Source organism: Acipenser ruthenus, chromosome 1, assembly GCF_902713425.1.
Source record: "Acipenser ruthenus chromosome 1, fAciRut3.2 maternal haplotype, whole genome shotgun sequence".
In the NCBI taxonomy this organism is placed as follows: Eukaryota; Metazoa; Chordata; class Actinopteri; order Acipenseriformes; family Acipenseridae; genus Acipenser; species Acipenser ruthenus.
In genome coordinates this window covers 59,277,932-59,350,020 of record NC_081189.1, presented here as the reverse complement: position 1 = coordinate 59,350,020, position 72,089 = coordinate 59,277,932, and the positions used below count along the sequence as shown (strand labels likewise).

At 37.5% G+C, this 72,089-nt stretch overlaps 2 protein-coding genes across 4 annotated transcripts in view; both read right to left on the bottom strand.

The window, feature by feature from the left end:
• Positions 1-37,306: 37,306 nt before the first annotated feature.
• On the bottom strand, positions 37,307-58,750 carry LOC117420605 (platelet-derived growth factor receptor alpha-like). Of its 3 annotated transcripts, none has more exons than XM_034034096.3 (29): positions 58,480-58,748; positions 54,550-54,617; positions 53,787-54,095; positions 53,283-53,549; positions 52,670-52,800; positions 52,394-52,556; positions 52,075-52,252; positions 51,784-51,899; positions 51,323-51,634; positions 50,475-50,741; positions 50,193-50,323; positions 49,470-49,638; positions 49,021-49,210; positions 48,494-48,609; positions 48,261-48,387; positions 46,629-46,825; positions 46,080-46,174; positions 45,846-45,978; positions 45,459-45,563; positions 43,955-44,065; positions 43,128-43,281; positions 42,836-43,002; positions 42,433-42,548; positions 41,655-41,777; positions 40,816-40,927; positions 40,496-40,595; positions 40,292-40,397; positions 39,596-39,831; positions 37,307-39,354 (listed from the first exon to the last, which is right to left on the bottom strand). In XM_034034096.3, exons 2-29 carry the CDS (start codon positions 54,605-54,607, stop codon positions 39,207-39,209), a joined length of 4,437 nt encoding a protein of 1,478 aa, XP_033889987.3. In that variant the 5' UTR covers positions 54,608-54,617; positions 58,480-58,748; the 3' UTR covers positions 37,307-39,206. The 3 variants fall into 3 exon arrangements, with proteins under 3 accessions (XP_033889987.3, XP_058882667.1, XP_058882670.1); XM_059026684.1 differs by lacking the exon at positions 58,480-58,748 and adding an exon at positions 57,706-58,176; XM_059026687.1 differs by lacking the exons at positions 37,307-39,354; positions 39,596-39,831; positions 40,292-40,397 and having other exon boundaries at positions 40,492-40,595; positions 58,480-58,750.
• A 13,229-nt stretch (positions 58,751-71,979) lies between these two features.
• LOC117972472 (pancreas/duodenum homeobox protein 1-like) overlaps positions 71,980-72,089 on the bottom strand; it is a 1,803-nt gene continuing 1,693 nt past the window's right edge. Inside the window, exon 2 of the mRNA XM_034921554.2 lies at positions 71,980-72,089. This exon is cut by the window's right edge and continues 817 nt beyond it. The gene's annotated coding sequence lies outside the window, so the exon portion shown is untranslated.

Here is a 72,089-nt window from a genome sequence, read left to right as displayed (position 1 = left end):
TTGTATACATACACCCATGTAATGCAGTCGTTTGGAAGTGCACCATTCACACAGAATTTTAGCTATTACATAGCGTTATAGTTAAATTGACATATATTACCACATAGTAATTACACATGTCAGAACATATGTGACACATTAAAACATTTTAATAAAAGGATATTAATTCCTAAGGGAATTTGTGGTATGTGCTTGGAGACGAGGGAAGATGGAATCTGAAAGAAACTGGCAGAAAAAGTAAGCATCTTAGCAGACCTAGCTTACAAGTGCTGTTAGATGAAGTTGAGACATCAGTGGTGGAGACTAAGAGAGAGAGTGAGAAAACAACTGGAGGGTCCCCACCCTGCTACATTCTATATGCAGAAGAAGAGAGAGGAATTGAAATTTTGGGGATGTCTACCACTGATGGTGTTCCAGGTGGATGTGACACTTTGCCATCTTATGTCCCAACTGATAGCAGACGAACGGAGGAGGCAGTTGATACCAGAGGTATTTATTTTCATTTAAGTATTTAAGGACTGTAGTAGTGTCTATTACATGAGAGGGCTTAATAGGGTAAGTGTTTCATAGGTCAATGGAAAATAATGCATTATCTATATTTCAGAGGAAGAAGAGAAGGGGGAGCAGGATGTCATAGACCCCGGTACCTCCGGATTACTTCAATCTGCAGCAGCCCGGCTTCAAATAGAAAAGAGAAAAGAGAAAATTACCAGTAAAAGAAGAAATGTTGGCATTGAAGCAAGAAGAGGTTGCTATACAGAAGGAGTATTTGCAGGTTGCAAAGGGAATAGCAGATACTGCCGAAAAACAATTGATGGCAACACAGACGTTAAAGTGGATGCTGATGCACTCCAATCCTTCTCACCCTGCATCTAGGGGAGTTCCACCGATGCCTCCCGAAATGTCTGGTGAGAGTTATCAGTTTTACATAAACTAAAAGGTATTACTTTCTGTATTCTACTTGTTCAAATTTAGAACTCACTATTTTAATGTATGTTTTTTATTTTTGTTTTGCAGATGCATTCCTTCAGGACTTGCAAGGTTTCAGTTAACTGCAGAACACATGTTACTTTCCCCCTTTATTATTTGTATTATGCAAAAAAAAATAAAATAAAGTCTGCAGTCTGTGGTGTTATGTTACGTTTATTTAGCAACGAAAGTGCTTATTTATGTTTAAACATATAGTTGCAAAAACATTCTGTACAGCCTTACAATCCTTAGGGATTGTTTGCTTTATATTGCAGCAATTCAAAATAAAACTAAAACTAAATTAAGTATACTACTTTTTTGTAAGGGAACTGCATACTTTCTCTACTTCTTCTTTAACACAATGGTAATATGTGTCTGGTGACGCATTAAGGTCCTGAATTAATGTATGTCGAACTTGGCGCCCTTGAGAACTTTCAGGCACATGTTCAGGCTGGTCATGTTGTTCAAGCTGCCCATCTTCGATATCTTTTAGTGTCATATTGCTCTGCTGGGATATGTTATGAAGTACACATGCCACTATAATTATCTTCACACACTTTTCAGGTGAATATTGTAGAGCACCGCCAGATGTGTGTAGAGCCCTAAAGCGCATATTTGTGGCTCCTATGCACCTTTCAATAACCTGCCTAGTTTTGGCATGGGCAGTGTTATATTTCTCCTCTGATCTTGATGTTGGTGTTTGTGCGGGTCTTAAAAGGAATGGAAGAAGAGAATATCCACTGTCTCCCAATAGCCAGCCATCTTCCTCTCCAATGTCTTTCACAACACAATTCCTCCAGATTAATGCATGATGTTTGACACCCGGACACTTTGCTACCACGTTTGTAATTAAGAGTTGGTGGTTGCATATTATTTGAACATTCAAGGAATGGTATCCTTTGCTACACACGTAGTGGTATCATCATCACGTGGTGCCCTTATTTGGATTTGTGTACCATCTACTGCTCCAACTACATTAGGAAATCCACAGATGTCGTAAAAACCTTCTTTAATACATTGTAGCTCTGGGATAGTTGGCCACTTAATGTATTGTGGTGAGGGTATGTGAGCGGCCGACTGCCATCTACTTCCTGCCATCTACTGCCATCTACTTCCTTCCCCTCGATAGACTGAACCTGCCCCCAGAGGTTAGCCAGCGTAGGGTCATTTTTTTGTTCGTACGCTAGATCAACATCTCAGTCCCAGACTTTCGGTATTTAGTGAGGATATGGTAGCCTCAGCACTAGGGGTCTCAGTAACCCGGCCCGGTCGGTCACACTGGATCCCAATCCTCTTTCCCTGGCGTTTATCAGACGTGGAGGAGTCTCCCACCAAACCCCAACCTCGTTTCATTGATGCGCCCTCCCATTTTTCCACCCTTCTCTCTCGTTAATTTTTTTTGGGCGGAACCGGGAGGGGAACAGATTAGCATGCAGCGGAAAAATATCCCCAATAGTTTCTCCTGCTGCTCCTATGGTCTTACCGGAGACTGGTGCGACCTTTTGGTTTATAATTATTTCTAAATGAGGCCAGTCTCGACCCAAAATAACCAGGTAGGGTAACCTTTTTGCCATCGCCACGATTACGCGGTGGGTGTGACTACCAATTGTCACATCTAACTTAATGAGGGGGTAGTCCTTGCTATCTCCATGGATACAGGAGATGACCACTAACCCACGTGACCACCAAGGTACCCCTTCTAAGAGAGTTTCCGAAATCAAGGTCTGTCCACACCCTGAGTCCACTAATGCGTGGGTGTTCACATTACCAACCCGCACATCAACAATTCAAGGTCCCTCACAATCAATACCGCTGGACTTACCTGTCTCCGGTACCAAATAATGTGAGGCCGCACCACACTCCATTGCTGAGGGGCAGTTCCGGGCAAGGTGGCCGACCCCATGGCACCAGTAACATTCCAGGGGAAAAGGCGCCTACGGAGCTTGATTGTCCCGCTGCCGACCTGACAGCGGGGAGGGGGCCCCTGTTCTGCTCCAGCTGGGGGTCGACCTCGGCCTCCAGTGTTGTGGAGTGAGGGCACCCGTTGGGGAACGAGAGGGTGCTGGTCCAGACGTGAAGGGTGTGCGTGGGTGAAGGGGCCCCGGCCTTGGGCCCGCCATCCTGGGTCTGATGAAGGAAGGCGTCAGTGTCGGATGCATCGGGGAGGGCAACGGTGTGGGCATAGAGTCCTCGTACCCCTCGGCCAACCTGACCGCTGCGTCCTGCGTGGTGGGCCGGTGCCGGCTGACCCAATTACTGGCCTCTGGCCCCAGCAATTGCACAAATTGTTCAATGGTGACAATCTCGGTCACCTCTGCTGTGCGTTCACCAGGGCAGAGCCACCGGGTCACCTGGTCCACCAACTGCTGGGCCATTACTCGGGGTCGGACTCCTTCGGGGAGTTGGTACTCCCAGAAACCGGCGGCCGAGCGTCTCCTCCGTGATATCCAGTCACGGAAGGATGGCTTTTTTTACCAGATCATAATCCATGGTTTGTTCATGGGTTAAAGCGTGGTAGGCTGCCTGGGTTTCCCCGATCAGATTGGGCCCCAGCTGGGTAGCCCACCACTCCCAAGGTCATAGGACTGCTGTCGCCTGTCTTTCAAAGGATGTTAAATAGGCCTCGGGATCATCCTCCAGCGACATCTTCACCACTTTGGGTTTCGGAGGCGCCACTGCTGGTTCCATTTGTGACCCCTGGTCCTTGTTTCTTTTTTCAGGTCGAAAAAGTCCCTTGGGTCGACATTGTCTACACCTTTTAGGATTCTGAATGTTTGAATCAGATCACATCATAGTCTTCTTTGTTCAAGATTGAATAGATTCAATTCTTTCAGCCTGTCTGCATACGACATGCCTTTTAAACCCGGGATAATTCTGGTTGCTCTTCTTTGCAATCTTTCTAGAGTAGCAATATCCTTTTCGTAACGAGGTGACCAGAACTGAACACAATATTATATGTGAGGTCTTAGTAATGCATTGTAAAGTTTTAACATTACTTCCCTTGATTTAAATTCAACACTTCTCACAATATATCCAAGCATCTTATTGGCCTTTTTTATTGCTTCCCCACATTGTCTAGATGAAGACATTTCTGAGTCAACATAAACTCCTAGTTCTTTTTCATAGATTCCTTCTTCAATTTCAGTATCTCCCATATGATATTTATAATGCATATTTTTATTCCCTGTGTGCAGTACTTTACACTTTTCTCTATTAAATGTAATTTACCATGTGTCTGCCCAGTTCTGAATGCTGTCTAGATCATTTTGAATGACCTTTGCTGCTGCAACAGTGTTTGCCACTTCTCCTATTTTTGTGTCGTCTGCAAATTTAACAAGTTTGCTTACTATACCAGAATCTAAATTATTATCATAGTGTTTAGTGCTGCTGGGTCCATCGTGAAATCCCGTTTCTGACACCACTTGTGAACAGGATGTGAGTGGTGCAAATATAAGGCAATGTCCAGACAAAAGTTCTCCCAAAAGGTCAGTGCTTTTATTCTACAAAAACCAAAAATAATAACAGTAAACCACCCCTTTACCAGCGATGGTATCGGGGGGAACACGGCAGGTTTTACAGTCCTGAACAACAAATAAATAACACTCCTAAACCACAATCCTCTGTGCACGAAACTGTGCACTTTTCCTCCGGGGTTGTGGTGAGTGCTGGTGCTGCTGCTGTGCTGTGTCGTGAGGGACGTGCTCCGGGTTTAGTGCTGGCTGCAGCTCCCGATTCTCACTCCTTCTCTGTCAGAGACAAAAACAACAAAACAACAAACACACGCTCCAGCTGCGTTTCAGCGCAAGGCCCCGTACTGACGTAGCTGCTTCCCCTTTGTACCCAAAACCTCCTCCCTGCAATCAACCCGTCGCCATGGTTTCTCCAACAGAGGGCCACCCCGCAGCTGATTGCAATGGAATCGTCCTGAGTACTTGCAACTACGCGCTCCCCCTAATATGGTCACCTTCCGGTTTCCACCTACCGTCAAGGCAGTCCATCTAGGAACAACCTTACCCAGCGCCTTTTCTGATCGGGAGGGAGATTTACAGTTCGAATTCTTTCTCTCTCTGTCACAGGGAATATGATCAACTCGTTTGGCTGTCGGTATATGGAAACCAAACTATCATATATTCTGCTCCCGAAGTCGTATTCACCTTATACGATGTCGGATTGGTATATAGAAACAAGCCCCTGGTCTCCATACTCACTAATAAATTGTCATTTTAATGCACGCTCTGAAATTATCGCCCTTTAGTAAATATGTTGTGAATGAAGCTCATCTCATTATTCAGAGCGGGGTGCCTCATTTAAAGACATTATCATACATGATCATACAAATCACATATTCATTCTGATTACCATAGTATGGCACAATAAACAGAGTGTGCACCATAATATTCCGACAGAAAGCATTAACGTGCACAGTAATTGCAATTATCACACACCATAAAGTTTAGCGCCCTTTCATAAATGAGGCCCATAATGCTTGAAAATACATAACTTGTTATGTGGGTATCCTTCCAGACCTTTTACTTCAATAAAAGAGTGTCTGATTAGTGGAACTGGATCTCCAGCTGTATTTGATGCTGCATAAGAGAAACTGCAACCTGGAAAGCAGCAAAATTCTCACTGCTTCTCAGAACAAATTGGTGCATTATTTTTAGATTGAATCTATCACAGAAATACACAGGAAGACATAGGATCTTTTCTTTATTACATTTCCATAAAACATATTTCATGGAATTGTAAAAAAAATAGTAGAATGTATGTGGAACTGGGATGTCTGATATCTGTAGCTATATGACACACGGGTGAATGGAAAGCATCGTTTTAGTATTCATTTTAGTATTCTGTGCCCCCACTTTACGAGCTGCAGATAAATAGTTTTTATTCCATGCTACAATTTTAATATCCTAAAAACCTAGCTGAAATGAGTGTAATATCCAATCATACTGCTCATATTCTCCCCATGTACTTCCTACTAAAATACAACCAGAGGCAATACATCGAAAATTTAAACTAACATTTTTTAAAACAAATATATTTTTTTAAATAGCCAGACATTAATATGTAAATTGAGATCAGTTTAATATATAGTGGTGCATGTTCAAGGCCAGCTGTGGGCTGTGTTTTAACACCTCAGCAACACTAGTTTGTTTTGAATGTTTTTTTCAAATGGACACCTCGGAGGGAGCTTTTGCTAAGGCTAAGTCCCTGTAGCCTGCAGTCAACTCAATTTGTCATTTTCAAAAGCAACTGTTTGCCCTTTTCATGAGTAGCTGACATATAGTTTTAACGCATTGTGTGCTGTTTGTTGTGTATAGTTTCAAATCTACATGTTTTATTAGTACATTCATAATTGATTATACAGTACATTCACAAATATGCCTCTTGAGCTGCAGTTTAGTGGCACATCATTCATTATCACGGTACCTACAACAAAGGGTGCACAAAAACAATTGTTGGAATCCTAGAACTGTGCATGACTCCTATTGTGATCTTTAGGTAAGAAACTTGGTCTCCTTGTGTTTCAGTGTACCCAGCTGTGAGGTAGAAATACTTCACAGAGAGAGGCTGCATGTACCTGTGTTGTTTACAGGAAAGGATTATAAAACAGCTAATAATCCAAAACTGACCATTCAGCATTATGGTACACAGTAAATTACAACTGAATTCATAACAATCTCAATAAAGCTAGTGTAGAGAATTCTATCAGAAAAGGAAATGTGACAATGTTTGCAAAAGTTTACATACTGTAGTCGTTTTACAATCAGTTCTGGGTAGTTCTTATCAAGCTTCTACTGAAAGAAAGGTTGTTACTATTAAATATTCAGCTGGTTTCAGGTGCAAATTTATTAAAGAGCAACGTGCTATGAGGCTCTTAAGGACTGAACAGATAATTCAGTTTTGGCCTCCCTTCAAAGGGTTCCAATTTTGCCAAATAGTGTGGACAACTAAGCCAGTTGGAACAACCACATGACCTGCCCTGCTGCTGAGATAATATTGAAAAAAAATTAATATTCTGGATCTATTGGGTAATTACCTGGGTTAGTTGCATATTAGAGGAGCAGCTGCAGCAGACGTTGTAGTAGGAGTTGCACCAGAAGCCATGGTGAGGGAAGCAGCTGGCTCATCCTTTGGGCCTGTGTAAGGACAGTTGATTTTTGTGGTTGGGCTTTACTGCATGTAAAGAATGCTAAGCGCAGCCTTGCTATTTCAGAGTGAATTTCTGGTCTTGCAATACTCTTTTCATGCGACACAAGGCCACCAGACAGACAGTGATAGTAACTTAGAATCAAATCATGCTTTGTTTTCATTCTCAAATAAACTTTTTTTTATTTATTATGGTACGAACATGTAATGATTCGAGTACCCTTCCACTGAGAAAAGTTTTAGGAACATAGTCCTGAAATGTTCATAAAGTATCACATACATAATAAAAAAACTCATAATTTTATTAAACATATACTTCAGCAGTGAAAATGTAATATAAATGTTTTGGTTTCCATCCATTTTCAAGGTTGTATGGCAACTGACTTCAACTGTTTAAGCCACACATTTGAGTTGTCAGTCAATAGTTACCATGACTGCTTTCATCTTTGTCTTGTTTTTTGTATTACTTTCAGAATTGATGATTACCAGATCACTTAGCAATGCTTGGCATATGTTCATTAGATACTTTAATCAGTAGTCACTTGGTTTGTGCCCTGCTCCCATCCTTCTTGCCTCAAGTGGACCAGAAACTGGTTCATCATGATAGCAGGATACACTTCCTTCAGTATTTGAAATGTATCTTTGTTATCATTTTTTTCAGGCCTCTGCTTCCCTTTCCAGACTCTGTTGAAGTCAGTTGAAGTGTGTCCACTAGTCTCTGCAGTGACTTCAGTTTGTGTGCTAAACCACAACAGAGCAGCAAACAACCTATTTATGTGATCAGGAAAGTAAGATTTTAATACAATTTGATGAATTAAATGAAAATGTATTATATGAATTTCCTGAATAGAATCATATTGGGTACTAGTATGTGTACATATTGTTTTCATGTGATGGTGATACATACAACTCATTTACTTTGTTTGCAACATTGCGCAGAGCTGAGCGCCTACGGAAACGCTACAAAAAGAAGGAGCGTGCGAGAGCTAACTTTTATAAAGACCCATTCAAATTTGTAAAGAAGTTATTCACCAGTGAGAAGAATGGCACACTAAAAGCATCTAAGGTTGAGCTGGAGAGATATTTGGAGGAAACACATACAGATTCAAAAAGGCAGGAGCCTATGTCAATTTCGTCAGACATCCCACCTATCAATCCACCAGAATACCAAATGGAGGACTGTGCACCTAAGTGGAAAGAAATAGAGCAAGCTGTGAAAAAAGCAAGGGCTTCATCATCTCCAGGGCCTAATGGAGTTCCGTACAGAGTGTACAAGAGTGCTTCAGGAGTTCTACGAATTCTGTGGAAATTGATGAAAGTGGCATGGGAAAAACAGGTTGTACCAAGAGCATGGCGCCGAGCAGGTGGAGTCTTTATACCTAAAGAAAAAGATTCTACAAGCATCAGTCAGTTTCGTCCCATTTCCCTATTAAACGTAGAAGGCAAGATTTTCTTCAGCTTTATTGCTCAGAGATTGTCAGCTTACCTATTAAAGAACTGCTTCATTGACACTTCAATACAAAAAGCGGGCATTCCAGGTTTCCCAGGTTGCTTAGAACACATCAATGTGATCTGGCAACAAATTCAATCAGCTAAAAAGGAGAGGAAGGAGCTCCATGTGACATTCCTGGATTTGGCTAATGCATATGGTTCAGTGCCACATGAACTACTTTGGGCAGCATTTGATTTTTTCAGTGTACCGATGACAATAACAAATTTAGTGAAAGCCTATTTTGGAGATTTGCAATTCAGTTTTTCAACTTCAGAATTCAGCACTACATGGCAATGCCTAGAGGTTGGAATAATGGCAGGATGCACCATTTCTCCACTGGCTTTTACCATGGCAATGGAAGTAATCATTAGGGCATCAAAATGGGTAGTAGGAGGAGAGCGCTTGGCTTCTGGAATGAGACTACCACCAATTCGAGCATACATGGATGACATGACAACCATGACTACAACAGTAGCCTGCACTAATCGATTATTGGGCAAATTAACCAATAACATTGAATGGGCACGAATGCAATTCAAGCCCACTAAATCAAGGAGCATCTCTATAATTAAAGGCAAAGTAGTAGATAAAACATTCTTCATTAATGGTGAGGCAATACCAACAGTGTCTGAGAAGCCAGTGAAGAGTCTTGGGAGATGGTACGACGGGGATCTAAAGGACACAGTTCATGTGGGAGAAGTTAGACAACAAGCAGTGGAAGGGTTGAAGAGCATAGACAGCTGCGCTCTACCAGGTAAACTAAAACTCTGGTGCTTTCAGTTTGGTCTACTGCCGAGGTTGCTGTGGCCACTGACTGTGTACGAGGTTTCTTTGACAACAGTAGAGAAGCTGGAAGCTTTAATCAGTTCATACATCAGGAAATGGTTGGGAGTTCCACGCTGCCTCAGCAGAGTGGGACTTTATGGTAAAGGAATACTGCAGCTACCAGTCTCTGCTCTAACCGAGGAGTTTAAGTGCGCCAAGGTCAGACTGGAAATGACTTTAGTAGAGTCACGCGATAAATGCGTAAGGGAGGCAGCACCTGTGTTGAAAACTGGAAGAAAGTGGGCGGCAAAGAAAGCTGTGGAAGATGCAAAGGCTGCCCTTCGAATTGGTGATATCATGGGGCAAGTTCAGCATGGAAGAGGGGGTCTTGGTTTCAGTTCAGCTCCTCCTACATGGCACAAGGCGGCCCCAGCTCAAAGGAGGAAGCTGGTAGTCAACGAGGTGCAAAAGCAGGAGGAGAGGATGAGGTGTATAAAGGCCATTTCCCAGGCCAAGCAGGGAGAATGGATGAGATGGGAGAGTGTGGAACAACGCAAGATTGGCTGGAAAGACCTATGGTCAATGGAACAGAGCAGGATCAGTTTCCTCATCAGGTCAACATATGATGTTCTCCCATCACCACAGAACCTAAACCTCTGGGTAGGAGAGGATCCCTCATGTCCTTTGTGTTCATCACCTGCAACATTAAGGCACATTTTGACAGGATGTAAGGTGGCTCTTAGCCAAGGACGGTTTACTTGGCGCCATGACCAGGTGCTGCGATGTTTGGCCTTAGCATTGGAAGACAAGCGTAACATGACCAATAAGTTGTCACCTGTTACATCAAAACATTACACACAAAAGACAACATTCCTCCGCCCAGGAGAGCAACCACCAAGAAAAGGTGTTAAAACCAATTCTCGCCCAGGACAACTGGAAGCTGCTAGAGACTGGAAAATGCTAGCAGATGTTGGTCAACGGCTTATTTTTCCACCTGAGATTGCCACCACTAACCTTCGACCAGATATTGTCTTGTGGTCTGGATCAGCATGCCTTGTTCACCTGGTAGAGTTAACAGTGCCATGGGAGGATGCTGTAGATGAGGCGTATGAGAGGAAGAAACTGCGGTATGCTCAACTAGCCACTGAAGCGGAACAGCGAGGATGGAGAGTTCGGGTTTACCCAGTGGAAGTGGGTTGTCGAGGATTTGTGGCACACTCTACAACCCGGTTTCTCAGAGACGTCGGATTCAGTGGCCAAGAGTTGCGTCGCACAGTGAAGAACTTATCTGAAGCAGCAGAAAGGAGCAGCAACTGGCTGTGGTTGAGACGGAAAGATTCTGGCTGGGGACAGGTAAGTAAGCTGGGCTGAGTTGAGTGGGGGACGGAGGGGGGTGATGCTGGGACGCCAGAATCACCGTCGAGCCCTCTTGAGGTGTCGTGGGCTAGTCGACGAAACACTGAGGATGGAAGGTGCCCACTTGAAAACCCCAGAGATGTACCCTACTTAGCTCAATCCAGACGGTTGACATGCTGATGCGCTGGGGAGGCCGCACTTTGGTTGATCCCCAGAGCCAGCATCGCAGCCGTTGTGTGTGCTGATGCGCCAGGGAGGCAAAATAAGCTGATCCCTGGAGCCAGCATTACACTTCAGCCATTAACACCAGACAGAAGGATATCTACATCATCATATGGAAGGAAACGTAAATGGATGGAGACACATATGGATCACATTAGTTTACTGTAAAGCTACGTCTTAGTTGGTGCTTATCTTGGCGAGAGCCGAGTTCAAATCAGCATGAAGTTTTAACTACTCTCGTGTAATGGAAATCGTTTAAGATAAACTATAGTATGTATAGCATATTCTTTCTGTTCTGCATCTCCATTCTGGACTGCCAGTTGTATTAATTGTAACCTGTCTATAGACATCACCTATTTACAGGAACACATGCCTGCAGCACAGTGCTCAATACATCTTGAGATGTGTCTCTTTATTCATAGTTAATTTCTAGTAGTGCTGAATTTTGAGGAGAAAAATACTGGACAACTCTGAATCCACTGTTACTGCTAATATCTAATAAACCATTTGAGATACCTTTCACTTTGACCTGTGACCTTAATATAAGTCATATTGCTTTTTATTACTGCATGATAACTTATTAAGTGTTGTTGATAGTGTTTTTGATCTTAACTGTCATATTGATGTTAACTGCCATACACAGGGCTTTTACATTTCATTATTATTATTATTATTATTATTATTATTATTATTATTATTATTATTATTTATTTCTTAGCAGACGCCCTTATCCAGGGCGACTTACAATTATTACAAGATATCACATTATTTTTACATACAATTACATTTTTTATTTATTTATTTATTTATTTATTTATTTATTTATTTATTTGGTACACATTATTTTTACATACAATTACCCATTGATACAGTTGGGTTTTTACTGGAGCAATCTAGGTAAAGTACCTTGCTCAAGGGTACAGCAGCAGTGTCCCCCACGTGGGATTGAACTGGATGACAGTTGAAAGTCCTCTTACATTATGCCTCCAGTGCAGTTCATTTTTCTTCACACACACAAAAAAACCTGTTTTTTTCATGCTGTGGGGCTTTCCATCCCACTCTATTTTAAAAATACCTACTGAGAGAAACAGGTACGGAACAGCTTTAGTTTCGTTCACATTGCTAACATGCCAGTAATATACTGTCCTTTTTTTAAATCAGAAAGCTGTATGTATGTATGTATGTATGTATGTATGTATGTATGTATGTTTTGATGATCATCAGTTTACTTATGCTGCATTACAGATTCATTACAATATTTTTGTTTGCTCATCATAACTCAATGTTTTGCATACTTCTTTAATGACTACTTATACATTATTTATGCATTTGAAAATTATTTTATCAGAAGAGGATTCTTAGTGGCTGCAGGTAAAGGCCCATTTTGACAAAAAAGAGAGGCTGACTAAAAGTATAATAACAAGAGTAAAAGAATACAAGTACATGGCTTATTACATGTAAGGTATTCTTCTTGGTTACAGATCTGTACTGAGGGTACATATAGATCTTTGGTGCTGTAGGCTGTGTCCGAGGACAAAGTTGTACTCACATGACCAGAGTGTTGTACATGCAATGCTAGGTGACACTGCAATACTATGTACAGGTAGTAGTAGAGTATCTTAAAGAGTAAGTAGCGGGGTTCCGAAAAATATAGTGTTATATGTCCCCACGTGTTGCTACAGCTGTTTAAATAACGTACCTGTCATTTTTCTTTTCATTGTTAACATCCTGACAACTTTTTACACTTATAACTTTAAAGTCTGTGTCAAAGCTCTTTTCAAAATGTCTGCTCTAGTGCACGGGGTTTGAGATGTGTCCTCTAAATCACTGCAGGAAGAAGAACGTTAAAAAAAAAAAAAAAACATAACAACAAGTGCTTTGGGTTTTTCTGTTCCGTATCACATCATGGATCGTTATTGCTGTGTTACCTGTTTGACAATGTGGGCAATAATCCTTAAGCCGGGTCCACAACTGAGTGATCAGTTGCTCAACCAAATCGCTCTCGAAAACTTAATTGCCTGCAACTGCTTTGTCCATACCTAAGCAACTAGTTGAGCAACAAGTTTCCAGCGTTTAGAAGTGTGTGTATTTTTTTTTTCTGGCGATCACGCTGACCCTGCTGGTGCTGTCAGCTCTTTCCTTCATCTGTCATTATCTTTAAATTATTGATGAAGAACTGGCTGTTCTGTAGTTATTTTAAATGCAATATTAAAAGCAGACGCGAAGCCACGTAAATGCTGGACATTACGTTATATATTTAAATGGGCAGCAGTGTGGAGTAGTGGTTAGGGCTCTGGACTCTTGACCGGAGGGTCGTGGGTTCAATCCCCGGTGGGGGACACTGCTGCTGTACCCTTGAGCAAGGTACTTTACCTAGATTGCCCCAGTAAATACCCAACTGTATAAATGGGTAATTGTATGTAAAAAATAATGTGTAAAAAATAATGTAATTGTATGTAAAAATAATGTGGTATCTTGTAACAATTGTAAGTTGTCCTGGATAAGGGCGTCTGCTAAGAAATAAATAATAATAATAATAATAAATGTACCTCCTCTTACCACAGAGATTGTAACAACCAATCAAATTTTGCAACCATGCACGTGATTAAAAAAAATTACTTAGCAGATCGCTTGAAAGTAGAGTTTGTCTCTACAGTAAGCAACCAGTTGTGCAACTGCTTGCAGAAACATCCACATATACGCGATTCAGTTGCATGCAACCAAGTTGAGCAACTGATCGCTCAAGTGTGGACCCGGCTTAACACTATCAGTGCACTTGAGCTGCCATTTTGAAAAGAGCTTTGAAACAGACTTTAAAGTTATAAGTGTAAAAAGTTGTCAGGATGTTAACAATGAAAAGAAAAATGACAGGTATGCTATTTAAACAGTTGTAGCAACACGTGTGAACCTATAATGCTATATTTTTCGGAACCCCGCTATTTACTCTTTAAGTCATAGCAATCCACTGCTTGTGCTCTCCAGCTCTCCTTTTCATTAATTTAATCTATCTGTACTTTAATGCCATTTTTCATATTTTATTATAATAAAGGTTAGTTAAATATTAAAAGAGAAATATTACACTATGTAACACAATTTTTGTTCCTGGGTAGTAAGTGTTATTTCTTAATTGCTTATGCCTCAAAAGTATAGAAAATGGCAATTATTCCCCACAAACTTTGCTTTTGTGACCAGGACAGTAATATTTTGAAATTTACCTATTTCCAATGAGAAAACGGGCGAATTTGTGTCTTTTCGTTCACATAAAGTCAGAAAAAAACAACATATGAATCTAAATTAACATGTATTTATACTAAAGAGTTAGAAGTGAGTAGTTTTTCGAGATTTACGATTATACTGTAAATCACTTTCACGAATCAGCCCCCAAATGTAGTCTCCCATCATGTTCTCGTTATACTGTCCTTGGTAGCGGCGTTCAAAGTCCAGTATATCCTGGTGGAAGCGCTCGCCTTGCTCCTCCGAGTACGCTCCCATGTTCTCCTTGAATTTATCAAGATGAGCATCAAGGATATGGACTTTGAGGGACATCCTACAGCCCATTGTGCCGTAGTTCTTCACCAGAGTCTCAACCAGCTCCACATAGTTTTCGGCCTTGTGATTGCCCAGGAAGCCCCGAACCACTGCGACAAAGCTGTTCCAAGCCACTTTCTCCTTACTAGTGAGCATTCATTGCACTCCAGGATCTTCTTTATCTGTGGTCCGACGAAGACACCGGCTTTGACCTTTGCCTCAGACAGCTTAGGGAAGAAGTCTTGAAGGTACTTGAAGGCTGCCGACTCCTTATCTAGAGCTCTGACAAATTGTTTCATAAGGCCCAATTTGATGTGCAGTGGTGGCATCAGCACCTTCCGGGGGTCCACCAGTGGCTCCCACTTGACGTTGTTTCTCCCCACAGAGAACTGGGTCCGCTGTAGCCAGTCCCGCCTGTGGTAGTGCGCCTTGGTGTCCCTGCTGTCCCAAAGGCAAAGATAGCAGGGAAACTTGGTAAAACCGCCTTGGAGACCCATCAGGAATGCCACCATTTTGAAGTCTCCTATGACCTCCCAGCCATACTCATCATACTTCAAGGCGTCCAGCAAGGTCTTGATGCTGTTGTAATCCTCTTTGAGGTGCACCGAGTGAGCCAGAGGAAGAGACGGGTACTTGTTACCATTATGGAGCAGCTATTTATATTACTGGAAAGTTCTAGAAAGTTCTAGAAGTTACTCCAAGTTTACTCAGCACTGAATTTATCTGGAATGTTCTGGAAAATAGGTAAATTTCAAAATATCACTGTCCTGGTCACAAAAGCAAAGTTTGTGGGGAATAATAGCCATTTTCTATACTTTTGAGGCATAAGCAATTAGGAAATAACACTTACTACCCAGGAACCAAAAAAAAAAAAAAATTGTTACATGGTGTTATCATGCCCTCAACATTGTGAAAAATGCACAATATATGACCATGGCAAAAAAAAAAAAAAAACAGTGAAGACTTAATGTAGGTCATAATATAAAGTGCCATATTATTATTAATGGGGCTTGCGAAGCAAGAGTCCCCACTTTAAATCTTCGACATACTTCTTCTTCATCTTCTTATTCTTTTACACCGATTAAGCTAGAAACACTGTTCAAACTTTAAAACGTGTAGACCAGTCTGGAATAGTGTGCTTGTATACAACTTTTTGATATATTTTATACTTTTTAAACTATTAAGCTTTTTGTCCATCTTCATTCACTTTAATGGGACTTTTTTCAACATTCTAAAGCTCCCCATTGTTTAAAAACTCCCAGACTTCCAACATTCTATTTACTGTAAACGATGTAACTTTTGACACAAATCAGCTACTTTGACCACATTCCCAACAAGTAAGACAAAAAGTTAGAGTATATTGAATCTTCCTCTACTTCTCTGCTATTCAAATCTGAAATCAAAACAGAAATAACTTTTACCAATTAAGAGGTACAGCTGTTTTAGTAACTGCATCAACTAAATTTTCTTGAACTTTTTATAAACAACTGAAATTTTGACCACTTTCCCAACAAGCTAGACAAAAAGTTAGAGGGTATGACATCTTCCTCTACTTCTCTGCTATTCAAATATGAAATATAAAAACAGAAATAACTTTTACCAATCAAGAGGTACACCTGTTTTAGTAACCATACCAACTACGTTTTCTGTGAACTTTTAGAAATAACTGCCATTTTGACCACTTTCCCAACAAGTTAGACAAATACTTAGAGCAAATGAAATCTTCCCTACTTCTCAGCTATTCAAATATGAAATCAAAACAGGAATGGTGTCTACCAATCGAGAGGTACAGCTGTTTTAGTAACCGCATCAACTTCTTTCAGTAGGCTGCTTCCCACTGTTGAATTAACTGTCATAGAACTTTGAGAAATTTCAAATTCTAGCACATTCTAAGACCATTAATAAACAATGTGACTTTTGACACAAATCAGCTACTTTGACCACTTTCCCAATAAAACAAGCCCCACAACTTTACTTGTAAAGTTACCATCTAGTTATTATTATTATTATTATTATTATTATTATTATTATTATTATTTAGTAGTAATATTCTAGGTAATTGATGATCTAGTTATTTATTAACAAAATTGTTGAAAATATGTACCTTGTTGGATATGGTTTTCATACCCCTAGACTTACATGCATGTCTGTGTTGTATGCGTCTGGGTAAATTAAATGTGTTTCTGTTTGCTTACAGCTATCTGCATTTATCTTGATGTCTGCTAAACTTAATTTATTGATAAAAAAAAGTAACTGCCATGCAAACAACCACTGAGAAATCTTTTCCCAGAAGTATTAGTATTTCATTCTGTTTTGCTGTGTTTAAATAAAACAGTGAACTGCATTTGATTACCTTTTTTACTGAACATTGTGTCCATAGCTAACAGTTGGGCAGTATTATAACTAATAACTATGTATTGTTTGTCATATGGAAGCAAACATTTTAAATATTTATGTTGCGATAACTTAAAATACTGTAAAGAATTGCTAAACTAAGAAAATAAGATAACTAAATATCTGTAACTTTCTAAAAATCACAAGTTGAAGCCAATGGCCCAGTATTACTAAAATCTATTCTCAGAATAACTCGTTCTTAGTATTGGTGCCTTAGTGACGTTTTACTTCATTAGAAAAGTATCACTAGGCTACATTCTGATATGTTTTTGTAGTGTTAAATAAAAAAAGCTTTTACATGATACATTCTGTTAAGAAAGAGTGTGTGGTACAATCTTTCAATAAATGAAATGACGAAAGTCAACAGAAGAAGGCATAAGCAGAAACATTTTCTTATGATTGAGCATTTGTTTGTTATGGACGAAAGATCCGCTCATCAAACCAAGTGTGTAAGTATTTCAGACTCCTGTGGAATGTATGTATAGACCTAACTAGTATGTATAGATGATAGTCAAATATAAATCATATACAAATATTGAAAAATAAATATGAACACATTTCAATGTGATGCCCGCATAACACTAAAACAGGCTCTTATGGATATGAAATATCAAAGTTGTCCAACTAATGTATTCTTCTTATTGTTTGGATTCACTTTGTCCTTTGATAATTTTCTGTTACAGTCATCACACTTTAAAACTCCCAGATGGTATCAATAGATCTCTATGTGCAGCTAGTACACCCGTGTAACCATTAACCCCTTCTACACTGGCAGATACATATACAAAGTTATTCTGAACAACAAGAAGGGTACATTCATTAAGACAATGAATATGTCAGACCTGTACCAAGTCTCTCTAAAGCTTTAATTTATGTACATTTTAACACAAAATAAAAACTTGGTAAATCTGCTAGCACAAAAATACAGACACAGACAGAACTTAAAACAAAAATGAAACAGACATAAAACAATCTTTCACGGTTTGTTTCATCATTTTCAAACATGTATACGCCGTTTTTAAGATCTGATTAATGTAAGGCAATGTTCTCAACTACTTTGCCTGACCCGCATCAAAACTACCTCATATTTAACTCTATATAAAAGGTTCTTCAAAGCATGTATAAACCTGCATATATAAACTTTTCCACCTATAATCTATATGTAATTATGTAATTATCTGTCAAGATTCCTTCACCCGTATACATACACAGAATTATAGATTAAACACAATTTGGGCTGATTCTTCAAAGTAAGCAGACCTATCAGTTCTCATCTCTAGGCGTGTCCATGTGGAATTTTGGGGGGAAGACGGTTATCTATTTTTTCAGTTTTTGCCTGCTTTAGTTACATGACTAAAACAAGGTTACGTATCTCGAGTTTAGGTTACTGCCAATCTTTTTATTTGTACTGAAAGCAGGCTTTTAACAGGGGTGTTCTGTTACTATGTGGGTATCCGCTGAGAAATGAGAGAGACACAGAGGGTTTGACATTGACAGAGACCCCCGGTCTACCCCCTAATCCCAGTCCCCTTTGTCCCTTCTTGGGGCTCCTCTCCAGAGGACGGCCTTGTTAGTGGTGCAAGCCCGGGCTTACTGCTGGCATTGCTTACAAGGGGCCCTCCAGCAGTGGCACTGGAAGGAGGCACTCCAGCAGTGGCGCTGGCAACCACAATGCTGGGCACTCCGGCAGTGGTGCTGGCAACCACAGCACTGCACTCTCTGGATCCATAGCTGGTAGAGGCACTGGCTTGAATATATGTTTCACTGTTTCTTGTTCACCACAACTACATAACCCATTCTCATTACTTCCAGTCCTGTATAAATGATAATGTAATGCTGTATGTCCTAACCTTAGTCTATTAATACAGTCTAACTTCATTATAACAAACCCCTCTGAGACCTGGAGAAATGTTCGTTATATCAGGTTGTTCACTATAATAGGGTTTGGCAGTTTTCTGTATCAGAATAATGAAGAAACACCCAAATTGAATTGAACATCTTTATACAGTATACAGTAGTTCTTTCAAGACAACTTCACATTGATCAACATTTAAACTGTATATTTAAAAAAAAAAAAAACAGTAAAGAAATGAAAAAAATAAAAAGTGCACTTACATGCTGAATACAGTAATTACGTGCCCTTTCTCTTGTAAAACATATCCAGCATAGATTGCTTCATATTTTTCTTGCTTTTCTCAATGCATGCTGTTTCAATCTTGTTACCTCCTCATGCCTGTTGCCATGGTTGCAGTTTTTATGAAGATGGCAACGGTTGCATACGTGATTCGCACTACAATAGGTTATCTATGAATCAGCTTTATCTTCGAATTAGCCTACCAAGGTCTTTGTTTTCACTGAGAGAATAACACATTCACTGGAGAAAGTTCAGTGTCAGTCACTACCGAGTTTTATCCAGGTAGATTTTGTAAAAATGATCGTTCTAATAGGGCTAACTTCCATTGAAAAAAAATGGTTCATGCTGCTTGGATCATTAAAAAAGGGGGGTTGTTATAAGAAGGGTTCATTATCGTGAAGTTAGACTGTATTCGTTTCTTCATGTTTTTCCATTTCCCCATATGTTTATATTTCCCTACTTTTCATTGTTCTTGCCACATATCCATTATCTTTTCTTTAGCCACAACATTCACCTCTGCAGGACTCAAAGGTATTATTATGTCTATTTGTTTATTTAGAGTTGCTTTTTTTGCTTCAAAATCCACAATTTAATTTCCTAAAATACCCCAGGGACTTGGAATCCAGGCTATCAAAATATTTTTGAAATTTGTATAGCTAGCGTAGAATTACCACCAACTCTGCAGTAAATACTGACAAATGATTTGATATCTTCCCCTTTTACATATTAAAAGTGTTTGTTTATAGTAAGCATATCCTGTTTTCTCAGATTTAGGATCTTTTGATCCATCTAATTGTGAATGTTCCACCAGCTTTTTCCCATTTTCCCTTTTTATATTCAGGATACCAATTTGTCCCAATACTCCCCCTGACTGGATGTTTCTCACTAAAAGATTGAATCGTATTCCAATACCTTAGTGGCGCCTCCCCTGTCATTGCTTGAAAAGCCTCACTTGGTGATGATCTCATTGTTCCTGTACATATTCTTAATGCCTGTGCCTGAGTTGCTTCAAAATCTATAACACTTCTTATTGTACTTTTATATATCATTAAGACTCTTTTGATCTGCTCCCCAATCGGTACCTGCTATTGCTCTCAACATGTAATATATGGTCCACCTATGGGGGACTGTGACGGGGTGCCCTCCCCTTGAGGATATTTATGTATGTGTTCATTTATATTATTTGTATTGTATTATTATTATCATGTGTTTGTGTGCGGACGGAAAAAGCTGGTCTCGTAAAATGTGGTTGGCATGGATGGGGTTGAATCCCCATTCTGAGTAGCTTTGGAATGTGGCTGGAGCCTTAATAAGGTAAGCTAGGGCAGTAGTGTGGAGTAGTGGTTAGGACTCTTGACCGGAGGGTTGGGGGTTCAGTCCCTGGGGGGGGTGGGGGAGGGGGGACATGCTGCTGTACCCTTGAGCAAGGTACTTTACCTAGATTGCTCCAATAAAAACCCAACTGTATAAATGGGTAATTGTATGTAAAAATAATGTGTAAAAAAATTATGTAATTGTATGCAAAAATAATGTGATATCTTGTAACAATTGTAAGTCGCCTTGGATAAAGGCGTCTGCTAATAAATAAATAATAATAATAATAATTGTTTAATGGGTAATTAAGGCTCCAGCCACAGTATAAAAGACCCACTCCAGGCTCAGAGCGGGGAAGAGAGTTAAGAAGAGTAAAGAGCGAGAGCGAATGCTACCAGGAAGCAAACCCAGGTACTCGTTTTAGAAAGAGAATTACAGTGCACTCCATTTATAAGACACTTATATAAGAATCAGCCACATATAGTGATCAAAACCACTGGAACAAAATCATTCCTATATTAACCAATATAAAATACTCTGCTTGTAAGAATCAAGCAATCAGTTTATAAGAATCACTTTGGGGCAAACTGACTACATGTAATACGGTACTGTATCAAGTGCAATGAGGTGTACAGCCAATAAAGCCGTTTTTGAATTTGAATTTGATCACATCTCATGTAATTAGGCATGTACGCAGCATGGATCATGCCATAAAGCAGGAAACACTGCACTGTTTGTAATCAAACATGACTTTGCCACTGCATTGTGCAGGTATGTTTCTTTGTGTTCTCTTTTAATGAAAATTTGTTTCAATAAAGTGAATACACATTAATTGAATACATACTGAGTACAGCAGTGTTATTGTATGATATGCATGTAGAGGGAGTGGGATTGCATCGCAACAGAAAATAAGCCACAGATGCTTAAATGCAGTGGTAGTCCTGACAGTAAAATTCTGTACTGCAATGTCATTTTAATTCAAAGGTCATTACATGTAACACCACATGGCAGTTAAACTAGACACCCTCACGAGACAATCGCTTCTCAAGTATACTGTAGTAAAATAGGATTCTGCAGCCTTGAGAAAACATAATCGTGATCATATAACAAGCTGCTTACCCACAAGGACATGTTCTGATGTATTGTCCTCAGTTATTGAGCACCATTGACATCTGTATACTGTATTTAAACTGCTGATGGCACGCTTTTGCTAATTGTAATGTTATTTTTCTTACACTGCGGTGGCAAAACAACCGCTAATAAAACAAACAAAATAAACCTAGCTCTCAGCTGGAGCACTAAGTAAACAATACTGTGTGTGGAACAAACACTAGATCTCTTACTCACGTTTTGGTTTCTTTTTCTTTCTTCTGCTTCCTTACTCCTCTATACTCCGTCACAAAGCTGTCGGCTAAGCCCTTTTTATTGAGGTGCCATTAACTTTAACAAGCACACAGTTAACCAATTGACCATTATCCTTAATTCGTTAAGGAAAAGCAGCTGTGAATTTTTCGTGGGCGTGCATACATGCGGGAACTCGTGACATCTAGTGGTCAACCCATTACACTGCAGGGAACAAGCTCTTATCATTCTCATATTAACATACTGATTCTGTACCACAGTAATCATATTGGTCTGCTTTTAAGAATCAACCGCTTATAAGAATCAAATCATCCGGGATGGATGTGCACTGTATTTGTTAGTGTTTATTTTGTGTTGGCCTTGTGCCCTTTATTTTATGTTTTGTTCAATTGTTCATTTTTGTTTAATTAATAAACGCACTGAGCGCAGTCATAGCGCCTCAGTTTCACCCCGTACGTTCTGTGTTTATGTTTCATTTCGTGGTCTGACGTCACACATGCAAACTTTGCTGCCTCTTTTTAAAGGCAGGTGACTGGGATCGATTATCAATTCTTCAACTGACCCCTGGCCACCTGCTGCTAATTCCTTTCAGTTATCTAAATTAAACATACCTTTTTTTAATTACAAACAAAACCACCACCAAAATGCATTCATTTACAAGGGGAGGCCTCAGCCTTGCCACAAGGCTGAACAGCTTTCAGGGGCTGAAGTTGGTCAGCACTGAATCACTGGCATAGCATGCTGCGAACCATGATGATTGCTAACCAAGGTATTGTTATCTTTGACTCTATCGTTGTGCTTTATATATATATATATATATTTTTTTATTTTTATTTTTTTTTTTATATAAATTTAGTTGTTGCCAATTAGTTTTTATTTTTTTCTCCCCAATTTGAAATGCCCAATTATTTTTTTAGGCTCAGCTCACCGCTACCCCCCTGCGCTGACTCAGGAGGGGCGAAGATGAACACACGCTGTCCTCCGAAGCATGTGCCGTCAGCCGCCCGCTTCTTTACACACTGCGAACTCACCGTGCAGCCGCCTCAGAGCTACAGCGTCGGAGGACAACGCAGCTCTGGGCAGATTACAGGCAAGCCCGCAGGCGCCCGGCCAGACTACAGGGGTCGCTGGTGCGCCGTGAGCCGAGGACACCCTGGCCGACCTAACCCTCCCTCCCCCCGGGCGACACTCGGCCAATTGAGCGCCGCCCCCTGGAAGCTCCCGTCCACGGTCGGCTGTGGAATAGCCTGGACTCAAACTCGCGACATCCAGGCTATAGAGCGCATCCTGCACTCTAGCGAGTGCTTTTACTGGATGTGCCACTCGGGAGCCCCGTGCTTTATATATTTTTGTTCTTATCACCACACTCTTGCTTCAGATTGCTTCACTTCCTTCTACCCAGGACCACATCACTTCTTGTGGTAAAGGTCAAGGGTCGACCTTTGGTAGTCCATGTGGTAAACTGTGACACATAAAGTAATATCATACCAGGAAGACCAGTCTATGCTGGAACTTGTACAGTTTGCATATCCCCAATTTTATGCAGCGATAAGTTTTGGGACCTTATTCAATAAAATAAGTCATGTCTTATCATTACGGCACAGTGGAAAATATGGTCCAATGTTGCAAATGGTAACAAGGGTAAAAAAAAGATTTTGAATGCCTTGTGTAGCACAGCAGGGAGGGGGTTAATATCCTCCCTGCCTAAAAACATGAGTTAATTGTTTTTGATTATTATTTTATTGTTAATTATCACCTGCACCTGGCTATTGTTGTAAATTAGAGCCAGGTGCAGGGTATTAAAGGAGAGCAGTCAGTCTGCTCAGGGCTGCTGCTGTGTGGAGAGCCTGATTGATGGTGTGTTCAATCGTACTAAAAGGTACTGTGTGAAGCCTTTCTTCTTTTACATCTGTTTTTAGCCAGTAAACAGCTTAGCTGTCTGGGTTATTAGAATAACTTCCTGACAAATGTTTAGTTAGCGCTCCGAAGGAGCTAGGTGTTTATTTTGTTTTTGCTTATTTGTTATTAAAAGTGCACATAATCTCCATCTGAGTGGATGAAGGTGCAAAAAGGGGGCAGAGATAGTGCGCATGAGGGTTCTCAAATATTATAACGAGATGTATGAAAGCTGCAGGCAACTGCAACATTTACAATTGCATACATGTCAACCCCTAAGTGTTCATACCAGTGAGACCCATGCTAATAAACCTTGGGATTGATGAAAAACCATAACCAGACCGCTAGATTTTGTTTTGGATGCAGGGGACGAGGGGACGGGGGGACGGGGGTGCTGATGACAGATCAACATATTTGCACATGACTGACAACTATGCTACTGACCTAGACTTAAGGACTATGCACACTGGGAGCGAAGCAAACGACACGAATACACAACTGTAGCTAGTCATGAAAAGAAAATACTATGTGCGTTTGCTCCTTTTGTGGAGGCAAAATAAAATAAATAAAACAAAGAAATAGTCAGGGTACACAACACACACAAAAAAATTACATTTATCAGTGCATGTTTATATGTGATCTGGTTTAACATGTAAATCATTCAAAAAGAATACATCTACACATTTCTTTGTAAATACTGAGAATTAGTTTAATATACTTTTTTTCAGTGTGAATATGATATTAGTATTGGTCAACATTATTAAAACAGAGAAGCCTCATTTTACAGAAATACAAAACCAGTGTGTGGCGCTCCCTGTCACTTTGAAATAAAGAGAGATAGACATCAATATCCAATATTTCTTACCATATGGCGTCTTTATTTTTATTGTCTTTATAACCACTGACACTGGCATCATAAAGAAGATTATATTTTTTTACTTTAATAATTACATTCTCATTGATGTCCATTTCTCTTTTATTTCTGTGGTAATTTCTGCATGAACGAGACAGTGACAGTCTGACAGCCTCTCCTTCGACTCTGTCTGAGTAATGACGTGTTGTGTACAGAAACATAGAAGGCTTGTGCAGACAAACTGTCAGGAATATAGAATGGTAATGTACACCTCTTCATGGTGACCCCCCCCCCCAAATAAAATAATATGCTTGGACAGTTGTATTGGATTTACTGCTGTATCATGTATATAGGGTTTTGCAGCCTCGCAAACAATAACAAACTTTAACAAGACTTGACATGCATGCAATTGCATACATTTCTGAAGAACTTTTGAAAGCATGTTTTAAACAGTCGCAATTGTTGCTGGCATTTCCCAGTCCAGTTTTTCTCGTCCATTGCCAGATGTGCTCAATGCAATTTTGAGGCGAACAGCCAAATACCTATTTTTCCCTAAAAGCAGGGTGTACTTACAAGCCTTGAAAACACATTTCTATGACATTTCTGGTTCCTCCAACGTGTTGGGAGCAATAGACTGCACACGTGTGCCACTAACCCCTCCAGCTCATTCTGAACATCTGTATAGAAATAGGAAACACACCTATTCTATTAATGCACAGGTGGTTTGTAATTGTGCACAATTTAGCACTGCACCCCTGACTAACTTAAATAAAAATGGACAGTATACATTTGGCTTATAGGCTACTAATGCTAATATGAATTAGTGGTATAATGCAAAATTTGTTGCAGGTCCTTTATAATTCGTATTAACGAGATTGTCGTAATTGACTGTCTTCCTGTAAGTATCATAACTTGTCAATGCGGCACCATGGTCTATTTTATTAGTAAGAAATAACCCTTTCGTGGGTTATTTCTTACTTAACTATCTAGGCTGCCAAGTTAATAATAATAATAATTAAACAAAAAAAATGCTGAAATCATTTAGTTTCAAGTTAAAATAATCTTTTATTTGCATTGCACCTTTCCACTATGGCTGAGTCTGCAGTACGTACTTAATATATGAATCAGTCAAGAAAATAAGTGAGGCAAGGTTGGATAGTAAATACGACTTGATATATTTTGTTTAAATATAGCTGATACAGCATAATAAATAAATAAATAACATCAATAAATAACAGAAAATGTTTTTGAAATTCATATTGCATAATTATCAAAGTTTTTCTGGTTTGCTGACTGCTTTATAATCCAGTTTATATCCACCCCGTCATATTTGTTTTCATCGAGTTGAATTTGTTTGAATTTCAGAAAGTCCGAAAACAGTGACAGTGACGTTTTAATCGCCATTTTAGTGTTTGGAGCATCTTTCTTTTGTACTATGTTTTGTAATTAATTTTCTTTTAAGTCATAGAATCGGTATTCAGCCATTATCTCTTGTTGTGAGGAGTGCAGGGGAGAAAGACGTTCCTTTGAAAAGGGGTGACAGTGATGTGAACCAATCACATGACAGATGGAGACTATCGCCCGGTGGTATAAGGATGTCAGGACAAGAGTTAAATTTTTGGTCCTATGATGAGGTTTTAACCAATCACAGGCCAGAATTTCCAACCACTGATTCATCCATATATATATATATATATATATATATATATATATATATATATATATATATATATATATATGGCTCGCAGTGGTGAGGTGTGGTGACGTCACGGACCAGGAAGTAACTGAATCAAAACAATGGATGGGCGGGTGAAGCTGAATGCAACGGCACTCAGCGTGGATTTATTAAATAAACAAACCAAAAACAAAAGATTTAAACAATAACAAAACACAAAACAAAAAGGCGCGTTGGCCAAACAAATAGAAACAAGTATATTTTTAAATATAGCAATTGTTTGCTCTCTCTTTCTCTCACTCTTCCGTGTTCTCCCGTACTCTCCTCTGTACACTCAACCACACCGCAGCACGGACAGCTGCAGGTTCTTATACTCTGGCCGAGGGGTTAACTAGCTGTTAATTATCTTATTACCCCTCGGCCACAGTCTGCACGCGTTTGGAAAGGATGCGTGACTGTCAGCTAGTTAAATAATCAGTAGCTGATCAGTCACGCATCCTCACGGGTTTTAAATTATAAATAATAAGAAATATGCGGCGCTGTTATCTGCGCCGCAAACAATAATACAAATAATAATAAATAGGGGCAGGACACTCCGCCAAAATACCCCAATGGAAATTTATAATTTCTATGAATTTCTTGAAAACAAATAATTATAGGAAAAATCTTTTGTAGCAAAAATTTTGCTTTTGTGGATAAGGAAAGAAAGTTACAAGAAATAGATGTCTATAATTATTTATTTCAACAATTTTTTTAGCAAAACTCCAAAAATGCTAATTCAAAAGTATTCATACCCTGACAAAGAATTAAATTAATATCTAGTTTGGGCATCTTTAGCAAAAATGACCTATTTTAAACAATTAGGATATTTGTCAATGAGTTTTTGACATGATTCTTTTGTGATTTTTGATCATTCTTCAATGCAAAATTGTTCCAGTTCATTCAAATTCCAAGGACTTCTCTTGTGCACAGTCTTCTTCAACTCATACCAAAGATTCTCAGTCGGATTTAGATCAGGACTTTGACTAGGCCTTTCCAGAACCTTGATTTTATTCTTCTTTAACCATTCTGAAGTAGATTTTGATGTGTGCTTTGGATGGTTGTTGTGTTGGAATGTCCAGATGCGCTTTAAACCAAGTTATGTAGCGGAGGGTTTCAGATGATTGGCCAATATCATCTGGTATGCTATGGAATCCATTTTACCATGTATTGGAACTAAATTTCCTGTGCCATTGAAGGATAAAGCCCCTTTCTTCCAGACTGAGGGAGCGTTGTGACAGTACCATCTTGTACTTCTTCATAATAGAAACAACAGTTGAAATTGGGATACTCAAATGCTTGGAAATCTTCCTGCATCCTTCTCCAACTTTATGACAATAAATCATTTTCTGCCTAAGGTCTTCAGCTAGCTCTTTACTTTTTCCCATATTGACTTATTGGTAATGACAGCAATCATCCTGTGCCTAACCCTTTTATACTCTCTGTGATAGGGTGCTCGTGTCACGTGTGTGGATAACCGCTGCTTAAGCAATACAGAGAGACATGGGCGGTTGAGTTGAAACGCCGGCACAGGCGCGCAGGATTTATTAATACAACAAGAAAGTAAATAAAGGGGTCATGTGACGTTACCAGCGATGGTAACACACCGAGGACACATACAGCAAGCTGTACAAAAGGCAAAATAAAACACAGTACAAAAACTACAAATAAAAGGTGCCACACAGGGCGAGCGCTAGCCTTATAAACGAGGCGTACCGCTCCAGGAACCAGCTACACTATGTAACCCTCGCTATACATTACTTGGGATCGCTGGGCATTGCCTTCACAAGCACCGCTTGCAGTTTCAGGGTTGCGTAGTTGTCGAATATACGCAGCTCCCCTCGGTACATGGCGTTGCAGTCGCCCCGAGCGATCTTCACCGGATGTTTTTAAACTGACGGACACTCGGTCAAGACCCGCCCACCTGCTGATTGAGGACTAGCACAGCCAATCACCTGCTGTCCTTCCCCTCAACCAAGCCTAGTAGGCAGCAAGTCTCAATCGAGCGCCCATCTGTAAACAATAATTTAAATCACACAAATCAACTCCAAAATGTACACACAATAAACCCATTTCCCCATATAAAATTATACCAACACTAATTTACACATGTGCAGTACAATATATTTTAAAATAAAAAATGTATTGAAGAGTGAATAGCTAACATTGACAGTAGTTCTGCTTTCTTGGTTTGCATGAGTTGTTCACAAACTGCTTTTAGCTTGTTTTTCATAAAGCAGGGAGGGTTAGTCACTGCTGTGGATTTGCAAGTTAAGCTATGTGTGATCACACTTTCAGGCACCTTAAAAATGAAATTGTCAAAAACACACGTGCTAACATTTCACCAAACGAGTTTGTAAAGGTCTTCTGAAGTTCTTATAGACGCTTAAGATAACTTTCCAAATTAGGTCTTCTTGTCCAGTTTTTATTTTGTATTTTTAGTGTTTGACGTTTTGGATTGCATGCTTCCATACTTATATTATTGTATATGAACTCACTTTTCAGTTTAGTGTATGATTCACAATTTTTTTTAAATAAAGTAATGCAAAAGCAAAGTTAAAAACTTCAGTGAGTCAAAACAGTATTTCAATCAAACATCAAAGGATCTAAAATGTATTTCTTTGTAGTGGTAGCCAAGGTACAGGGTGTGTATTTTGAATGGCAACAGTTCTTTAAGAAAATAAGAACATAAGAAAGTTTACAAACGAGAGGAGGCCATTCGGCCCATCTTGCTCGTTTGGTTGTTAGTAGCTTATTGATCCCAGAATCTCATCAAGGAGCTTCTTGAAGGATCCCAGGGTGTCAGCTTCAACAACATTACTGGGGAGTTGGTTCCAGACCCTCACAATTCTCTGTGTAAAAAAGTGCCTCCTATTTTCTGTTCTGAATGCCCCTTTATCTAATCTCCATTTGTGACCCCTGACCCTTGTTTATTTTTACAGGTCAAAAAAGTCCCCTGGGTCGACATTGTCTATACCTTTTAGGATTTTGAATGTTTGAATCAGATCGCTGCGTCTTTGTTCAAGACTGAATAGATTCAATTCTTTTAGCCTGTCTGCATACAACACTCTTTCTAGAGCAGCAATATCCTTTTTGTAACGAGGTGACCAGAACTGAACACAATATTCTAGGTGAGGTCTTACTAATGCATTGTAAAGTTTTAACATTACTTCCCTTGATTTAAATTCAACACTTCTCATAATATATCCGAGCATCTTGTTGGCCTTTTTTATAGCTTCTCCGCATTGTCTAGATGAAAACATTTCTGAGTCAACATAAACTCCTAGGTCTTTTTCATAGTTCCCTACTTCAATTTCAGTATCTCCCATATGATATTTATAATGCACATTTTTATTGCCTGCATGCAATACTTTACACTTTTCTCTATTAAATGTCATGTGTCAGTGTTTGTGCAATGTGTGCAGAAGACTTGGGATAATGCTACATTACAATTATATTATGCAAAAACATATTTGGTTATTCTTTTAATTTGCAAAAAGGGATGGTGCATCATAATTACAAAGTAATGCTAATCTGACTTTGTAATGTATTAAAAAAAAAAAATTCCCCTATTAATTACTTGCTATTTCTGATCATACTTTACCATGGTAACATTTTATCCTTTGATTATAAAAACATGTTTTTAAAAAAATTCACCATATTTATCTGTAGATTACCATGCTTGTGTGTGCTTTACCATGCTTTCACTATATTTTTACTATACTTGACTATACCTTGCTATGCCTATGCCCAAATATTCAATAGTAGTCAGACAAAAGTATTGGCACCCTACTTAATATAAGATAATTCAAGAAAGCAAGTTAAATACAAGCATTTAGTGAACATTAGCTATAGGAGGCTGTGTGGTCCCACCTCAGCCACGGACTCATTGTGTGACCCTGAGCAAGTCACTTAACCTCCTTGTGCTCCGTCTTTCGGGTGAGATGTAATTGTAAGTGACTTTGCAGCTGATGCATAGTACACACACCCTAGTCTCTGTAAGTCGCATTGGAATAAAGGCGTCTGCTAAATAAACAAATAATAATAATACTAGTTAATATAACAAACACCAAAATACACAATTACTGCTAGTTTAACAAATAATCTTTATAAACAAAAGCACTTACACAATTTTAAATATCTGTTTGTGACAAAAGTATTGGCATCTTTACGTTAAAAGTCTGTAAAAATGTAATACAACTAATTTTAAAATACTATAACAGAGTGGTGGTGGGACAGAGCCAAGCAGAGACAGAGATGCAGCAAGCTGTGATGGGGGGTGGGGGTGGTTGTTGTGTGGCCACTGGACTGTGTGTGTGTGTTTGTTGCATGTGGTTATTGGTTGTTTTCTATCTGTGTTTCTATCAGTTCATTTCAATACCTTAATTTGAATGTTTATAATTTTATGTCTACCTGTCTACAACCAGGTCAGCCTGGTTGAGTCAGTCTGTCGTCAATTCCAGTCCTGTGTGTTTCCTTAATAAAAAGAGCTTTGGTTTATTTAAACACAGTTTGTATTGATTGAAAACCATTACACAGTAACTAAGCTGCATTATAAAGTCAATAGAAAAGCACTCGTGACACTCTACAACAAAGGAAATGGCTGCAGAACAGTATCAAAGAAATATGGAACATCACAAGCCACAATCAGAGCAATAATCAAGAAGTACCACAGAACAAATTCAACTGAAATGCTTGAAAGAAGCGGACATCCAAAGAACATTACACACACACACACACACACACACACACATATATATATATATATATATATATATATATATATATATATATATATATACCAAGCATCAAAAGAAACATCACTAGTATAACACGTTTATTTTCAAAAACAAAAATAAGGTATATAAATGATGGACATTGACAAAATGTTTTTGGTTTCTTTTTAATCACTTGATCATTCATCCTTGACCATGACACACTTGAGTGACTATGACTGAAGCATATGCACTTAATCACCTAATTAGTGAGACAGTTGATTGGACGTTGATCAGTGATTTCAGCTGTTGAATTGCAAGCTTGAATAAAAGCAATAAAGAAAATCACAGAAAACAATACAATATGCCACGTCTGTCAAGACAGCAGCGCCTTCGTGCAATCGGCATGTTGGAGGCTGGACTAGGGCAGCGTACTGTGGCTCGCCGTCTTGGGTGCTCACAGCCAGCAATTTCAACAACACATGCCCAAGATCGACAGATCATTTTGCAGCATCTTCGTGATGTCAATCAGCACAATAAAAAGTCATTGCACCTGCTCTAAAACAGAGTTTGTCATTTTTCAATCACATCTAGTGAATTTTATCCAAATATAAGTGATAAGTTTCTTTTGCTGCTCATTCTATATATATATATATATATATATATATATATATATATATATATATATATATATATATATATATATATATAGAATATACTGTATATCTATATACATATAAACAAATAAACACATACATATATGTATATATCCTTTTTTGCTGGTGGAATTAAAGACTAATCTTACTGGTCAGTGGAGAGGAAAAAACCACGCTATTGGGAGGAAACCTCTGGTTCTGTCTGAGAGATCAATCAATCAATCAATCAATCTTTATTTTATATAGCGCCTTTCATAGTGGACCACCATCACAAAGTGCTTTACAATATGCAGTAACAACAAGAAAATCCATAATACTTTAATACAGAGAAATGCATAATACATGATATACAGTAAAAAAAAATGCATAATACATTAAATACAGTGGAAAGTGCATAATACATGATAGTAGCATAATACATGAAATAGTAGTGGCAACACAGCAGCTAATAGCAGATATCAGTCTTAAAGAGCATGGCAAGCAAGAGAGAACAGATGGGTCTTGAGAGTTGATTTAAAGTGAGAATAGCCTCCACTCCGGGCATACTAGCAATACTTTGTTGGGCAAAGATATATCATGGAGAAGAACGAACACAAGATTCCACTGCAGTGAAAGACCTGTTGACGTTGACTTTGACTGCTGCATCTATACGGAAGAAATACATATTATCTTTAATTGTGAAAATCTTGAAATACCTGTTTTAGACCGTGAAGGGCTGTGAATAAGCCCCGTGAAACAATACATAGCCATATATAAATGTCACTTTTGATTAAATGCTGGTTAACATTAGTTTTGGCCGCTGAGGTTGCTGCCCAATATGGAATGAATAGGGGTTATGGGATATGAAGTCATCATAGAACAGAGAAAGGCTGTTTCAGTGCTGCAGAGGGAAAACCAAATCCTGATGTCTTTCCGGGCTTCTAAACTGTGGTAGAGAGATGGTTCTTTTTCAGAAGGCAGACCAGTTGGTTGCGTAGGTTCCAGAATATAGGAGATGCGAGTGTGTCGACAGTGTAAACAGCGGACGTGATGAAATTTCGGTCAGATCGCTGAATTGCGTGAATTATCTTTTGCATGAACAAGGAAAGACAGATTGAAATCCTGCTTGAGGGGTGCAAGGCAGATACAACCTTGCTTGCACAAGGTTGTGAAGGCACACCAGCCGAATGCTTTCTGGTGACATTGATTTTGTAGTACAGAACATATTAGGATTAAACTGCAATTTGTAGCACCCAATAGACAGTTTGTCAAAAATAGTATTTCTGTTTACGCTCAGCAAGCATTTTTTCTTGCTTACAATTTCGGGCTGCTGGGTCGTGTCAACAGAAGAGGAGCTGAGAAGAGAGAGCCGAAGCCAGTGTGAAGATTGGCAGCTGGACTGCAGGGGTGTGCACTGCGCAGTGGGAGTAACAGATGCGGCTATCATGGTGGATACGTGTAAGGGGACAACTGCTGGTTCAAAGTGAGAAACCCTGGTTTTGAAACGCGTTTGGGCAGGCGATGCCAGTCTTTAAAGAACGCAGAGCTGGAAAAGCATCCCAGGCAGTCAGTGGGGCCGAGGTGGTAGACTCGGATTGTACAAACATGTAAGAGCACAATAAAACACAGAGCACAGCGGAGTATAAGCGAGTACCATGAAACTGAGAGAGGTATGGCGCAAACCAAACAAACGCATATAAAACAAACTAGGGCAAACTGCCCCTAAAAAAGTTTCTTACAGCCAAAGCACAGAAAAATTGAACAATGCAAGCGAAAGCCCGGCAATGCATAGGGAAGCACAGATGGCAGAAATGGAAATGATAAGTGGGGCCTGCAGCGCTGCATGACAAAGCGGGTGGATGGAGCAATGGCAACAGCCATAAAGTCATGAATGCGGGTGAGTAGCCATTTCAAATCTAAATTGAGAATCAGATTAAATGACCAAGTCAGAGCCTGCAGGACTGTGTAGTGATACACGAACAAAAACAGACAGCCCATTTGGGAATTCAGCATTGGAGATTTCGGATTCACCATTCGAGAAAGCTTTGTCCAGCAGAGTCGAGGGTAGAATGTTCAGCGCCGTTTTGTCAGCTCTGTATGCAAACAAAAAACGCAAGACAGAGAATGAAGGCATGACATATATATATATATATATATATATATATATATATATATATATATATATATATATATATATATATATATATATATATATATTGTGAATATACTGTACCATAAGCAACAGTTTCATGCATATAAAACTTTATTTAAAACACACGTAGCACATGAAAGATTTGTGAATGTGGCCCAATGACTGAAAACAAGATGTTCCTTTGTTAAAGGAATTTCAAACCTTGTGTTATGCCTCCATCAGGTGGCTGCACTTGATGTGGATTGATTGCCACCTAGTGAAGAAGAAGAAGAAGAAGAAGAAGAAGAAGAAGAAGAAGAAGAAGAAGAAGAATGTAATATGTTGTTGTGTTATGACGTAGTACGGTACCAGAAATCACACTTCTACTTTTTCTCTATAACATGTTGTGAAAGGACGGCTGAGTGTTGACATCAGACCAGAAACAGGAACTACACAGGCAGGTAGTAACTCGGCTGCAAAAGCGCACCTGTGGCAATATTCTTATTAACAAACAAAAATAAATAAAAAGGTTCCACAAAAACAACTGCTCACAGAGCGAAATAAAAACATTAAACAAAATAAAACACAAAAATAGACCTAAGGTCAGGCTGGGCAGTGGCCTTCAATGATCGTTACTTTTTGTCTTTTTAGTTTTGTTTTTGTTCTCTGTTCTTCTCTTTCTCTCTCTCTCACGCTCCAAAACACTCCACCCTTTTTCAGCCAAAGCTGCAGGTCTTTTATATCATGGCTGAGGGGTTAACTGGCTATTAATGATCTCATTACCCCTTGGCCATAGTCTGCACAGGTAGAATAATTATGCGTGACTGCCAGATAACTCAATAATTACTAGCTGACAGTCACGTATTCCCACAAGGTATTTTAAAACTAAAACAAGAATACATCATGGCGGACAGCACCTTGCTTGTCCTTACCAAACAATAACAAACCCCACGCTTTTTGCCATCATTTTTATACATAAATAAATCTTAATAATAATAAAAATAATAAAACATAATGTGCAGAGCTCTCTCCTGCTGCCCTGCCACACATGTATATTTCAAAACTGTTCACGAAATGCAGTGAATTTCAACCCTGGTCATTTTCCCAACAGTCCAACAGTGTTTTCAGGCAAGTCTCTCTTTTTGCATTGCAGTCTGGTGATGAACATAGACTCTAGAGCAATCACTGTAGTTACACACTGTTTAACTGTAAATGCTGTCTTATATGCACTTGTAAATATTACCTGTTTAAAAAAAAATTGAGTGCACTTGAGGACTATTGACATAGCAAATGGAAGTGCATGACAGTTAAAAAGAAAAAGAAAAAAAAACAGTATCTGGAATTATTTTGTCAGCATTCCTAGGCTGTGAATGTTCAAGCACTTTAATCTGTCTTGAAGCATGGAATTGAAACATTGATCCAGTTACTGTAATACCTAGCCATATAATTCAAAAGAAATTGAGTATAGCACATGAGAACATGTTAGGTTCTAAATCTCGTATCTTAAATCTCACATGTAGGGTTAGGGTTAGGGTTAGGGTTAGGGTTACCTTATACCCCCTCTCAAATCTGTTGATTCAACTCTCCAAATGCACATGTGCAAGATGTGTATAACTTATTAACCCAAAGGAAAGGTTTCAATCACAACTTTGCAATATTTTATTTTATATAAGTCATTGTTTAACATGGAACATTTGATCTTTTTCACTTAAAAAAGCAACAAACTTTAAAAGGCGTTTTCAAAGCTTTGTGAATTGGACACACTCTAACAAATGTTACTCTGCTTTATAGCAACACTTTTAGCCGCTGGGAAACCTGTGTTCAACCTTAAATCTGTTCTAATTGAACCTCTCTCATAACCCTTAAGCAGTTGCTGCTATGAATCTTGTATTATGGCTCCATCGTGTGGCTTTAAAGTAAACTACAATCTACATCTCAGTTAGACCAGATGCTGACGGCCCTATTGTCCTTATCATCAGCTGTTACAGGGTGAAAACACTGCCATTGCCTAGATGTTTTCACAATTTTACATTTCGTTATTAGACATTTCTGAGCTTGTACCGATGTAAAGTGACTTATTAAAGAGTAAGGATCAGGTTTCTGAAAAATATACGTTCCCCACCTGTTGCTACAATTGTTTAAATAACGTACCTGTAATTTTTCTTTTCATTGTTAACATCTGACAACTTTTTACACATACAACTTTAAAATCTGTTTCAAAGCTCTTTTCAAAATGTCTGCTCTTGCGCACTGATAGTGTAAGGATTATTGCCCACATTGTCAAAAAGGTAACACAGCAATAACGATCCATGATGTGGTATGGAACAGAAATGCCAGAATACCAGAGTATTTGTTATTTTATTTATTTATTTATTTATTTTTTTTGTAATCGCTCTTCCTGCAGGGAAGTTGTCAGGATGTTAACAATGAAAAGAAAACTTACAGGTACGCTATTTAAACAATTGTTGCAACATGTGGGGACGTATAACGCAATATTTTTCAGAACCCCGCTACTTATGCTTCAAGCTCATACTAAAAGCTGGAATGGATCACACCAGTGAACTGTTGCCTTATTGGTTGAATGCATACATAAGAGTTGACATTATGTTTGAGGAGTGTGCAAATAATATATAGGGATACTATTATTAAAAAGTGAGACGAGGACATACACAGGGTAAAGTGTTCCCTCTCATTTTCCAAATGTTGTGCAAAAGGATAACATTTGGGGCACCACTGTGTGAATAGGATTGCTACCCAATTAAACGGATATGTGTGGAGAGAATACCAAGAGCTGTCTAAATAGTGATTGAGTCCAAGTGATCAAATCAGAAAATGTTTTGAATTGGACTGATAACATCTGGTATAACACTAGAAAAAGCATTTTGATAGGTTTATTTTCTTAAGACATAGTTAACAATACCTGTTGCATTTAATAGAGTGTAAATATATATATATATATATATATATATATATATATATATATATATATATATATATATATATATATATATATATATATATATATTTTGCTTATGTGGAATTGATTAATACAGGCAGTACTGTTATTGACCAGCAACAGTGCCTGGTTTGCAAAGGAGGTGTGAATATTATCGTCTTGGAAGGAAGGAAGTTTAGGTTATCACTTTCTTCACTTTGTAGTGTGGACCACGATTTGCACGTTAGACCTAACAAATTCCTAGGTGGGTGTGAACGTGCATCTCTTTAGTAATTCACAGGTTGGTGTGAGATTATAGTAGCTAAAGCTGAGGTCAATGGAGATATGTGATTTACAATACTTTTTTTTTTTTTTTTTTACCTAAATCTCCCAAATCCTTCAGGTATAAACCTAATGAGAGACTCCCTGTGAAACCTCAGTCTTCAATATGAACACATTTGCAAACAAACCACCTTCTGTACTATCAGGTTTCTATAAAGTTTGTCAGCTCTGCCTTCTTGTCTATTGTGTCAAACTGTCTTGCAACAGGGAGATGCATGTTTTAATTTACACAAAGATTTGCGATACATATTGCAGGTATTTCTATTTTTTGTTCAGACCCTGTAGGCATTAAACATTTATCGTATGCTGACAGATAATATAGTTTGTTTTGTGGAACATTAAATATTGTTTTTCGAGAACAATATTTTCTGGGTTGAATAAACAGCAACAACATGATAACTTTTTATATCATTTATTGAAATATAGAACATCTGAATTTACATATTGTATATTTCTGAAAAAACAAAAAAGGGTATTGGGTTACATATAATGTTACCTTTATAACAAATGCTTCACCACACTTTTCCTTTCCACCTCGTTCTCAAAATTCAAAACACTGGCACTTTGGAAACTTCTGTTTTGTGATGTTAAATAAACATTTTGAAAACAAAAAAAGACAAAAAAGTGCAACAGTTTAACGTGCCTGCGGAGTACAACACAGTTGAACACTTACATTATACACAGAGGCAGTGATACAGCTAGATAGAAATGTTTTGGCAGTATTTTAAAAGACTATATAAGAAATGCATATGTACAAATTGATGTATAACATCATGATATATTCTTATAATGTCCTTCATTAGGTAAAAGATATCTATACAGGTTTATTCCACATTTCAGACTTGTAACTCTCATTCTAATGTTAAAGTTAGGGGACATGGGCTGTTTGATTTCACACATGCATCTTGGAGGGGACCTCTGGAACAGATTTAAACCTATTTTCTTTCATACAGAACACTGACTGGTATACAGAAATCTGTAAAATGTTGCATTCTGGTCTGTATAAACTGTTCTTTCTGTAGCCGTACCCATAAAAACATTTACATAAAAAAATATCTTTGTACAAAACAACAGTTTCACATTACCAATTTTGGTATATGGTTTTATACCTAACCTAACACAGACTTCCATACACCCCAAACATCTCTTTTTTCTAGGTAATTTTAATCAGATACTCTGATTGGTCCCTTTAAAACCTTTTTTTTTTTAACTTCAGAGCTACTTAATAAGAGCTATTTTGTTGAAATAAATACGTCGTAAATCTTTTGACAAGCAGAAGTCAACATAGTTTAGATTGTCTTTTAATGGACTGCAAAGTAGCAGTCAATGGTCTCCTTTATGTGTTAATGTTAAAAATCAGGACAGTTGACTTCATAAACTGTAGATCTACTGTTGTAGCTTTCACGCAATCTAAGATCACCCAATTCACTTCATATTCAGAAAAAAATATATATTTTATACGGTATAGTAATTTTTTTTAATGACTTCTCAACACCTTTAGCTGCTGACTACATTATACCACAAACAAAACACATAATACATTCAACATTGTGCTTTACCATGTACTGCTATTCAGAAACTATGACTGCATTGAATGATTCTGGATGCCTCTAAAATCTACATAAAACAGAAAAGCTACCGCAAGTTCTGACATGTAACAATTCTGTACAGAAGATTCAGTCCGCTGCCTAAATTCTATCCATACATTGTTAGTGGGTTGGCTTTTTTAAAGCAGAATTTGTACCTTTTTGCATCACTCCAAGGGTCACCTCGCTTTGATATGTCTGCTTTAAACAACCTTAGTGGTTTCAAAGACAAGAGACATGATATACATAGACGGTCTCTTTGAATGCTGTTACAATGCAAGTTACTTGCACTTAAAATACAGTTTTTGTTGAACACAAGTGCAGTGATACTATATCCCGTTGATGCTTCTGGATGTGTTTCTATCTAAACAAATGCCCACAAAACACAGAAAGTCTTTTTTGGCAGTGTTCATCTTTGTATGAAGCATTACCTCCAGAAAGCAAAATACCGAAGAGTACCAGAGGAAGAAGCCCACAGTACAAGAGTGAGGTTGATATGTTTCATAAGTTCATATTGTCTTCTTGGGATTCCTTTTCTCTTCTGCTTGAACTCTGCTTTTCAAAGCACCACCTGAGTCTTTTGCATCCTCATCAATGCAATGAAGTGGTTATTACTACTATTATTGCCTATGTTTTTGGTTAAAAAAAAAAAGTCCTCTGAATTGATATTTGACAAATCGCTTTCAGATATGGCTTGCATAAATCCGAGATTACAAGAAACTGTCCTCAACCAGATCAGATGAATCCATCCCCATATCGTCCATCATCTCGATGTCCTCAATCGTTTCGTCCTCCCGCTTGATGAATGTGGAACTGCTGGAACCTGTCTCAATGGCACTTTCTTCAGAGGTCTGGGAGCTGAAAGACATGTCATTTTCAAAATGCAATGGCTGTTGTAAAGACTGTGGTACAAAGAAGACACCTTAAGTGGCTTTCAGTTGTGCAACAACAGAAAGCTATCAAAAGCGACCAGCATGGCCATGCTGATTTTACTTTATAATGTAGATATTAATAGACAACACTTTCTTATTTTCTAGTCTCCGTAATGGTTACCATCTATTTGTTCTCTACAGTACATGTTCTTAGGTAGACTGATTACCTGTGCCGGTTTCTCTTGCTGTACTCATCGTCTGAGACAGGGTCCAGATCTGGCAGGGGGATGATATAGCCGCTGTCAGAGCTAAGTCTCTGCTCGTCAAACCCACTCTCCCTGTCTTTCAGCTTGTCCTCATTTTTGTACATGACACCGATGTAAGTGTCTTCAGTTTCCGCTTTCATTCGGGTAACAGCAGGGTGGTCGCTCTTCAGGAAGTCATGGTTCACCTTTTCATAGCTCTGCAGACACAGTTCCAATTAATAACCTAGCAGACAGACCAGGCTCCCTCCCATAACAATAACAGTTTCTCCATGGTAGATACATTGATCAAGTCATGTACCCATTTTTAAACGTTGCTGGGACTAAGGATTTTAAGGGTTAAATGAGAAACCAAGATTTGCTAGCTCTCAATTCTAAATGTTAGTCTCACGTAACAGTTATATAGTTCAATTTCTAAAAATAAAAACCTTTATATTCTCTTTGTGTTAAATAGTGTACAAACATTCCAGACTAAAATTGTATTTACTAAGCATGTTTTAAAACATGTACAGTAGAATTAAAAGTACTGAACATTAGGTTCGGGGGGAGAGTTTGGGTAATCACGTCAAAATTGTACACAGTATGGATATTTATTCTTGCAATTGGTATGTATTCTAGTAGTGTTGGTAATAAAGCGCAATTGGATGGTAACAGACTTACCTTCTTGTATTCCACAGGTAACAAGGACGCCACAGTGTCGCTCAGGCTGCAGAAGGAGGGTCTCTTTTCTGGTTCGCTGCTCCAGCACCTCATCATCATCTCATATCTACAAATAAATGGCAGGAATTTTTTTTTTGCTTATTGTCAATTTTTCAGATAACATTGAAAAGTACAGCCAATATAATGTTAACAATGGTTGCTTACACATCGCTGTTTGCATGTTCAGGTCTTGTCATTCTGTAGCCACTTTTGATTTTGTTGTAAAAGCTGGAGTCCACCACCATTCCAGGATACGGGGTTCCACCTTAAAAAAGTAAAAGATTAAATATTACAGAATCTCCTTCCATGTACATTTGCACATTATCTTATTCTATACCTGTATCATATGTTACCCCTATACACAGCACCACTTAAAGATACAATGTACTGTTGCAAAGTAATTATATATTTTGACATATAATCAAGGTATAATCAAGTAAAACAGTGTCTCCAGTTGTTCAGATGTTTCCAGATGTTCAGCATACCTAGTGAAAAGATTTCCCACAGCAAGATGCCGTAAGACCAGACATCGCTCAGCGTTGTGTACATATTGTCGAAAATACTTTCCGGTGCCATCCACTTCACTGGGAGGAAAGTCTGCAATTAGAAAAACAAGGACTTCAATTAAACATCAGAATGTACACAAGCTCTTTGTTGCTGTTCAACGTGAAAAAGGTGGTTTGACTTTTGACTGCTGCCATTGAGTGAATAATAGTAAAGTATCAGTAGAATGATTTAGTGAGGATACTGCAGTATTGTGAACAGGATGGCTTCAGTGGTGACGTCAGACCAGAAACACAGACTCAGGAAGTAGCGGGTGAGAGCTGAAACGCTACATCGTTCAGCTTCTTTTATTAAAAACTAAACAAAAACAAAAGATTTAAACAGAACACCAAACAAAAAGGCACAAACAAACAAGCAAAGAAACGATAATGTTAACAAGTACAGTGTATATAGCAATTGTTTTTTCTCTCTTACTTTGCAAAGTACGTCTCGACTCTGACACTCTCCCCGAAGGTAGAGAGCTGCAGGTTTATATACAGTGACCATCTCAGATTAGCAACAATTAATCAATGAATTAACTCGGGAGATGGTCACCGTCTGCACGAGTTTAATAAGGATGCGTGACTGTCAGCCAGTTAAATAAATCACTAGCTGATCAGCCACGCATCCTCACGAGGTTTTTAAAAACACAAAAACAATAACAAATACGCGGCGCCTTTATCCGCGCCGCAAACAATAATACAATTAATAATAAAACAGTGCACATATATATAGAGACGGGACACTCCACCACAAGTATGTATTATCACAAGATACTTACACTGCCACATGAAACGTAGTTGTTGTCATGCATGATGTCTCTAGCTAACCCAAAATCACAGATTTTCACAATCTTTCCTTGTGACAACAGGACATTTCTTGCAGCCAAATCACGATGAACACACTATATAGAAAGGGAAGTACGTTTCTGTTAGTGAAGACATTTGTTGTGTAAATTTACAGTATTGCATACTTTAAACGCTTACTGATTAATTTCCCTAAAACATGCACCAAAAATGTGCCAAATTAACTTTTGGAGTTTCCAAGCATATGACTAATTTTTTGCAACATATGTACACAATAACTTTGTAATAGCTGGGTAAATAAAATGAGACCCTAGATCTGGCAGATCTAGCACAGGCTATATAAAGTGCTTTTGTAAACATGTAATTTTAGCAACATTGATGATGACTGGCATTTCCTTCAGAGCAACACATTTTCCCTCCGTATCAAATTATAAACCTTGGTTTATTGCATATATGTGATGCTGTCCTTGTAATGCAATCCCTGAGATCTTTTGAGATCATCTTTCCAAGCAACCCAGTCTACAGTTTTCATGACTGTGCCACTGCTTGCATTGAAGACCTGCAAAGTTATCTTCCCCTCGTATAACCACACAGGAGAAGTGGTACCAAATAAGACTCAATTCCACTCATAGCTGGAATTGTCAATGCAAGAAAACAACTTTTTGATGTCCCTAGAAATAACCATCACTGTCACAGTGGAAGAACCAGTGACACAAAGTTATAGAATTGTGCTGCACCCCCCACACTACTTACATTTTTGGAAGCCAAGAACTCCATGCCTCTAGCAACCTGGTATGTGAAGCTGAGCAGGTCCATTACAGTGAGACCTTCACTGCTGTCATCTGACAGCAAATTGTTTACTTCAGTATCTGAGTAATTAAGAAAAAAATGTACAGAAATATATATTTAGTTCAAAATAGTTATAAATAGAAATATGACCTGATCCTGTTAAAGAGTGCATATTATAGTGTGTGCAATCATCTAGTGTGTAATTACATTGCTAGCTAACATTTAAAGATATGTCCATGGTAGGATGCTAGACGACGTGTATCCTGTACAGTCGAGTAAAATGACTACTGAATGCTGACAAATCAAAAAAGTAGTATTTATGGTCAACCAAGAATATCTTTTAGTCTTGAACTAACTGCAGACTTACCAGTTAGTGATTTTTGCTCATGTGAAGGTGGGTGATCATAATTTGATCTTTGGATGTCAGAATACTTTGAACCATCCTTCATCTCCAGCATTGGCACGTACTGCGTTGTATCAGCTTGCTTCATGTCCATGTAGTCGCCTTTGTTTTCAAAAGACAAGATGACATAGCTGCAGAATGATAGGAAAACAAATGGATACTGATGTTATAGAGAGAATTCTGCAAATGACACTAACTCAGGTGGACATTGTTTAAGTATGGATGAAGAGTAGCAACATATTATGTTTTTTTTTACCTTCTAGTGCTTTCATCTGCAGGGTTGATACCAAAGATATCGAGATCCTTCTTCGTTTTCTCTGGGTGTCGATTTAAGAAATTTTCACGGTTCTTATGCAGATAGTTAACCAGGTCTCCATAAAAGCAGTATTCAGTAATGATATAAATAGGACCTGCAGCATGATGAGAATAAATAATGGCAAATTAAATTTAATGGTACACAGAGGCGTTTGTAAGCTGTGAGTGCAAACTAACAGAGTATTCAGCCAAGTGGGAAAATAATTTTAGATTTTTGTTGTTTTACCCCAACTTTTGTACTCTCCTTTAAGAATTCAGTTGATACCTGTTAAGCCATTTGTGTATCTCCATCACAAACGTGTTAATAGTAATTTTTCATTTACAAGCAACATGTTAATAAGCGACTAATCTTTATAAAAGCTAGAATGAAAAATAAAGTATTTTATGCTGGACACACTTTATTACAATCTTTATACGTACGGTAACTGTATTTAGATGAGTTGCTTCTGCTTTAAATGAAAAGGTAAGACTTTGGATTTAAAAGCCATTTAGTTGTTTCACAGGAAAAAAAAAACATATATTCAATCAATTTTACTATTAACGCTTTTCTCAGTTGTGATTGAGATACACAAATAGCTTCAATTTCATTTTTAAAGGAGAGTAGAAAAGGTCCGGATAAAACACTGAAAATAAGAAGCCCTAGATATAAACCATATATTAAAAGGTCAGACATTTTACAAGTGCAATGCATATTTTTTATGAATGTGTTTTATGAAAACTGTAAAAATGCAATACATTGCTTCAGATTTTGACTACAGTTTAACATACCTGCTTTAGTGCATGCTCCCAGCAAGTTGACAATGTTTAGATGGGGCCCCAGGTGAGTCATTATCTTTAGTTCAGACATGAGGGCTTGCTTCTCACTGGATCTTGCTGTGGCTGTGATTGGAACCAACAATAACCAATATTGTCAGTATGTTAATGTTTTATCATAAAATTGCTAACCATGACCTAAAACGATAACACTGTCACCAGCTTAGACAATAATACCTAACGAGGTCACTGAATAAACTAAAACAGCCATGGCCAAAAGTTTTGCATCACCTAGAATGATATGATTGATAAATAATAAAAAAAAATCTTAGATTTAACATCATATAATCAGATAAACTACAAAATGATATTGCAAAAGTCTACCGGAAGTGATAGACTTTTTATTTTTCAATTTTTGTCAGTTTTTTGTTAAGTATACGGAAAACTACAAAGCAGTATGCAATTCAATGTTTACGTAACATTATTCAGGTTTCATTTGACTTTATGAAGCAAAATTATATATATATACACCAGGGGCAGTTCCAGACTTTCATAAAGGGGGAGGGTCAAGACTGTCATGAAGGGGGGATTCCTGATACAACACATGCTGTTAAAAGAAACAATATTGATATTTTTAATGAAAAAGCTGTTACAAAAAAAACACTTCTGTTGGTACGTATTTTGTTAAAATGTAAGCAGGCTTATTTATTTAGTTTCAAAGTGAAATAAAATTATAAAATTGTATTTTTTGTTTGAAATCCCAGAAAACTAGCAACACGTAGCTACCATTATTTAATATTAATGCCTGAAATAAATAAGCAAATAACTTATGGTACTTCTAGCTGCTAGACACACGACAGTTTATAGGAAAATTGTCAGCACTGATGGGCTAAATAGCTTATTCCTGTCATAAAATGTCTTATGATCTTGTAGCTTTGTAGTATTTTTATTTATTGTGTATTATCACTAAAATTAGTAAACTAATTTTAAAACATTCTTCTGTCTTTGTAATGTATTGTAGTGCATACATCTTCAGTGAATGCTAATTTGGTTTACATTACTAGTTTCTGCACTGTCTGGTGCTGATCGGGTCTGCAAACCCTGTTTTCTAAAAAGTGGTAGATCACCCATTCCTATGATTTATGAGAATAGTAAATGTTTACCAAGCATACTTTTCTTTCTTTGTTTCTTTTGCATAAAAAACAGTGATTAGATAAAACGGTGATTTGATCTTGCAGTTTAAATAACGGGTTTATTTCCTGCATAAATAATAAATATATAAATAATGAATCAATGATGTGTATCGCAGAAATATAATTTACTGACTTCATGTTCATTCAAAAAAAAAAAATGTATTAAAAAGTTTGTATTTCACTTGATGCCCATTTTTAACACCCTGCAAATAATTGCTATTCATAGATTGAACAGCATCTTCAAAATCTGTCCAAGGCGGTAACTCATCATTTTTATTTCATGAAAACAAAAAAAAAATATTTTAATAAAAAGCCCAAGTACTCACGTTTCAACATTTTTACAGCAACTTTCATCACTGGCTGTGAATGGCTTAACCCATATACGGTTCCTTCTACCACTTTGCCAAAAGCACCGGACCCAAGGATTCGTCCTGTGCGAACAAAGGAAGATTAAAGAACAGAATTCACACATATTTTGGTGTTTAGGGTCAGTTATCTAAAGGAGGTAATTGATCATGTTTGTTTGGTTCTAAACTGGCTCTGTCAGGCTGGAGTTTTAGAACACTGAGGTGTGACCTCAGACATGATGTCATCAGGACAGCACTTCCATCCTTAGGGGCGAGGCACACTAGTGACTTTTCTTTCTAACCCAAAGATAACCATTGTTACAACCCACTAACAAAACATGCCTCCCACTAACACCGAATGCTTACCAAGCACAAGTCCATCACGAGGAAACTCCCATCTAGAGTCATAGGGCAGCTGCATGGGATCCACATAGATGTATTCATGGCCGTCAGGGCTGATGGACTCAATCACCCTCCATCTAATCTCATATCTGGGTTTCTGAAAAATACAATTTAAAATCAAACCGTGGTTTAAGACATCACTCTGGGCTACAAAATGCAATACCTGATTATAGTGAACTATGGGTAACATTCTCGTACCTGTTTCCAGATAATGACGAGCACTATCAGTGAGATGATGACAATGACCAACAAAACCAGCACTGCAGCAGCCACTGTTAACTCAGAGCGTAAAGCTGTTGAAGAAAAAAAATAATAAATCAACGGGTGGTTTAAAAAAAGACTCCACACCTAAATAGTGCTGTGGGATTCACTTTATAGCTTCACCTTGTGGGTCCAAGTGTGGACAAAGCCTATGCTAAACTAATTAGAGGTCACACTCATCTGATAGCTCTTTAGTACCTAAGTGCAATGTATACTAGTGGTCTGTGTCCATATGCTAGTACAGGGCAGCAAAAGGCCAAAAGGTCTGAAGAGCAGTGGAGTAGATGCAACAAATGGTGCTGTTTAGTTTGTAGGAAGTCAGGTGACAGTGAATACCGAATAAATACAAATTACCACCAATACACAACTGGAACTACAGATTCTCTTCTCATCATGTTAGCACTTTTGTACATTTCCCAAAACAAAAAATGAAAGCCTTCCTCAGACTTTAGTTCACTTCTTGACCACTAAGAGGAAAATACTTACCGTGTGAAACTAGTTTCACTTCTCGGGCCACTGCAGCAAGCTCATTCTTAGCTAGACACTTCACTGCCAAAGTATCCTCTAGTTTGGCAAATATCACTTCACTTTCAATCTTGTTCTCTTCATCTAGATGGGTTTCAATAGTGATATCAGTTGAATTTATGGACAAAGGAGTCCACTGTGATGAATCATTGGCACATCTAGAAGGGAAACAAAAGGTACTGTATTAGAAACCTTGGGCCCTATTCATAAAAGTACTTGCCGACTGCCGTAATAAAACGAAATTCGTTTAAAACTAACGAAAGTCGCCCATATTGCTATTCATAAAATGATCTGAGAAAACGGACGACTGTCGCAAAGCACTTTATGAATGGGTATAGAGTCGTTCAAGAACGAAAATCTGCCTCTTTTTTGATAACATCATCAGCATTGTTAATGTTCCCTGGTTGCTGTCAATAGCTGTTGCAAAAAGAAAAACAGAATCCACCGACAGTACTACCGAAACCCGAGTCTGCAGCTGCCAGTCACGGACAGTTTGCAAAACCTGATTCCGATGCCCCTATCACGTCTGCCAAAAATTCAAGACATGTCATCATTTAGAAAAAAAGTATTTTTTAAATAAATACTTTGTATTTTCATTTTGTTTGGCAACGCTAGTGAACACGCACACGCATAATATTTCCATTCTTAACTGCAGGACCAAAAAAAAAAAAAAAACAAGACTCCCTTTCGAACACTGATCGAGCCCAAATTTCCAAGCAAGCCCAAATTTCCCACCGACTGCATCAGCAGCACTGGTATACTGTATAGTATAACGCTCCATGAAAATAAACAGGTTCACACAGGCAGTATTCGTCCAAACTGTTTATTGTGAACACAGGTAAAATAAATAAAAAGAAAAGGACCACTGTCAGCCGCGGATCACGGCAAAGAAATAATAATAATGATATAACTGTCTATTCTCAGTCGCTCACTTGCTCTCTGCTTCACAGCGCTGTTTCAAAATGATTATGTTCTTGTGTAAGTATATATTTATATTAAACATTTTCCTTCATATAAAGCTACAGATTTTTTTTTTCTTCAAAATAGGCAGTGTTAATCATGGGTATCTCAAACTGTATAACAGAGCAAGTGTAGTAATAAAATATGTCTTTAAAATAATAGTCTAACGAGGCTGTCATTAGTTTAGACTTGACTGGAGAAAGCGTTCAATAATTCCTAGTTATGGACAGCATTTTGCTTTCTTTCACTCTTATGAATACAGGTTGACGCTCAGGAGTGATGAAAACGTTATGCTAATGAGATAATCATGAACCTTTCTCTCAATTTGTTCATAGACGAAAATCGTTGGGGCTTAATAACACATCTGAATTATCTCTTATGAATAGCAACTGCCGTTAAATAGGCGGCTATGGACGAAATCCGATCATGTACTCTTGTTTTCTCATTTCGACAGGCGTTAACCCTTTATGAACAGACCCCCTTATCACTAGAATTACTGTAATAGAAAACTACATTATATTTTAATCAGCTGAAGACCAGGCAAGGTTAATTATAACAGCAGTACACAATTATGTTGTGTATTCTGAGACATAAAAAACTATTTGGAGTTTGAAGAAGGGATACATGACTTACTTTTTGATGTTCTTGCAAATGAACCATTCAACTTGGGGTGCAGGTAACCCATCAGCTATACACACTACCGACTGTCCACCGTTGGAACCGTGGTGAACATCCATCAGATCCACTATGGCTGCTGGAACTGCAAAAATAAATTGATATATGTGAAATACAGAAACGACAGTATAACAACAACTGCCACATAATTCCAATAGCTGAAAAACATTTAATTACACAAACCCCCTTACCTTTCACTTGCAAGTAAAATGAGTAACTAACACTCTCGTTTCCATTCTGCACTAAAATGGTGTAGTTGCCACTGTCCTCTTCTTTTGCACGAATGAGCGTCAGGGTACTCTGATATCTGCGAATTAAAAGAACAGTTAACTTTCTTTAATTGAAGGGCTTTGTAGTAATCCACCCACCGTCAAACAAGATGGAAACAGTTGCCTGCAATGAATACCCCTAAACACAAAATCCAATCTAATGTACCACATCAAAGCAGACATAAGTGTCATCTAGCAGGATGTGAACCCTGATCTCACTGAATGCAAAGCACAGAAAATTGGAAGCATTGACAGTAAACCATAAAAATCTAAAAATAAATAGTAATATTACACAATGTTTTTTTTTTTTACATGACACAGAGGTTGGTTTACTTTTGATTCATTTTTTCATTATTCTTGATGTGTTCTTCTGCTTTGTTTCTACCATTAAGCAATGCGACTGACCATATTGTTCACAGGTAATGATCAAAAAATGTGTTTTTCTTTACCTGGTTTCACTGATTTCTGTCTTGGTGCTGGTTATTTCTGTGTTGTCTTCATTCAGAATAACACTGTCCTTAAACCAGGTCATTTTAGGCTCTGGGTATGCTTTGATGTTCATTTTAAATTCCTTTACTTCATGTAGCTTAGCAAATTCCATTTTGGCAAACTTTGGGTCCAAAGTGATAAATCCTTTCTCTTTAGAAAACAAGAAATACAAGAATAAAAATGAATAGTTGCATGCATATACTCCCTTGTAATCACATATCTACTTATATATTTACATTTTAATTATTTGAAATAAAATGTCAAACTAACTCAATTTTGCAACGTACAGTTGGACAAATATCTGACTGTGGTTGCACAAAGTCCTAACTTTAGGATTGCTTGCATGTTTATAAGCAGTTGCATTATTAACCTCATAGATGGGCTTTTTTTTTTTTAAAGTTCAATTTACCGTAAACTGTGATGGTGACCTTCTTCAGTTGTATCTCATCACTCATCACATGGGTTATGGAGCACTCGTACAGCCCACTGTCCTTCACTGAGGCCTGTGGGATACTCAGAGTGTACCGGATTTCAACGTCCTTCTTGTTTTCCTTCACAGTCTTCAGTCCTCTGTTAGCCTATATAAAAAGGACAGCACGTCAAATGTGCAATTAGTTAAAACCAATCTAATCTGACTTTTTGATAAACCCAAGTTTAATCCTTCAATTTATAATTGCATTTTTCTGTTGTTCTGGAAGAAACATTAGTAAACCTCTTCATGAGTTGTTGTGGTTTGGGGACAGGGACGGGACAGGGACGGCGGGTGTTGGGGGTTGGGTTGGGGTGGGGGGTTGGGGCGACTTTCTTCCAGTATGTAATAATCGGGGCAGCAGTGTGGAGTAGTGGTTAGACTCTTGACCGGAGGGTTGTGGGTTCAATCCCCAGTGGGGGACACTGCTGTTGTACCCTTGAGCAAGGTACTTTACCTAGATTGCTCCAGTAATAACCCAACTGTATAAATGGGTAATTGTATGTAAAAATAATGTGATATCTGTATAATGTGAAATAATGTGATATGTTGTAACAATTGTAAGTCGCCCTGGATAAGGGCGTCTGCTAAGAAATAAATAATAATAATAATAAACCAGACAGTTGTATAAGTAATGTATGAGGGCATCTTTTCTTTTCTTACCAGTTTCCCAGGGTACTTCCAGTGGTCCTCAAGCATTTCACTCCCCCTGGCTACACAGGTAACGATGATAGGCTCCCCTTCCATAACCACTGTTTTTGGAGCCTCTAGCTCAACATGAAGTTCAGAGGTTTCTGAAGAGGAAAAACATGGATGGAATTAGGCCAATTTTTCAGATGTACATAGAGCTGTTTTTAATATCAATCCCTGAAAATCAGAATGCTTGCTCAAAATGTTCCCTCATTAAATAAAGTATAGTTCTGTCATTCAGTGTGAGGCACATACCTCTCCAGCCATGCACTATATATTCTTCACTCATGACTTCCACGCCATTAATGATGGTTTCACATACATAGGTCCCTTCGGGAAAGACCCCAATGAAGCCTCTTTTGCTGTCATACAGGCTGGATATTGCCAAGCCTGTGTCTGCATTCATCAGGGTAACGTCTGAATGTGGGTCAGTTACACGGCAAGGGATTTCCATGTCCTCATAGGTTGCAGGAACGTGTTGACTAAATTGGTTTAGAGGGGGAATAAAAGGAACTGCTGGATCTGTAATGAAAAGTAAAGGATTCACACTTTAGTCTTCAGAAACAGTCCATCAAGAGCAACATGTTAATAAAGGAAATGATCAGCTTAAAGTGGTATTAAAACAATTACGGTTGCACTATAGTTTGGGATACTTTGTTTTACATTTCTGGTTTATATTGAAATAGATCATAGAACATGTAATCAATTGGTAATTTAAAACTAAAATTCTTGTACACAAATTAAAAGGAGTCAAAATGATGTACAAACTGCAAAACAAAAAGAGAAACCCTTGCTGGGAAACCCCACTCTGAGTTTCAGTGAAAAAACGTAAACTAACCAAAAGAATTGATAAACCTTAAACTGAATTGAATTGATAAACCTTAAACTGAATTGAATTGATAAACCTTAAACTGAATTGAATTGATAAACCTTAAACTGAATTGAATTGATAAACCTTAAACTGAATTGTCTGTGGTGAAATTTCAGCAGCTATTCTACTCTGTAACCTCCAAGGTAAGTTAGAATGACTGTGGCTCTTGTATTATTAAGTCCAACTCCACCCATAACCTTTCCCTAAAAATGGTCCTCATTATTTAACATACCTGGAACATAAATGTAAATGGAGCTCTTGTCCAGATTAGCATCCTCTGTGTTGTTCACTGCTGAGTAGTAACAGTGGTAGTATCCTGTATTGGAAGCTGAGGCATTCAGTACGTTAAGAGAAGTCACAAAGAGTCCACTGTTGTCTTCTTCCTCCTCAAGCATGACCTGACTGTCCTCGACAGGGGCATCCCAGGTTACCTCGCTCTCCCCAGAGCAACTCAGTTTGAACGAGGATAGAGGCTGCACAATGAGTTCCTCTTTATGGGGGGAAATTACTGGCAATGCTTGCTGGCGCAGAGGTAAACGAGGCCCTGAATTAAATTAAGAAAACAGATAGATGAGCTGATTGGGGTGAATTCTGTCAATGGATATACATAACACTAGGATAAAACTAGATTAGTGTTAATTCAAAATCGCTGCAGATTGTGTGTTTTAGATAAGTATGATATAACGTTCTTACCTTTCACCTGTAATGAAAATGTGTAACTAGTTTGCTTGTTTTCATTCTCAACCTTAATAGTATAGTTTCCGATGTCCTCCTCTTTAAAGTGAATCAGTCTCAGAGTACTCTGATACCTGTGAATTAAAAGTACAGTATGCATCAGAATCTAAAATAAAAAAAGACGAGGACCCAGAACATCTGAGGATGTCATCTGATCAGTGTATAATATATTGTAATATGTCATACAAGCATTTTAAATGATATGCTGATATGGTTATTTAGAAGCGATATGTATTTATTCTGCTTTACCTGATTCCACTTATATGGGTTGTCACTGCATAGCCTCCATTGACTGCAACATTGTCCCTCAACCAGGTCACCTTGGGTGCTGGGTAAGCTTCAATGTTCACTGTGAGTTCCTTATCATCATACAAGTTTGCATATTCCATTTGGCCAAATGTGGGAACCAAAGTTATAAATCCTTTCTCTATGGAAGGGAGGAAAACAAGAAATATATAATTTCAAATTGCCTGCATGGACTACATCAGGATTCACTATTATAAGATAAATGTTGATGCATAAACTCAACAGCTTCATTTATGAAATACAGCATTAGAGTTCAACATACCATAAACAGTTACATTCTTCGTCTTCACTATTGTCTCGTCCTCTGTTTGTGTTACAGAACATTTGTAATCCCCAGTGTCTTTCACAGAGGCTCGAGGAATACTCAGTGTGTACCGGACCTCACCATCTTGCATAGTCTTCATGTCCTGCACTCCTCTGCCAGCCTATTCAGAAAAATTATTTACAAATCATTGCTGACAAGTCAAGAACATGATGATGTTCATGATGAGAGTGATCTACTACCATATAGATGTAACTATTTGGGCTATTTCCTTACCTGTTTCCCAGGGTACTGCCAGTCCTGCGGGAACATGTGGTCCCCACTGACTACGCAAGTTAAAGAAATATGCTCCCCTTCCTTCAGCACTGCCTGATGCACCTCTAGTTCAACATGGAGTTCGGAAAGCTCTGAAGGGGTAAACATTGAGACAGAATTGTTTTTCAGGTGAAGTTTTTGAAAAATGACAAACAACTACTGCTTTACAACAGCACTTAATTGACCATTTTTAAAATAATACACTCAATTCACCATACGTTTCTGTTTAGTTAACTAAACTATTTTGCATTTTTTGTTAAAACAGAAACAGAATCCCTTTGAAACCCCAAGATTAATGTTCTGAACAATTGCAAACTAGGAGTGTCTTTTTGGACACAACCATTAACCCAAATCCAGCATTTCACTCTGATTTTATTACTGAAATCAAGGCTTTGTGTTGCATTATTAATTAGAACCTAGCCCAGCGGGGAAAGTTTTAGTGGTTTCCTCCCATTTTTAATTAAATATTCCTTTATTTGACTTAAATACTTGAGCATACATTCAAATGGCATGCTGTGAATCTCAGCAACACAGAACGAGAAGAGCAGCATTTATTGTCATTTTGGATACATACCTATTTCGCCGTGGACTATATATTCTTCACTTTGAGTTTTCACTCCATTGACAGTGGTTTTACAAATGTAGGTTCCGGAAGGGAAGATCCCGATGAAGCCTCTTTTGTTGTCATACTGGCTGTTCACCTCAACGCCTGTATCTACGTTGGTGAGGGTCACGTGTGTCCGCGGGTCAGATACACGGCACGGAATTTCCATACCAAAGGGACTTGGAAGAACATGTTTACTGAGTGGATCTTCGTGGACAAGGAAAGCCACTGCTGGATCTGTGAAAAACAAAGAAAATGTACTGTTAATGCATAATTCAATTTAAAACACTCTGGAAAAAAAAAAAACATTGTGGAAATTATATACATAGCCCTGATGCGAAATGTAAGCATTGCTTTCAGTTTTATTACAATATTTAAAATAAAAAATATGATTCAATGGTTTGGAGCTTGATGCTCAAAGCTTAATGAACATTTACTTTCAACCAGCATTTGTTGGTGATGTTAACAACATACCTGGAACAAAAATGTAAACTGAGCTCCCATCCATCTCCTCGTTGTTATTATCTAATGGTGCATACATGCAGGTGTAGAATCCAGTATGGGAAGCAGAGGCGTTCTGTACATGCAGAGATGTGACGAAGTGTCCGGTGTTCACAAGTTCTTCTATCAGAGTGACATCTTTCAGTGAGACAGGGGCGTCCCAGCTCAGCTGGCTTTCTCCAGAGCAACTCAGATTGATGGAAGAGTGGGGCTGTACAATGAGTTCATCTTTATCAGGGTAAATGACAGGCATTGGCTGTTCACAGTCAGCTGACTGGGGACCTGAAAAAATATATTGTTATAATATTATTATTAGTAGTAGTAGTAGTAGTAGTAGTTATATAATAATAATAATAATAATAATAATAATAATAATAATAATAATAATAATAATAATAATAATAATAATAATAATAATAATAAAGCAGTTAAGACTGGTGCATATATTTGTTTCATAATATATTACCCTGATTTATGATTAGCCTATTTCGATTCTATATTCTTACAGTTTTATAATGTCGGACAAATGTTAATTAGATGTTGTACATTTACCAGTAAATATGACTCATGATTTACTGACAGTGTATGTGTGTGTGTACGTGAGTGTGTGTCCTTTGGGATTCACAAACATTTACATTAATGTTAAGGATTAACTGTTGACCATGCAATGCTCCCAACAAGACCTGTATTTCTCAATTCTAATAAGAAATGTGCTATTTTGTAAAATATAGTTTACCTATAGAGATCCCAAGCAAGAGACATCCTAGAGTCAGGAATGTCTTCAAGACAGCCATGTTGCAGAACCTGAAAAAAGAGGATAATGGTATTTTTAAAACTTTTTGTTTGACAAAAAATCAAAAGTCCTCTTGAAGACTTACAGCAAATACATATGTAATATTTACTATCTTAAAACCCACCTTTCAAATAACTGGCCACAGTTCTCTTGTGGTGTTTAGTCTATTTTCAGATCAATAAAAACAATGAGTTTGTTTTAACTATATATATATATATATATATATTATAAAACATACCTCGTGATATAATTACAAACATCCGACAATGACTGCCACAGTCTTACAGCAAACACCGAAGCTATGAGCAAATCTCCGTGTCTGCACCACTTTCAAACTACAGTAGCCAAAGTCAGCTCCTTATGTATCGACATCAATGATTTTCTTTAATTGGTTGTCACTAAAAATGGGGGCGGGTCTAACGGGATATAAATCTGATTCCAATTCACTTCAAGTGATCACAAATAATGGAAATTGCCTTAGTTCAAAAACATAATAATTTCGCCATAGTTTATTATTCTAGTAAGACACTAAAAATGCCAAATTTACAAATTTTTTTTTTTTTGCTCCCCCATGTTTTGTTCAGACAGAAATGATGACTAAACTAGGACTTGAAGCCACAGTGACCAAACATTAAGCAACCACAGGCTTGAACCTAACCCCATAACCAGGCCCCCAAGGTGTTGCAGCTTTCTTGATTAATCCGGCAAAAAAATTGCAATTGACAAATGTTTACAGTACATATCGCCGTGTGTTAAACTGGCCTAGCTTTCGCCCCCCCCCCCCCCCCCCCCCAAAAAAAGTAATATTTTGGGGGTAAATCCATTTTGCCACTTTAATCACAAGGGGGCGCCAAAATACTTTATTTATTTGCTAAAAGGTTGCCCCATCTCTAAAGCATCAAGTTACTGCTGTTCAAAAAAAAAAGTTTGCAGAGGGATAAAAACATTAAAAGCTCCACCAGAAATAAAAATGCTACTAATTTCTGTAATGTATGGTAAAAAATACAACTCAGGTTAAAGTTGATTTATTTATTTATTTATTTATTTATTTATGTATTCATTGTAATGTATTTCCTCTCGGGCAAACTATATTTTAAAAAAAAGTACACTGTTTTATCTTGCGGTTTTGGATAACAAATGTGTACAGCATTGACTGAACGATAATCTATGCAACACACCAATCAAATCTGTCAAAAAATAAATTGGAATTTTCAATTTCAGACCAATCCCGAAAAGCTTTTTTTTTTTTTTTTCAAAGAAACACGGGCTTGTAAAATGTAATGAGATCCAGATCGGTAATGTTATGCATTCGTATGACTTTTATACTGGATACTGCTGTTTTATCAAATTAAATTAATATGCTCACATCATAAAACTAAAAAAAAAAACCATGTAAAAAACACACACTCAACGACATACTTTTCATAGCCTATAGATAAAAACCTCACCAAAAAAGACGACTTTAATCAAGTTGTCAAAATGCTCACAGCCAATAATTTAGTGTTCGTCTAATCTTCAATACACACTCTTGTGAGTAGTATCAGACAGACATTAGCACTGGATTTAATCAAAGTCTGCAGCCGGGCTCCTCTGATGTCCAGAGACTGGATTTCATCAGGGGTGTAGCGCGAGACACCAGTAAGTGCTTTCTAAAATGCAGCGATAGGATTGGCCCACCCAACCCCCAGCAACATCGTTTGAATTGTGGGGTTCCAAATATCAAACTGAACCATGCGCCATTATCAACTTTATACAACACTTTGGAAACAACACGTTTCAAAGCTGACTGCAATATCACGCATTTAGTCTGGCAAGTAATAGAAACACCTGGCTATTGTTGCAACAACATGTAAAGGGAACATCGCTTTTCACAAAGTGCTTAAAAACAACAAGTAGGGAGCACAAGCTACAATTACGGACGTATTGCATTAACTTCTAAATGTAACTTCCCAAACATGGTAAATATTGTTGCGTAAAACACACACACACACTATATTGCATGTAATTAAAACACTGTAGACTAGTGTAATGAAGGCGCCTGTGGAGTCGGCTTTGAGAGAACACAGAGTTACCGCGTCTGGGCTTTGCAAAAGTACTAACACACATTTGTTAAGCAATCCACTCAGCTGAGTCCAAAGAGACTAATTAAACTTGGCAAATCCCGGGATGTCGAGGCTGTTTAATGAAGAGGGTATTTCATACAGTTCTTCGGCTGACGACCTTCCCACGCGAACAGTCTCACAGAGCTTGGGAGACTCACTTGAAGGTGACAACCGTTTAATCAATTTTGACATCTTCAAGACAATATAGCATTGGGATAGGTGCCTCTGCTGAAGCGATTCTGTAGGCTACGTATTCCTTATAATAGTCCCCATGGGTTCTCGGGTAGACTAAAACAAGTTTGCAGATATGTTTCTTGAGATCCTTGTTTGCTTCTGTGTAATTTCTGACACTTCAAAAAACAGCTGTCCAAGTGTTACCCTGCAGAGTATAACTGTTGAATGTAATCCCACACGGAATAATCCATTTACATGGGAATGTGCTGCTTGAAAAGCGCAGGGGAGTGAAGGCAACCGAAAAAAAGAAGTGCTAGTGACGAAATTTAGAGACACTACTATCCTAAAAAAAATATTTAAAGCATGCACAATATCATTCTAAAATAGAAAAATGATAAAAACTATAAAGGCTCATTATGTAATTGTACTATATGGTAATTCGGGTAAAGAGTAAATAGGAAAATGCACCGATGCGATACTCTTTTAAAGCGGTCTCGTTTTTACTAAATAATAATAATAATAATAATAATAATAATAATAATAATAATAATAATAATAATAATAATAATAATAATAATAAATAACATTCCAATGTTTTGCATTATTATATTATTTTTTTTCAGTCCGTTGCAAGTCACAAAGGCTCGAAACCCGTTTCCATCCTGATTAAAAGAAGTCTGAGAAATGACGTCTTCTCCAGTAAAAAAAAACAAAAAAAACAATCCCATACCATATGCAGGAATGCGATCGCCTCCACAGCATATGTTTGTCATTAAAGCCAAGAGAGCATCTCCCCCAAAAAACTGCACAATTTAAGACGTACCATCTCCCACTCTAGAACATTTAGTCAGGGCTTATTATCCACCGTCTTCCACAGCATCCTCCGAAACGTGAAACAAGTTGAAAGAGCAGTCGCTCGGGATTTGCAGAACTATTGCCTGTAATCCAGAGTAAACTCTTTTTGGTGGTTTTCATCAACTTTCTAGAAAATATCCAATGCCCGTTTTTTTTTTTTTTTTTTTTTTTTTTTTTAAATATATATATATATAATGTCGTTGAATGTCCTTCGGTATCCAGATTGATTGATTGATAAACTTCAGTCAGCTTCCTATATATTGTTCCCGCATATCTTAATTCCATAAATTCTCAGATGCTGTGCTGTATCTAGCAAACTGCAAAAAGTGTAAGTTGGAATGGCAGGTCTGGGAGATAGGCTATACCAAACATCACCATAGAAAAAGAAACCACTTTCTAACAAAGCACGTCTGAAAATGCAAAAACGTATAGCCTACTAAGTTATAAATGTCTTACTGTACTTTTCCATAAAACGTTATTCATTGCTTTGTATAACGGCGTCATTTTAAATGTGCCTTTTCGTTATATATATATATATATATATATATATATATATATATATATATATATATATATATATATATATATATATATTAATCACATTGGTTCAACCAAGTTGATTAGTCTAATAACGTTAAATATGAAGTACAATATATCTATGAACAGAGGTATATTAAAAGTTTAGGATTTATAGACAAGTTTACTACTTTTAAATAACTAAACATACTATGCAACACCATACCTTTTAAAATCTTTTTTCTTTTCTTTTCCCCTTTAAAAGAAAAGGTTGGATCAGTTAAAATTGGTCTAGATGCTTCATTCGTTTGGGGTTTTCCTCAATATATGTTTCTGGTCTTCTGACAATGATAATCCGCAAAGAACAAATCCTATGGGGTAAGGAGAAGCATATGTTGTGTTCTTTCACTTCCACTGCTACGCTTAGTAATGGGTTTCAACCACCGCGACTTGTAATTGAGTCAATGTAACAGTCCATCCTTCCAAAAACTTATCATCTGCCTTAAAGTAAATAACTATCAGGAAATGAAGCCCCTCTAGTCCTTTTCAAAATAAGAGTCGGATTTGCCCAGTAACTGGAGTCAGGTTTCCTTTGACATTTACAGGCACACACTTCTTTTACAAAGAGAGGCGGCGCATAATACTATCACAGATAAAAAAGCATTGCCAAATGTTCATGTTTTTTTTTTTTTCAAGAAATCTTGTTCATTTTGTAAGAAGATAACTTCTCAGTTGAACAAAATACTTTAAATAATTACATAGTTGTTTTTTATATGTTTATAACCAACATGTTGTTGTATTTTGTAGGAGCAGAGATTAAAGACAGAGCAAAAAATGCACCTATTTTTTATTACAATTACTATAGTAATTACATTACTATTACATTGTTATAGATTTTCTTTCCAGTAGCATACGGAAAATACCTGTAAAATAATAATAATATAAACTGAGAGAAATTTAAGTTAGTGTTGAAGATGCAGAAAACTAGACCATACTCTACTTACATTTTGTTAGGATAGTACTGCTACTCATATTTCTTGAGAGGGGGCGCTCTAATACCATGGAAAATAATAAACGCACTTTCTGAAGCGCAATTTATTCAACACAAGTGCATTTTTAAAGCAACCTATAATACAGTTTAAAGACTTTCAAATCTGCGAGGAAAAGAATCGAGAAGAGAGAGTGGGGAGCTTTAGAGGTGGAGACGGGGGGTGATTAGTCCATGCATGTTAATGTTAACGATGTAAGGAATGCTCGTACATTTGTCCTGGATGAAGCCCCCAAGAATAATCTGAAGGGTCTCTCCCTCCTGCCCCTTTGCGCTGTATAGTATATCTTCAGCTTTCTGACTGCACATCTATTGCTTCCACATGTTCCTCCAGGAAATCATTGGAGGCCAATATGAAGAGTCCCTTGTTCTGGATATAACTAACACAGGATACCGTATTGCTTGTAAACCTCTTGCAGGTCTCCAGAAAAAGATACACTATTTTAACATCCACAAAATACTGTAATATTTTGGACGAATTAACTTTAAAAGTCTGCAATACCTGTGCATTGTAGTTAAAGTCAATGCGTCCAAAATATGTGTGTTTGTAAGTGACTACAGTTAACAAAATGTGTGTAGCCTACAGATCATTATTTAAGATGACAAATGTAATGGAATTAAAACAAAGTAAAATAAAATAATAGGCTATCAAATAAAGCAGACTTACACAGCAAGGCTCCAAAAGCATACAAGTTTGAAATGCATAGGTTAACAGTGTTGTTGTTTACAATAAACACTCAGCGGGTGGCATCAATCTAATGCGCCCTCGGTCAAAAAAAGTGTGTACAGCACAACCAAGCAGTATTGTCTTTAGAATGAGATAAAGTAAAAAGCTTTTGGTGCGAAGGAATGGGAATTTGTTCCAGGAACGTTGCAACGTTTAGCTCTTGTCTGATTTGAAAAATCTCCCAGTCTCACTCATTTAATAAACGTTTGGTAAAAGTTTCCACTTGTGAAAAGTAGTCCAGATAAAAGTAAATTATATAGATCTGGGTAGGACCTACATTTACCGTTATTTAATTTTAAACGTGGTCCAATATTTAGTGCGAAATGAGTGTATGTGTGTGATTGCGTGTGTGTGCGTGTGTGTGTGTTTTGGGGTTGCTGGTTGAAACTGACAGCATTTACAAGAGTGTTTATTTGCTTCTTATCAGTTTAAAGAAAAAAAAACAGATACATTCCATATGTGCCCCTTGGTGAGTTGGCTATAACCTTCTGCGAGTCGCATATCACCAGGTCTTTCACCATTTGTAACAAATCAGTTATGTTAATTCTTAACGAGATTAAGACAAATCAACAACAATTTTGATTTTTAAAGGTACACGTGACATGCTGGTTATACTAAAATGTATATATACTCTGCATAATACTGGAGTATGTGTTCTAAATATACAGTAAAATATATACTTTTTTTAACAGTGAACAAAGAGTTAACTTTCTCGTGAACGCTGTTATTTTCTTAAATACACATCCTCTCCAGCGCACATTACAAGATCTCATTCTGCACAGGAGTCTCTAGTGGCCACTGCTAAAACTCTGTTGTAAGTGTGCAGGCTGAAACGTCTACAAAATTAACCTTCAGTGCAATGTTACACACACAGTACACTGTTAGGTTAGCTTATAACTGGAAAAAAAAAACATTTACATTTTTACTAATTTCAATTTTTTTAAATGCCTATATTTATCAATTAAATCAATTCTTAGTTAAAAAACTATTTAAGAGATTGTTCAGTGTTCTTTTACGTTTTAGTCTTTAAAGTTTTATGAATTGGTCCCGCTGTTTATAAATTCGATCAAACTATTAGGCCTAAATAAACGTCTAGGTTTAACAAATAGCAAGCTTAGGGTACCTTCCATTGATATTATATATATATATATATATATATATATATATATATATATATATATATATATATATATATATATATATATATATATAATAGTGGGTTTTGGAACACCTTACAAACACATATAAATATGCAGTCCCACGGAGCCACCGAGATAATGATCACCAAGTAACGCAGTGACCCATTCTTGATGAAAATTGTAGTAATTTCCTTTTGACTATATACCACGCTTTTTAGTAAAACCTTTACTTTTATGGTCGGTGAGAGTGAAGCCCCCAGCCCCTGCTGTGCTATTCGTATTGATACGAGACAAACAATTTGCACTTCACGATAATTACCCACTTTTGACTCTTTTCTTCCAGCCTTTGAGTTAAGCTGTAACTACTTGAAGTGAGTCGAAATGCATGCTCTTAATTAAGTCAGTCTGTCACTGGGCAGTCCGGCAACTGCCGCATATATCCAGCATTCTGTGTATGACTTATTTGGTGATTAAATCGACGAATGTAGCTTGCACTGAGGATTTCAAGTGAATTCATGTGATCCACATATTACTCTACGTAGTTGTGGCAGTGAGCATAGCTTTAGCTCTGAAGCGGGGGTCTGCTTTTAATTAAATGCGTTATTGTTTATGCATTTCCAAAAAGGCTTTGACGTATAGGGGAAAAAGTATATTGTACCCAAATCACCCAGATCAAACTAACTTTTGAACACATTACACGCCTTTAAAAGAAAATGTTTCTGCTTCAATTTATTTGACAGAGGTGTTTTATACACGCTTCTAATTTAAGTTACAGAGGAATGTCTGCAATGAAATACCAGTATCTTATTTTAAAATGTGGGAATTTTGAGATCTCATGCGTTACACATTCTTACTGAAGAATAATGCAGCTCTTTCTAAGAAGAGCAATTTGAACAGTACTTTGGCTTTTTGATTAGCAGCAAGAAGATATATACATCGTGGTATAAAATTAGCCATACAAATACATTGTCTATTAATATTGGACCACTTTATCCATGATTCAGCAGTGTGGATTATTTTTTAGGGGCTCTGGACTCTTGACCGGAGGGTCGTGGGTTCAATCCCCGGTGGGACACTGCTGCTGTACCCTTGAGCAAGGTACTTTACCTAGATTGCTCCAGTAAAAACCCAACTATATAAATGGGTAATTGTATGTAATAATAATGTGATATTTTGTAACAATTGTAAGTCGCCCTGGATAAGGGCGTCTGCTAAGAAATAAATAATAATATATAAATGTCAAAGAAACGCTGTAAACTCTGGAGTTATTATGAGGGAAGTGTTCAGGTTGGACAATGACATTGCTGACCTCAGAACTAGACTGCCATTGAATACTGAAATTATAGTAACTCGTGCTCTCATTTAGACTACAAGACTGACTTCAAAACAGAAAGATGCATGTATCCAGCTATTGAAAAAAGCTATAGCAGTTGTCGACCAGAAGATGGCGCATGAGCTCAACGTTGAGAGCCACCGTTTAACCCTATCTCATCCAAACAACAGTGTGCTGAGGTACTGACACCTCAGTAGTAGCTTGCACATGCACCAAATACAGTAAAATGCTCACCTATACATTTATACAGTTGAAGACTTCAAATTATTCACCAAACTTTAAATTCGCAATTATTTAATATATTTCTGGCTACATGGATTTCTATCATTAGAATTAAATATGTATATAATTGCCCTATCGGGAATATAATTACTACTCGTTGAGGGCATTGAAATAAAAAAAAAACTTTGATCACAAGGACATCATTGATCTATCTCAGGAAAACAGAAATCAAGACTTCCGTTTTCTCGAGATCCTGAGATATGTGATCTCGTGTGAATGGTTTAGAAGAATTTTATTTTTCGATAGCCTCAACGAGCCGCCGTAAATCATTTCCAGATATCTCAAATTGAATTCCAGATATCTTTAATTGTGCAGTTTTAATTTAAATATATCTGTAAATCTATTTGAGATACCTAAAAATTAAATAAAGATATTTCAAATTGATTTACAGAGATCTTTAAATACTATGGAAACCATATGGATTGTGCTAGCATGGCCTTGCCAAACTGACATTTAGAGATATCTTAAAATGAGGGTTTTAAAGATATCTCTAAATCATTTAAAGATATCTCTAAATAACTTCATGTTCATTTAAAGATATATTTAAATCATTTGAAGATATCGTCAAATAATGTCCTGTTTATTTAAAGATATCTGTAAATCATTTGAAGATATCTTCAAATAACTTCCTGTTGATTTAAAGATCTAAAGATAGTCCATTGAAAACATAAAGCATTTTCACAGGAAGTCATTTCCAAATATCGCAAAATGGCTTCCTGTTCATTTCAAGACATCTTCAAATGATTTAGAGATATCTACATGAACAGAAAGTTACTTGAAGATATCTTCAAATGTTTTAGAGATTTCTTTAAATGAACAGGAAGTTATTTTAAGATATCTTCAAATGATTTACAGATATCTTTAAAACCCTCATTTTAAGATATCTCTAAATGACAGTTTGGTGCACCATGCTAGCCAAATCCATATATTATTTAAAGATATCTCTAAATCATTTGAAGATATCATCAAATAACTTCCTGTTCATTTAAAGATATATGTAAATCATTTGAAGATATCTTCAAATATCTTCCTGTTCATAAAATGATTTAAAGATATCTTTAAATATTTGAAGATATCTTCAAATATTTAGAGATATCTGGAAATGATTTAGAGATATCATCAGATATTTAGAGATATCTATAAATTAATTTGAGATATCTCTAAATGATAATTTGGCTTGCCACACTGATCATATTGCACCAACGATTAGCTTTCTTATTATGCACCTTGTCTCAGTGAAAACATGTATTTAATCGAAAATGTAATCATGTAAATCTGATCGATCGTATCTGAAAAGTTTAGTGCATTTGTTTTAACCTACAGTGTTGGGAGAGACGGCTTACTGTAACCAATATATACTAGTGACTAGTTATATTTTTATTACTGAATAATAAGCAGTATTTGTTATTTGGGTAAGCATTGTTTTTTATTGTTATAAAACTCTGCCTTTGTGCGTTTTAAAGGACTAAGTACTTTACAAAGTAATTTAGACTCAATCCAGAACCTAGGACAGAATGTATTTATATACAATGCAGAAGCATTTTTGTGACATCACCAAAATGTTTAATATTTTTCTTTCTTGTTAATAGACCAACGCCACATTTTTGTTTATAGGGTGCAAATACTGAAGTACACTGAACCAAATATAAATAATAATAGATACAACTAAAATAAGACATAAAGATATGAACATCGCTCTTGTCACTGTGATAAGAATAATCTAATCAATAAGGGACAAATGAATATGGTCAATATCAATTGATTGCCTTTGCAGTGAGGACATAGGATCCACCATTACATTCTGTTAGAAAAGTAATTTTCCTATGCAGCATCAAGATACGGTTTTTGTCAGTTAGCAGTTCTTAGTTAGAATCAGAATATTCACACCCACATCACTAAACAAATGAATATATTGTACCCTAACAACCAATCAAAATTAATTTCACTAGACTACAGATTATAGAAAAAAAAATTACTGCCCCATTTACAAACAGAAAACGCATTAATTTACTAACACTATTTGGCTAATTTACATACCATAGCGTGCACACTACATGTATTGTCAGCGATAATTTAATGTGCACAATATGTCCAAGACTTGGCTTACACTGACCGAAAATGAGTGACCAACAACAGCAACGGAAACTAAAACTGCATGCAGAGGAGTTCGAAATTCTAGTGGAGGAGGTTGTTTTAAATTATAATATCTTGTTTGGTCCAGTGTTTTGTTTAACCATTCTATTATTTGTACCAATGTAATGAACTATACAATAAAATCTAAGAAATTATAACATTCATTCACGTTTATTCATGCTTAATATAACCTGTTACTTACAGGTAATTTTCACTGCTCTATATGAAAATGTTAATGCAAGTAATACCTCCATGATGCCAGATAGATTTCAGCCCAGAAAACTAGGTTTAAATAGTGTGCCTATATGTGGTTAAAGTCTGGTTTCCAAATAAACCATTTATCACTCACTTTAAGGTACACACTACAATTGTCTCCCTTCAGTAAATATGGTGTGAATGAAGCTCATCTCATTATTCAGAACGCAGTGCCTCATTTAAATACATTATCAAGCATTACCATACACATCACATATTCGTTCTGATTACCATAGTGTGGCACAATAAAATCAGTGTGCGTCATATAATATGTCCACTAGTTTACGTGATAATGAATAAAGTTGCAATATTAATGTATAGTGCCCTTTCGTATATGAGGCCCCTAGGGACATATTCACAAAGAATTCCCCACTGTGCTCAGTTTGCACTATTTTTTGTAAAGCGAACATCAAACAACTAATGTTACAGAACCGTCAAGAAACGGTGAAGGTTGGAGCTCTTAATGATCACCTTGAGTTATTTAAAGCTTTTTAACATCGATATGTTGTTTTCTTTGTAGAATAAAGTAAATTGGTAAACATTTTATGAATATGGCACATAATGTGAAAAAACAGGAGATCCTATTTTAGTATCAAATCAGGGAAGAGGGTATGTTTACAAAGGTAAAAAGGGACTGGTACGCTGCTGGCCTACTTTTGTAATACGATCACATTTTCAATGTACTTGCTTTTTTAGGTTGGTTTACAATGTCATAGTTAGTCCCACAGTCCATTGTGCTGCTAGGAACTGTAACTGGCCTATTTTAATAGTGTTTGCATGCATTACGCTTGACAACATGAAACAGAACTTCAGTGTGGATGCTTTGAGCTGGATTAATCAAAATGTTTTTGAGTACGGTTCTAGAGATCAGCAATGTAGTGTGGACAGGGCCTTATATGACATTATCCCATCATGCTTTTATCCCAGAAAATATGGATCCCATGCCCACGGAAGACACTTCTTAGCATGAAGGTTATGGCTGTTTCTTAAAAACACAAGGTACATTTTATCATAATGTATGCGTTTTGTTTTGAACTCTGAAGTTCTCCTTGACCGATTTCATCGCTCCAGATATCAATGTGCCTTGATTTTGGCATTTCTGATCACGTCGCTCCATGATCAACCATTTTATAACAAACCTCAGAAATGACATACGGTACAGCAGTATTGATAGTCGTTCTCAACTCCTTCATGCACCTGTTCTGAGTACAGTATTTGTAATGTCCACGTGGCAAAACATATAAGCAAACATTTTGGGATATTGGATATTGGATACACAAAAAATGTAGTTTGGTATTACAAGTTCCAAGCTACTGACAAACCGCACTACCTGATGTAGAGACTACCCGAGGTGGTTCTCAAGTATGGTATTAAATGCTGTGTAGTGTGGACGCTAACTGTGTTTAGCACTTTTAAGCCGGTTTAAAGGCAACTAATATGGTTTAAAGGCATAGTTGGAGTGATACGTGAAACCTCCGAGAACCACGTAATTGCACCAGGATGTGCATCAAACCAAGTGAACTGAGGTCACTTGAAATGGTGGTCTCGGTTCACTTGGAAGGGGACTGTACATTTGCCACTTTGTTCCATTTCAACTTTTTGCAATGTGAAACAAAACCTATTTCAGTTCACTTGGAAATGAACCACTCCAAATAGCGAAGCAAATTGTGGAAGAGACGTACTTCAGCGAGCACCAAGGAAAGGGTCTCCCCTTGTCACACATACACAACACAGGGCTTGTCAAAAAACACACATCAGACAAGAACACCACAAATGTCACATGGAACAGCACATCACAAAACAATACTATGGGGCTGATTTACTAACTGGCGCAACCCGGGGCTATTCAATGAAATTAGTGTGTTGTGATTTAATTGCTATTGCAGCAAGTGTGTTCTTTAAGCATAATAGCAAAACTGTCACAAAAAAGTATGAAATGACAGTTGAATATTGATTTAGCACATCTATTACATCTGGCTTTAGCATAATTGTGCCAAATACACTCACAGGGAAAACATTGTCCCAAGACAAAAGGTTGCTCTCTGTACAGACATTAGTCACTGTTGCATTTGCGCAGCTCTGCCTGAATTTATTATTATTATTTATTTCTTAGCAGACGTCCTTATCCAGGGCGACTTACAATTGTTGCAAAATATCACAGTACAAAGTATCATATTACAAAATATCACATTTCCGAATATCACATTATACATGAGAGCAGTTGCAAAGTACAATAAAATCAGTATCAAAAGATCAAATTCAAATAAAAGCAAAAAATAGAGAATACAGTAAATAATGACATGTAAGAGTGGGTCGACTAAGAGCAGTTAACTTATACAAAAAAGATTTGCTTATACAAGTAAAGTCCAGTATGAGCATGTAGTAAGTACAATGAATGGATGAGAATGATTTCAAATAAGAGCAATTACAAAAAAAACGTAAATACGGATAACTATAAAAGAGAAAAGTCAAATACAAGATACAGGAAGTAGTTATAATTAAGAGCAGCAGTAGAATACAGCAAGGCATGGAGCAGGTCAGTGCAAGTACAAGCTGATCCAAGTACTGGTACAATTGGGTGCCATATAGTCCAGTATGGTCGAGAGTTGTGGGGGGAGCAGAGGGGGGGTACAGCTAATCTGCCAGTGGTGGAGGAGCGGAGGGGGTGAGAGGTAGTGTAGGGAGAAATGAGAGTCTGGAGATAGGAGGAAGCAGAAAGGTGAAGACAGCAATCAGTGACTACAAGCGATAGGGAGCCTGTGCAGAGAGAGGAGCAGCGGTGTAGTCTTGGAGAAACGAGGAAGGGAAAAGACAAGGCGAGCAGCAGAGTTTTGGATGAGCTGGAGTGGAAGGATAGCAGAGGCAAGGAGGGAGTTGCAGTAATCAAGGCGGGACAGTACCAGGGCCTGAACTAGGAGTTGTGTGGAGTAGTCGGTGAGGAAGTGGTGAATTCTGTGTGTGTTGCTGAGAAAGAAGCGAAAGGAGCGTGCCAGAGTAGAGATGTGCTGAGAGTAAGTGAGGGAGGGGTTGAGGGTGACACCGAGGTTCTTGGTGAATGAGGAGGGAGAGAGGGTGGTGGATTCAAGAGAAATATAGAGAGATCAGCAGTGGGGGAGGAAGAGGGGGGAGAGGTTGAGTTTGAGAGGGGGGAAAGGAGAGGAAGATCTGGGCATCATCAGTATAGAGATGATATGAGATGCCATGGGAGGAGATGGGGGGGACCCAGGGAGCGGGTGTAGATAGAAAACAGGAGGGGTCCCAGGACTGAGCCTTGGGAGACACCTGTCGAAAGACAGCAAGAGGCAGATGGTGAGCCACATTAGGACACTCGGTATGTGCGATAAGCGAGGTAGGAGGAGAACCAGGAAAGAGCAGTGCCAGAGAGTGAGGGAGGACAGGAGAATAGAGTGGTCGACCATGTCAAAGGCTGCAGAGAGGTCGAGGAGAATTAGGACAGAGGAGAGGGAGGCAGCACGGGCAGAGAGAAGAGCAGTTTCAGTAGAGTGTGCCGAGCAAAAACCTGATTGGAGTGGGTTGAGCAGAGAATGTGTTGACAGGACCAGCTTGCATCTGTATCTGTATTTCACCACACTGTCACATTGTACAACAAGTTATTATTATTATTATTATTATTATTATTATTATTATTATTATTATCAATGACAGATAAATTGCAGTTGGTTGAATGTACAAGTACATCTTTTTCATAATCATGATTGTCTCTGCATTTCCTCCAAAAAAATCACACAAACGCTCAGTTACTTTTTATTCATCACCAATTTAAGAACTATATCAGTACAATTAGAATGTTTTTTTAATTTATTTTTAAAGACTATCTGCTGACAGTTCAGGACAATTTAATTTTACACTACACTCTGAATCTCTCTTTTTTTTCTTGGACCTACCGCATTTGATCTCATCAGATAAAAAACACTGGTTGTGGTACTGTAAAGCCCCTTTCACACTGGCATGATCTACCCGGGTCAGAACCTACCCGGGCAGGACCCGGTGTCATGCAGGTCGGCTACGCGATTTCACACTGCTTTTGATAAAGCAGGGTTGACTTGGGTGACAGACGCAAGTCAACAATACGCGTATCAATGCCCCGGAAGCAGTTGATTAGAGCAAATGTTTCTTCATCCCTGCTGCAATCTGGCTCAAGGTGTGTCTCAAGCAACAGAAATATGGCTAAACAGAATAAACAGAACCGTTCCTTGCGGAAGTGAAACTTTCACACAGGCTTGGCTGTTTATTATTGCGTCGGCTCACGAACGGCCGTCAAGCATTTTGTTTCACTCAACCCGAGTCAAAGCATGTCTACCCACATCCTGAGGTGGGTCAATGGGACCCGGGTTAACCCGGGTCTCACCCAGGTGCATGGTTTCACACTTCACAGGACTGTGATCCGGGTAGCCGGAGTGCCAGTGTGAAGGGGGCTTAAGTTGTGAGAAAAATACAAGCAAAGCAGATACATAAATAAATAGTTTATAACATTACTAAAGTTTTTTTTGTTGTTGTATTTTAAATAAATGTGTAGCACTTACTTATGCTTTTGTAATATATATTACATCATAAAAGCAGTCAGCCCCGAGTCTTTGCACTGACCAATATATAAAGCAGCTTAAAACCCTTGTTTATGGCCAATCATGGGATGCACTTTTCTTCTTCGTCAACATTTTTACTAAAAAAAATGTTACCCTTCTCAAAGTAGTACTGCAGTTTGTAATATAAGTCCCTAATGTTCTTTTCATTCCACCGCAAGGCCGACTGACTGAATCAGACAATTGTGTGGGAGACACAAGGACTCGACTCTGCAAACATTTAAAATAAGCGTCGGTTATGAGAGACTCTGATTTGGAGTGTACCATCAAAACTTCACCACAAAAATGTCATTGATGCCCAGCCATCGAAATTAGACCACTCTTGCGGTATATAAGCATTTTCACAACAAATCGGTATTCTTAAGTTAATTCTTAAGTCAAGGTTTTGCCTGTAGAAAATAAAGTACCGGAACTTATTGCATTATGAAATAATATTACGCTCTGGCTTGTTAAAAGTCGCTGGTACGACTTTTTCATAACACACACGCGCTTGCGGGCGCGCTTTCTTCAAATACAGTCAGTGTTCAGGAAATCGTGTCTTTGCACATCTTGACACATTTTGCCTACCTTTTCAACCCTATATTTTATTTAAAAAAAATAATAATTAAAAAAAAAACATGACCTTGACTCAAACTGCACTTAAAGATCCTAGGTAAACGTGTACTTTGGCTTCTCACTATTCTACAACGTGGCCACCCCATGTCTCCTACGAGCTCTGTTGTCATGTTTAGTTCTGCGTTGCTGTGAGACCAAACATTGCACACCAACCTCAGGTACACTGGAGTGCATTGGTCTGTTTGCACAAAAGTGAGCCTTGTTCTAGAAGTTTAAAGCATGAAACCTAACGCTTGTATAAGGCATATGTTATCAATGTATTCCTTTTGTAATATAAATACCGGTTTGATCAGCAAAGAGATATCCCGCCGTTTTATCAAACAGTTTTATAAACCTACCCCAAAAGCAACTATGACATCGTATCTCCAGTACAAGGCTCAATAATTCTTTGTTAAGGTTGTCTACAAAACTGTTGACTTACACCCACCCATAAGGTAACAGGAATGCAGGTGCCACTATTAATTTAAAGTTTGTTTCACAATCAGTATATATATATATATATATATATATATATATATATATATATATATATATATATATATATATATATATATATATATATATATATATATATATATATATATATCACACACACACACACATACTGATTGTGAAACAAACTTTAAAACAGACAGATTTAGAGGCTATAATGTGCGTGGCGCAAGAAACTAAACAAATCCCACTTGTTTGTGAATAAACGTTTAATATAAAATGTGACTTCCAAACATGTTAATGCAAACCGCGTGTTTCCCGTGTGTATGCTTACCAGTGAAAACATTTGGCAGAGACCAGAGTAGCCTTAATGAAAAGAAAATGTCCTAAACAAATAGCAGCAAGGTAATCACTTTAATGTTCCCATTGTTTCATTTCAATTTGGGAAATGTAATTCATGTTCACAATTTCACATATGTTTTATTGAGTAGTATCCAAATCATACTTGTTTATAGAGTTCCCGGTTAAATGTGCAAGTGCCAGTCGCGGGTGGTGGAAAGAACATTGAATAGCCATACTGGCCAGAGTGTTTATTAGGCTTAGCTGGAAGTTTGGGTCGCAAAACGGTTGTGAACATTGTATACCTCAAGAAAAATGTTTGTTATGTAAAATGAAACATAAATCTTATAACAGATTATTAGCAGAAAATTGCATATAGGGCCTACACTAAAATGTGTTTATAATCTGTCGCTATAAATAAATTATTGATTCTTCAGAACTTCTCTCTTAATCTTTAATCTACTGATTTTTATTCAGCAAATTCTATCTATCTATCTATCTATCTATCTATCTATCGAGATATATATATATATATATATATATATATATATATATATATATATATATGGTGTTTTCATTTAGATATAAAAATACTACTACTACGACTACTACTACTAGCCTACTACTACTACTACTAATAATAATAATAATAATAATAATAATAATAATAATAATAATAATAATAATAACAATAATAATAATAATAATAATAATAATAATAATAATAATAATAATAATAATAATAATTCTTTATAAGAAACAAAGAACCTGAAATTGAATTAATATGATAATGCGTTGCACACATGTTTTATGGTAGGCTAAATAAGAACACATATTTTGGTATCTGTAAATATTTTATTTATATATTCTTTAAACGTTCATGTTGTAATCCTGTTAGATACAATTTCAGGATTAACTGGCGATGTGCATGT

Coding starts and splice junctions, on each gene's coding strand:
- LOC117420605 (XM_034034096.3), bottom strand. CDS start 54,607: ATGGCTGTCTTGAAGACATTCCTGACTCTAGGATGTCTCTTGCTTGGG. Junction 40,596..40,815: donor GTGGGAAATCTTTTCACTAG/GTATGCTGAACA, acceptor TACTTTTTTAAG/GTGGAACCCCGTATCCTGGA. Junction 39,832..40,291: donor TACCTGTGGAATACAAGAAG/GTAAGTCTGTTA, acceptor CTGTGTCTGCAG/AGCTATGAAAAGGTGAACCA.